The following is a 72,089-nucleotide window of genomic DNA, read 5'->3' as shown; positions in this document are numbered from 1 at the left end:
CGGTTAGATCTGGCTTGATCCGCTTGGGTCTAGTTAGATCTGGTTTGATCTGGTTATGCCCGGCTTGATCTGGTCATATCCAGCTTGGTCTGACTGGGTCCCGTTTGATCCTTGCCTTGCCTTGCTCCATTCAGGTCCTTTCGGCTCCATTCGGATCGAATCGTGTGGATTCAGCTTGATTAGGCTGGATTCGGCTGGATTCGGCTCCATTCAGGTTGATTCAGCTCAGTTAGGCTCGATTCGACTCACGTTGGCTCTATTCGGCCTTATTCAGCCCTCTTCCACTGTATTTGGCTCTGCTCGACTCTTTTCTACTCTGTTCCTATCTATGCCACTCCATTTGACTCCATTCCAAACAATTCCACTCTATTCTACACTATCCTACTCTATTCCTTTCTTCTCTACCCTAAAAAACTCTAATCGGTTCGATTCTATTTGAGGCGATCTGTCTTATTTCCTATCCATTTGGATTGATTCTGCTCGATTTGGCTCTATCGGACTCTATTCTACTCTACACTACTCTATTCTACTCTGCTCTACTCTCCTTACCCTATTGTGTTGTCTTCTTTCTATTCTGTCCCGTTCTATTCTCTTCTATTCTACCCTAACCTACCCTACTCTATTCAATTCGATTTGTCGCATTTCAACACTATGCGACGCGATTCGATATGACTAGGCTCCAATCGGCTCCAACGGGGTCCATTTGGTTTCAATCGGTTGGATTCGGTTTGATTTGGCTCAGTTCAGCTCGATTTGGCTCGATTTGGCTCTAATCAGCTCTATTCGACTCTATTTCTCTATTCGATGCCATTCGACTCCATCAGAAACATTCAGCTCCACTCCAGCATTCTACTCCCTTCTAATCTCTTCTACTCTAATCTATTGTAATCTACTGTATCCTATCCTACTCTACTATAATCCATTCTAATAGATTTCATTCGATGCAACACGATTCAACACGAATTGCAGGGATTCGACGCGATTCAAAGGGATTCGACACCATACGATGAGATTTGGCACAATTTGTCTCCATTTGGTTCTATTCGTCTCTATTCGACTCGACTCTATTCTTTCTCTTTTGTTCTGTCCTGTTCTATTCTAGTTTACTCTACCCTACCTTAACCTACCCTACTCTAATCTATTCAATTTCATTTGACAGTTTGACGCGATTCGGCACCGTTCGGTTCAAATCACTCAAATTGGCTCAGTTCAGCTCGATTAGGCTCCATTTCGTGGGATTTGGCTCGATTCAGCCCTATTCTGCCCTGTTTGGCTCTAGTCAACTCTTTTCTACTCTATTCATCATTATTCGACTCCATTCGACTCCATTCGATTCCAGTCCACTCCATTCTGGACTGTTCTATTCTACCCTACCCTACCCTACCCTGCTCTAGTTCACTCTAATTGATTCTATTGGACGCGACTCAAAGCAATTTGTCTCGTTTCATCTCCATTGGGCTCTATTTGCCTCTATTCAACTCTATTCTGCTTTACTCTATTCTACTCTACTCTATTCTGTTTTATTCTTTCTGTTCAGTTCTATTTTACTCTATCTCTTTTTCTACCCTACCCTACTCTACCCTACTCTATTCCATTGGATTCGACTTGACACATTTCGACACGATTCGACGCGATTCAGCTCAAATACAATTCGATTTGATTCGATGCAATTCGACACGATTTGACGGGATGCGACCCGATTCTCCCTGATACAATGCGATTAGGTGCAATTCGGCTCGGTTTGTCTCCATTCATCTCGTTTCGTCTTGATTCAGCTCAGTTCGGCTCCATTCGGCTCTAATCAGCTCTATTTGGCTCTTTTCCACTCTATTCAACTCCACTCTACCCTATTCTACTCTCTGCTATGCTTTCTGTTGTGTTCTGTTCTGTTCTATGCCATTCTATTCTACCCTCCTCTCCCCTACTCTGGCCAACTCTAATCTATTCGATTCGACTCTTCTCAATTGTATTCTCTTCTCTTCTATTCTTCTACTCTCTATTCCACAATATGCTACCCTACCCTACCCTAATCTATTCTATTACATTCTATTTGACTCTACAGTACCCTACTCCATTCTACCCTGCCCTACCCTGTTCTGTTCCTTTCACTTCTGTTCTATGCCGTTCTTGTCTATTCTATTCCTTTCCATTCTATCCTACCCTTCCCTACTCTAATCTGTTCTATTCCACGGGATTTAATGCCATTCCACGAAATTTGATACAATTCGACTCTATTCTCTTTTATGCCATTCATTTCTATTCTATTCTACCCTATCCTACCCTACCGTACACTAATCTATCCTTTTCTGTTCTGCTCTGTTCTGTTCTATTCTATTCTTCTTTTCTCTCTATTCCAACCTACCCTACCCTAATCGATTCTATTCTATTCTGTTCTGTTCTAATCTATTCTATTCTGTACTACCCTACCCTACTGTAATCTATTCTATTCTGTTCTGTTGTGTTCTATTCTACTTTTTCCTGTCCTAGTCTATTCTATCCTACACTACCCTGCTCTAATAGACTCTATTCAATGCCATTCAACAAGATTTGATGATATTCGATGCAACTCGAGGCAATTCAACACAATTCAACTCTATTCTCTTCTCTTCTATTCTTCTACTGTGTATTCCACCTTTCGCTCCCCTACCCAGCGCTACCCCACATTACCCTACTCTTGTCTACTCATCTAGGCTACTAGCCTAGGGCAATAGTCTAGACTACTAATCCAGTTTACTAGAGTCTACTATAGTCCACCGTAGTCTACCCTACCCAAACTTACCCTACCTTACTCCATTCTAATCTATTCCATTGCTTCCGATTCAAAGCCATTCAGTGTGATTGGACGGCATTTAATGGGAATCGATGGGACTCGACAGGTATCGAAGTGATTCAACACGATTTGACACGATTAGAGGGAAGCCGACAGGATTCAACGGGATTCGACGAGATTCGACGGGATTCCATGCCATTCGACTTGATTCGACCCAATTCAATGGCACTCGACTTGGAAGGGATTCAACGCAGCGTGACACAGATGGACGCGATTCAACAGATTTAATGAGATGCGATGGGATGTGACAGGAATCGACCCGATCAGACGCCCATCGAAGCCATTTGATGCGATTCAATGGAATTCAACGGGTTTGGAACCGACTTGAAGCGATTCGATGCCATGGATGCCATTTGACAGGAATCGAAGCATTTCGACGTGTTGTGATGGAACTCGCATACGGTTTGACACGATTCAACAGGATTCGACAAGAATCGACAGGGTTCAACGGGGTTTGAAGAGATTCATCGGGATTTGAAGGAATTCAATGCGATTCAAAGGGGTGTGACGGGATTCGACGCGATTGGATGGGATTCGATGGGATTCGATGCGATTTGTTGGAATTTGTTGGGATGCAATGGCATTCAAGGAGATTCGTTGGAGCTGATTTGATCCGGTTGGAAGCGGATGGATCCGGATGGAACCGGTTGGAGCCAGATTGATCCGGCTGGATACGGATGGATCCAGTTGCAAAATCCTTGATCCGGCTGGAGCGGTTTGGACCCGAATGGATCCAGGTGGATCCGGATAGTTGCGGAGAAAACCTGTTGGAACCTGATAGATCCAGTTGGAACCGACTGGAACCAGTTGGATTCTGCTAGAACCAGTTGAAACCTGATGGATCCGCCTGGGTCCACATGGAACCAGTTGGAACCGGACGGATCCGTTTGGATCCAGGTGGAACCAGTTGAAACCTGATTGATCCGGCTGGATCCGAATGGATCCGGTTGGAAGCTGATTGATCTGGATGGAACCGGTTGGAACCAGATCGATCCGGATGGAACCGGTTGGAACTGGGTAGTTTCGGAAGGAACCGGTGGAATCAGATGGATCCAGTTCGAACTGGCTGGAACCGGTTGGATTCTGCTAGAACCAGTTCAAACCTGATGGATCCGGCTGGTTCCACATAGAACCACTTGGAACCGGACGGATCCAGTTCCAATCTGTTGGATCTTGTTGGAACCAGATGGGCGAGGTTGGAACCGGATGGATCCGGTTGGAACCGGTTGGGACTGGTTGGATCCAGGTGTATCTGTTTAGAACTGGTTGAATCCATTCGGATCTGACTGGATCCTTTTATGTCTGGCTGGATCCGGTTCTATTCATCTGGATCTGCTTCTATCCACCTGGATTCGATTGGATCAGCTTGGATACAGTTAGGCCCGGTTAGATCTGGCTTGATCCGCTTGGGTCTAGTTAGATCTGGTTTGATCTGGTTATGCCCGGCTTGATCTGGTCATATCCAGCTTGGTCTGACTGGGTCCCGTTTGATCCTTGCCTTGCCTTGCTCCATTCAGGTCCTTTCGGCTCCATTCGGATCGAATCGTGTGGATTCAGCTTGATTAGGCTGGATTCGGCTGGATTCGGCTCCATTCCGGTTGATTCAGCTCAGTTAGGCTCGATTCGACTCACGTTGGCTCTATTCGGCCTTATTCAGCCCTCTTCCACTCTATTTGGCTCTATTCGACTCTTTTCTACTCTGTTCCTATCTATGCCACTCCATTTGACTCCATTCCAAACAATTCCACTCTATTCTACACTATCCTACTCTATTCCTTTCTACCCTACCCTAAAAAACTCTAATCGGTTCGATTCTATTTGAGGCGATCTGTCTTATTTCCTATCCATTTGGATTGATTCTGCTCGATTTGACTCTATCGGACTCTATTCTACTCTACACTACTCTATTCTACTCTGCTCTACTCTCCTTACCCTATTCTGTTGTCTTCTTTCTATTCTGTCCCGTTCTATTCTCTTCTATTCTACCCTAACCTACCCTACTCTATTCAATTCGATTTGTCGCATTTCAACACTATGCGACGCGATTCGGTATGACTAGGCTCCAATCGGCTCCAACGGGGTCCATTTGGTTCCAATCGGTTGGATTCGGTTTGATTTGGCTCAGTTCAGCTCGATTTGGCTCGATTTGGCTCTAATCAGCTCTATTCGACTCTATTTCTCTATTCGATGCCATTCGACTCCATCAGAAACATTCAGCTCCACTCCAGCATTCTACTCCCTTCTAATCTCTTCTACTCTAATCTATTGTAATCTACTGTATCCTATCCTACTCTACTATAATCCATTCTAATAGATTTCATTCGATGCAACACGATTCAACACGAATTGCAGGGATTCGACGCGATTCAAAGGGATTCGACACCATACGATGAGATTTGGCACAATTTGTCTCCATTTGGTTCTATTCGTCTCTATTCGACTCGACTCTATTCTTTCTCTTTTGTTCTGTCCTGTTCTATTCTAGTCTACTCTACCCTACCTTAACCTACCCTACTCTAATCTACTCATTTTCATTTGACAGTTTGACGCGATTCGGCACCGTTCGGTTCAAATCACTCAAATTGGCTCAGTTCAGCTCGATTAGGCTCCATTTCGTGGGATTTGGCTCGATTCAGCCCTATTCTGCCCTGTTTGGCTCTAGTCAACTCTTTTCTACTCTATTCATCATTATTCGACTCCATTCGACTCCATTCGATTCCAGTCCACTCCATTCTGGACTGTTCTATTCTACCCTACCCTACCCTACCCTGCTCTAGTTCACTCTAATTGATTCTATTGGACGCGATTCAAAGCAATTTGTCTCGTTTCATCTCCATTGGGCTCTATTTGCCTCTATTCAACTCTATTCTGCTTTACTCTATTCTACTCTACTCTATTCTGTTTTATTCTTTCTGTTCAGTTCTATTTTACTCTATCTCTTTTTCTACCCTACCCTACTCTACCCTACTCTATTCCATTGGATTCGACTTGACACATTTCGACACGATTCGACGCGATTCAGCTCAAATACAATTCGATTTGATTCGATGCAATTCGACACGATTTGACGGGATGCGACCCGATTCTCCCTCATACAATGCGATTAGGTGCAATTCGGCTCGGTTTGTCTCCATTCATCTCGTTTCGTCTTGACTCAGCTCAGTTCGGCTCCATTCGGCTCTAATCAGCTCTATTTGGCTCTTTTCCACTCTATTCAACTCCACTCTACCCTATTCTACTCTCTGCTATGCTTTCTGTTGTGTTCTGTTCTGTTCTATGCCATTCTATTCTACCCTCCTCTCCCTTACTCTGGCCAACTCTAATCTATTCGATTCGACTCTTCTCAATTGTATTCTCTTCTCTTCTCTTCTTCTACTCCCTATTCCACAATATGCTACCCTACCCTACCCTAATCTATTCTATTACATTCTATTTGACTCTACAGTACCCTACTCCATTCTACCCTGCCCTACCCTGTTCTGTTCCTTTCACTTCTGTTCTATGCCGTTCTTGTCTATTCTATTCCTTTCCATTCTATCCTACCCTTCCCTACTCTAATCTGTTCTATTCCACGGGATTTAATGCCATTCCACGAAATTTGATACAATTCGACTCTATTCTCTTTTATGCCATTCATTTCTATTCTATTCTACCCTATCCTACCCTACCGTACACTAATCTATCCTTTTCTGTTCTGCTCTGTTCTGTTCTATTCTATTCTTCTTTTCTCTCTATTCCAACCTACCCTACCCTAATCGATTCTATTCTATTCTGTTCTGTTCTAATCTATTCTATTCTGTACTGCCCTACCCTACTGTAATCTATTCTATTCTGTTCCGTTGTGTTCTATTCTACTTTTTCCTGTCCTAGTCTATTCTATCCTACACTACCCTGCTCTAATAGACTCTATTCAATGCCATTCAACAAGATTTGATGATATTCGATGCAACTCGAGGCAATTCAACACAATTCAACTCTATTCTCTTCTCTTCTATTCTTCTACTGTGTATTCCACCTTTCGCTCCCCTACCTAGCGCTACCCCACATTACTCTACTCTTGTCTACTCATCTAGGCTACTAGCCTAGGGCAATAGTCTAGACTACTAAACCAGTTTACTCTAGTCTACTGTAGTCCACTGTAGTCTACCCTACCCAAACTTACCCTACCTTACTCCATTCTAATCTATTCCATTGCTTCCGATTCAAAGCCATTCAGTGTGATTGGACGGCATTTAATGGGAATCGATGGGACTCGACAGGTATCGAAGTGATTCAACACGATTTGACACGATTAGAGGGAAGCCGACAGGATTCAACGGGATTCGACGAGATTCGACGGGATTCCATGCCATTCGACTTGATTCGACCCAATTCAACGGCAGTCGACTTGGAAGGGATTCAATGCAACGTGACACAGCTTGACGCGATTCAACAGATTTAATGAGATGCGATGGGATGTGACAGGAATCGACCCGCTCAGACGCCCATCGAAGCCATTTGATGAGATTCAATGGAATTCACGGGTTTGGAACCGACTTGAAGCGATTCGATGCCATGGATGCCATTTGACAGGAATCGAAGCATTTCGACGTGTTGTGATGGAACTCCATACGATTTGACACGATTCAACAGGATTCGACAAGAATCGACAGGGTTCAACGGGGTTTGAAGAGATTCATCGGGATTTGAAGGAATTCAATGCGATTCAAAGGGGTGTGACGGGATTCGACGCGATTGGATGGGATTCGATGGGATTCGATGCGATTTGTTGGAATTTGTTGGGATGCAATGGCATTCAAGGAGATTCGTTGGAGCTGATTTGATCCGGTTGGAAGCGGATGGATCCGGATGGAACCGGTTGGAGCCAGATTGATCCGGCTGGATACGGATGGATCCAGTTGCAAAATCCTTGATCCGGCTGGAGCGGTTTGGACCCGAATGGATCCAGGTGGATCCGGATAGTTGCGGAGAAAACCTGTTGGAACCTGATAGATCCAGTTGGAACCGACTGGAACCAGTTGGATTCTGCTAGAACCAGTTGAAACCTGATGGATCCGCCTGGGTCCACATGGAACCAGTTGGAACCGGACGGATCCGTTTGGATCCAGGTGGAACCAGTTGAAACCTGATTGATCCGGCTGGATCCGAATGGATCCGGTTGGAAGCTGATTGATCCGGATGGAACCGGTTGGAACCAGATCGATCCGGATGGAACCGGTTGGAACTGGGTAGTTTCGGAAGGAACCGGTGGAATCAGATGGATCCAGTTCGAACTGGCTGGAACCGGTTGGATTCTGCTAGAACCAGTTCAAACCTGATGGATCCGGCTGGGTCCACATAGAACCACTTGGAACCGGACGGATCCAGTTCCAATCTGTTGGATCTTGTTGGAACCAGATGGGCGAGGTTGGAACCGGATGGATCCGGTTGGAACCGGTTGGGACTGGTTGGATCCAGGTGTATCTGTTTAGAACTGGTTGAATCCATTCGGATCTGACTGGATCCTTTTATGTCTGGCTGGATCCGGTTCTATTCATCTGGATCTGCTTCTATCCACCTGGATTCGATTGGATCAGCTTGGATACAGTTAGGCCCGGTTAGATCTGGCTTGATCCGCTTGGGTCTAGTTAGATCTGGTTTGATCTGGTTATGCCCGGCTTGATCTGGTCATATCCAGCTTGGTCTGACTGGGTCCCGTTTGATCCTTGCCTTGCCTTGCTCCATTCAGGTCCTTTCGGCTCCATTCGGATCGAATCGTGTGGATTCAGCTTGATTCGGCTGGATTCGGCTCCATTCAGGTTGATTCAGCTCAGTTAGGCTCGATTCGACTCACGTTGGCTCTATTCGGCCTTATTCAGCCCTCTTCCACTCTATTTGGCTCTATTCGACTCTTTTCTACTCTGTTCCTATCTATGCCACTCCATTTGACTCCATTCCAAACAATTCCACTCTATTCTACACTATCCTACTCTATTCCTTTCTACCCTACCCTAACAAACTCTAATCGGTTCGATTCTATTTGAGGCGATCTGTCTTATTTCCTATCCATTTGGATTGATTCCGCTCGAATCGGCTCTATCGGACTCTATTCTACTCTACACTACTCTATGCTACTCTGCTCTACTCTCCTTACCCTATTGTGTTGTCTTCTTTCTATTCTGTCCCGTTCTATTCTCTTCTATTCTACCCTAACCTACCCTACTCTATTCAATTTGATTTGTCGCATTTCAACACTATGCGACGCGATTCGATATGACTAGGCTCCAATCGGCTCCAACGGGGTCCATTTGGTTCCAATCGGTTGGATTCGGTTTGATTTGGCTCAGTTCAGCTCGATTTGGCTCGATTTGGCTCTAATCAGCTCTATTCGACTCTATTTCTCTATTCGATGCCATTCGACTCCATCAGAAACATTCAGCTCCACTCCAGCATTCTACTCCCTTCTAATCTCTTCTACTCTAATCTATTGTAATCTACCGTATCCTATCCTACTCTACTATAATCCATTCTAATAGATTTCATTCGATGCAACACGATTCAACACGAATTGCAGGGATTTGACGCGATTCAAAGGGATTCGACACCATACGATGAGATTTGGCACAATTTGTCTCCATTTGGTTCTATTCGTCTCTATTCGACTCGACTCTATTCTTTCAGTTTTGTTCTGTCCTGTTCTATTCTAGTCTACTCTACCCTACCTTAACCTACCCTACTCTAATCTATTCAATTTCATTTGACAGTTTGACGCGATTCGGCACCGTTCGGTTCAAATCAGCTCAAATTGGCTCAGTTCAGCTCGATTAGGCTCCATTTCGTGGGATTTGGCTCGATTCAGCCCTATTCTGCCCTGTTTGGCTCTAGTCAACTCTTTTCTACTCTATTCATCATTATTCGACTCCATTCGACTCCATTCGATTCCAGTCCACTCCATTCTGGACTGTTCTATTCTACCCTACCCTACCCTACCCTGCTCTAGTTCACTCTAATTGATTCTATTGGACGCGATTCAAAGCAATTTGTCTCGTTTCATCTCCATTGGGCTCTATTTGCCTCTATTCAACTCTATTCCGCTTTACTCTATTCTACTCTACTCTATTCTATTTTATTCTTTCTGTTCAGTTCTATTTTACTCTATCTCTTTTTCTACCCTACCCTACTCTACCCTACTCTATTCCATTGGATTCGACTTGACACATTTCGACACGATTCGACGCGATTCAGCTCAAATACAATTCGATTTGATTCGATGCAATTCGACACGATTTGACGGGATGTGACACGATTCTCCCTGATACAATGCGATTAGGTGCAATTCGGCTCGGTTTGTCTCCATTCATCTAGTTTCGTCTTGATTCAGCTCAGTTCGGCTCCATTCGGCTCTAATCAGCTCTATTTGGCTCTTTTCCACTCTATTCAACTCCACTCTACCCTATTCTACTCTCTGCTATGCTTTCTGTTGTGTTCTGTTCTGTTCTATGCCATTCTATTCTACCCTCCTCTCCCTTACTCTGGCCAACTCTAATCTATTCGATTCGACTCTTCTCAATTGTATTCTCTTCTCTTCTATTCTTCTACTCTCTATTCCACAATATGCTACCGTACCCTACCCTAATCTATTCTATTACATTCTATTTGACTCTACAGTACCCTACCCCATTCTACCGTGCCCTACCCTGTTCTGTTCCTTTCACTTCTGTTCTATGCCGTTCTTGTCTATTCTATTCCTTTCCATTCTATCCTACCCTACCCTACTCTAATCTGTTCTATTCCATGGGATTTAAAGCCATTCCACGAAATTTGATACAATTCGACTCTATTCTCTTTTATGCCATTCATTTCTATTCTATTCTACCCTATCCTACCCTACCGTACACTAATCTATCCTTTTCTATTCTGCTCTGTTCTGTTCTATTCTATTCTTCTTTTCTCTCTATTCCAACCTACCCTACCCTAATCGATTCTATTCTATTCTGTTCTGTTCTAATCTATTCTATTCTGTACTACCCTACCCTACTGTAATCTATTCTATTCTGTTCTGTTGTGTTCTATTCTACTTTTTCCTGTCCTAGTCTATTCTATCCTACACTACCCTGCTCTAATAGACTCTATTCAATGCCATTCAACAAGATTTGATGATATTCGATGCAACTCGAGGCAATTCAACACAATTCAACTCTATTCTCTTCTCTTCTATTCTTCTACTGAGTATTCCACCTTTCGCTCCCCTACCCAGCGCTACCCCACATTACCCTACTCTTGTCTACTCATCTAGGCTACTAGCCTAGGGCAATAGTCTAGACTACTAATCCAGTTTACTCTAGTCTACTATAGTCCACCGTAGTCTACCCTACCCAAACTTACCCTACCTTACTCCATTCTAATCTATTCCATTGCTTCCGATTCAAAGCCATTCAGTGTGATTGGACGGCATTTAATGGGAATCGATGGGACTCGACAGGTATCGAAGTGATTCAACACGATTTGACACGATTAGAGGGAAGCCGACAGGATTCAACGGGATTCGACGAGATTCGACGGGATTCCATGCCATTCGACTTGATTCGACCCAATTCAACGGCAGTCGACTTGGAAGGCATTCAATGCAACGTGACACAGCTTGACGCGATTCAACAGATTTAATGAGATGCGATGGGATGTGACAGGAATCGACCCGCTCAGACGCCCATCGAAGCCATTTGATGAGATTCAATGGAATTCACGGGTTTGGAACCGACTTGAAGCGATTCGATGCCATGGATGCCATTTGACAGGAATCGAAGCATTTCGACGTGTTGTGATGGAACTCCATACGATTTGACACGATTCAACAGGATTCGACAAGAATCGACAGGGTTCAACGGGGTTTGAAGAGATTCATCGGGATTTGAAGGAATTCAATGCGATTCAAAGGGGTGTGACGGGATTCGACGCGATTGGATGGGATTCGATGGGATTCGATGCGATTTGTTGGAATTTGTTGGGATGCAATGGCATTCAAGGAGATTCGTTGGAGCTGATTTGATCCGGTTGGAAGCGGATGGATCCGGATGGAACCGGTTGGAGCCAGATTGATCCGGCTGGATACGGATGGATCCAGTTGCAAAATCCTTGATCCGGCTGGAGCGGTTTGGACCCGAATGGATCCAGGTGGATCCGGATAGTTGCGGAGAAAACCTGTTGGAACCTGATAGATCCAGTTGGAACCGACTGGAACCAGTTGGATTCTGCTAGAACCAGTTGAAACCTGATGGATCCGCCTGGGTCCACATGGAACCAGTTGGAACCGGACGGATCCGTTTGGATCCAGGTGGAACCAGTTGAAACCTGATTGATCCGGCTGGATCCGAATGGATCCGGTTCGAAGCTGATTGATCCGGATGGAACCGGTTGGAACCAGATCGATCCGGATGGAACCGGTTGGAACTGGGTAGTTTCGGAAGGAACCGGTGGAATCAGATGGATCCAGTTCGAACTGGCTGGAACCGGTTGGATTCTGCTAGAACCAGTTCAAACCTGATGGATCCGGCTGGGTCCACATAGAACCACTTGGAACCGGACGGATCCAGTTCCAATCTGTTGGATCTTGTTGGAACCAGATGGGCGAGGTTGGAACCGGATGGATCCGGTTGGAACCGGTTGGGACTGGTTGGATCCAGGTGTATCTGTTTAGAACTGGTTGAATCCATTCGGATCTGACTGGATCCTTTTATGTCTGGCTGGATCCGGTTCTATTCATCTGGATCTGCTTCTATCCACCTGGATTCGATTGGATCAGCTTGGATACAGTTAGGCCCGGTTAGATCTGGCTTGATCCGCTTGGGTCTAGTTAGATCTGGTTTGATCTGGTTATGCCCGGCTTGATCTGGTCATATCCAGCTTGGTCTGACTGGGTCCCGTTTGATCCTTGCCTTGCCTTGCTCCATTCGGGTCCTTTCGGCTCCATTCGGATCGAATCGTGTGGATTCAGCTTGATTCGGCTGGATTCGGCTCCATTCAGGTTGATTCAGCTCAGTTAGGCTCGATTCGACTCACGTTGGCTCTATTCGGCCTTATTCAGCCCTCTTCCACTCTATTTGGCTCTACTCGACTCTTTTCTACTCTGTTCCTATCTATGCCACTCCATTTGACTCCATTCCAAACAATTCCACTCTATTCTACACTATCCTACTCTATTCCTTTCTACCCTACCCTAACAAACTCTAATCGGTTCGATTCTATTTGAGGCGATCTGTCTTATTTCCTATCCATTTGGATTGATTCCGCTCGATTCGGCTCTATCGGATTCTATTCTACTCTACACTACTCTATTCTACTCTGCTCTACTCTCCTTACCCTATTCTGTTGTCTTCTTTCTATTCTGTCCCGTTCTATTCTCTTCTACCCTAACCTACCCTACTCTATTCAATTCGATTTGTCGCATTTCAACACTATGCGACGCGATTCGATATGACTAGGCTCCAATCGGCTCCAACGGGGTCCATTTGGTTCCAATCGGTTGGATTCGGTTTGATTTGGCTCAGTTCAGCTCGATTTGGCTCCATTTGGCTCTAATCAGCTCTATTCGACTCTATTTCTCTATTCGATGCCATTCGACTCCATCAGAAACATTCAGCTCCACTCCAGCATTCTACTCCCTTCTAATCTCTTCTACTCTAATCTATTGTAATCTACCGTATCCTATCCTACTGTACTATAATCCATTGTAATAGATTTCATTCGATGCAACACGATTCAACACGAATTGCAGGGATTTGACGCGATTCAAAGGGATTCGACACCATACGATGAGATTTGGCACAATTTGTCTCCATTTGGTTCTATTCGTCTCTATTCGACTCGACTCTATTCTTTCAGTTTTGTTCTGTCCTGTTCTATTCTAGTCTACTCTACCCTACCTTAACCTACCCTACTCTAATCTATTCAATTTTATTTGACAGTTTGACGCGATTCGGCACCGTTCGGTTCAAATCAGCTCAAATTGGCTCAGTTCAGCTCGATTAGGCTCCATTTCGTGGGATTTGGCTCGATTCAGCCCTATTCTGCCCTGTTTGGCTCTAGTCAACTCTTTTCTACTCTATTCATCATTATTCGACTCCATTCGACTCCATTCGATTCCAGTCCACTCCATTCTGGACTGTTCTATTCTACCCTACCCTACCCTGCTCTAGTTCACTCTAATTGATTCTATTGGACGCGATTCAAAGCAATTTGTCTCGTTTCATCTCCATTGGGCTCTATTTGCCTCTATTCAACTCTATTCTGCTTTACTCTATTCTACTCTACTCTATTCTATTTTATTCTTTCTGTTCAGTGCTATTTTACTCTATCTCTTTTTCTACGCTACCCTACTCTATTCCATTGGATTCGACTTGACACATTTCGACACGATTCGACGCGATTCAGCTCAAATACAATTCGATTTGATTCGATGCAATTCGACACGATTTGACGGGATGCGACACGATTCTCCCTGATACAATGCGATTAGGTGCAATTCGGCTCGGTTTGTCTCCATTCATCTCGTTTTGTCTTGATTCAGCTCAGTTCGGCTCCATTCGGCTCTAATCAGCTCTGTTTGGCTCTTTTCCACTCTATTCAACTCCACTCTACCCTATTCTACTCTCTGCTATGCTTTCTATTGTGTTCTGTTCTGTTCTATGCCATTCTATTCTACCCTCCTCTCCCCTACTCTGGCCAACTCTAATCTATTCGATTCGACTCTTTTCAATTGTATTCTCTTCTATTCTTCTACTCTCTATTCCACAATATGCTACCGTACCCTACCCTAATCTATTCTATTACATTCTATTTGACTCTACAGTACCCTACCCCATTCTACCGTGCCCTACCCTGTTCTGTTCCTTTCACTTCTGTTCTATGCCGTTCTTGTCTATTCTATTCCTTTCCATTCTATCCTACCCTACCCTACTCTAATCTGTTCTATTCCATGGGATTTAAAGCCATTCCACGAAATTTGATACAATTCGACTCTATTCTCTTTTATGCCATTCATTTCTATTCTATTCTACCCTATCCTACCCTACCGTACACTAATCTATCCTTTTCTATTCTGCTCTGTTCTGTTCTATTCTATTCTTCTTTTCTCTCTATTCCAACCTACCCTACCCTAATCGATTCTATTCTATTCTGTTCTGTTCTAATCTATTCTATTCTGTACTACCCTACCCTACTGTAATCTATTCTATTCTGTTCTGTTGTGTTCTATTCTACTTTTTCCTGTCCTAGTCTATTCTATCCTACACTACCCTGCTCTAATAGACTCTATTCAATGCCATTCAACAAGATTTGATGATATTCGATGCAACTCGAGGCAATTCAACACAATTCAACTCTATTCTCTTCTCTTCTATTCTTCTACTGTGTATTCCACCTTTCGCTCCCCTACCCAGCGCTACCCCACATTACCCTACTCTTGTCTACTCATCTAGGCTACTAGCCTAGGGCAATAGTCTAGACTACTAATCCAGTTTACTCTAGTCTACTATAGTCCACCGTAGTCTACCCTACCCAAACTTACCCTACCTTACTTCATTCTAATCTATTCCATTGCTTCCGATTCAAAGCCATTCAGTGTGATTGGACGGCATTTAATGGGAATCGATGGGACTCGACAGGTATCGAAGTGATTCAACACGATTTGACACGATTAGAGGGAAGCCGACAGGATTCAACGGGATTCGACGAGATTCGACGGGATTCCATGCCATTCGACTTGATTCGACCCAATTCAACGGCAGTCGACTTGGAAGGCATTCAATGCAACGTGACACAGCTTGACGCGATTCAACAGATTTAATGAGATGCGATGGGATGTGACAGGAATCGACCCGCTCAGACGCCCATCGAAGCCATTTGATGAGATTCAATGGAATTCACGGGTTTGGAACCGACTTGAAGCGATTCGATGCCATGGATGCCATTTGACAGGAATCGAAGCATTTCGACGTGTTGTGATGGAACTCCATACGATTTGACACGATTCAACAGGATTCGACAAGAATCGACAGGGTTCAACGGGGTTTGAAGAGATTCATCGGGATTTGAAGGAATTCAATGCGATTCAAAGGGGTGTGACGGGATTCGACGCGATTGGATGGGATTCGATGGGATTCGATGCGATTTGTTGGAATTTGTTGGGATGCAATGGCATTCAAGGAGATTCGTTGGAGCTGATTTGATCCGGTTGGAAGCGGATGGATCCGGATGGAACCGGTTGGAGCCAGATTGATCCGGCTGGATACGGATGGATCCAGTTGCAAAATCCTTGATCCGGCTGGAGCGGTTTGGACCCGAATGGATCCAGGTGGATCCGGATAGTTGCGGAGAAAACCTGTTGGAACCTGATAGATCCAGTTGGAACCGACTGGAACCAGTCGGATTCTGCTAGAACCAGTTGAAACCTGATGGATCTGCCTGGGTCCACATGGAACCAGTTGGAACCGGACGGATCCGTTTGGATCCAGGTGGAACCAGTTGAAACCTGATTGATCCGGCTGGATCCGAATGGATCCGGTTCGAAGCTGATTGATCCGGATGGAACCGGTTGGAACCAGATCGATCCGGATGGAACCGGTTGGAACTGGGTAGTTTCGGAAGGAACCGGTGGAATCAGATGGATCCAGTTCGAACTGGCTGGAACCGGTTGGATTCTGCTAGAACCAGTTCAAACCTGATGGATCCGGCTGGGTCCACATAGAACCACTTGGAACCGGACGGATCCAGTTCCAATCTGTTGGATCTTGTTGGAACCAGATGGGCGAGGGTCGAACCGGATGGATCCGGTTGGAACCGGTTGGGACTGGTTGGATCCAGGTGTATCTGTTTAGAACTGGTTGAATCCATTCGGATCTGACTGGATCCTTTTATGTCTGGCTGGATCCGGTTCTATTCATCTGGATCTGCTTCTATCCACCTGGATTCGATTGGATCAGCTTGGATACAGTTAGGCCCGGTTAGATCTGGCTTGATCCGCTTGGGTCTAGTTAGATCTGGTTTGATCTGGTTATGCCCGGCTTGATCTGGTCATATCCAGCTTGGTCTGACTGGGTCCCGTTTGATCCTTGCCTTGCCTTGCTCCATTCGGGTCCTTTCGGCTCCATTCGGATCGAATCGTGTGGATTCAGCTTGATTCGGCTGGATTCGGCTCCATTCAGGTTGATTCAGCTCAGTTAGGCTCGATTCGACTCACGTTGGCTCTATTCGGCCTTATTCAGCCCTCTTCCACTCTATTTGGCTCTACTCGACTCTTTTCTACTCTGTTCCTATCTATGCCACTCCATTTGACTCCATTCCAAACAATTCCACTCTATTCTACACTATCCTACTCTATTCCTTTCTACCCTACCCTAACAAACTCTAATCGGTTCGATTCTATTTGAGGCGATCTGTCTTATTTCCTATCCATTTGGATTGATTCCGCTCGATTCGGCTCTATCGGACTCTATTCTACTCTACACTACTCTATTCTACTCTGCTCTACTCTCCTTACCCTATTGTGTTGTCTTCTTTCTATTCTGTCCCGTTCTATTCTCTTCTACCCTAACCTACCCTACTCTATTCAATTCGATTTGTCGCATTTCAACACTATGCGACGCGATTCGATATGACTAGGCTCCAATCGGCTCCAACGGGGTCCATTTGGTTCCAATCGGTTGGATTCGGTTTGATTTGGCTCAGTTCAGCTCGATTTGGCTCCATTTGGCTCTAATCAGCTCTATTCGACTCTATTTCTCTATTCGATGCCATTCGACTCCATCAGAAACATTCAGCTCCACTCCAGCATTCTACTCCCTTCTAATCTCTTCTACTCTAATCTATTGTAATCTACCGTATCCTATCCTACTCTACTATAATCCATTCTAATAGATTTCATTCGATGCAACACGATTCAACACGAATTGCAGGGATTTGACGCGATTCAAAGGGATTCGACACCATACGATGAGATTTGGCACAATTTGTCTCCATTTGGTTCTATTCGTCTCTATTCGACTCGACTCTATTCTTTCAGTTTTGTTCTGTCCTGTTCTATTCTAGTCTACTCTACCCTACCTTAACCTACCCTACTCTAATCTATTCAATTTTATTTGACAGTTTGACGCGATTCGGCACCGTTCGGTTCAAATCAGCTCAAATTGGCTCAGTTCAGCTCGATTAGGCTCCATTTCGTGGGATTTGGCTCGATTCAGCCCTATTCTGCCCTGTTTGGCTCTAGTCAACTCTTTTCTACTCTATTCATCATTATTCGACTCCATTCGACTCCATTCGATTCCAGTCCACTCCATTCTGGACTGTTCTATTCTACCCTACCCTACCCTGCTCTAGTTCACTCTAATTGATTCTATTGGACGCGATTCAAAGCAATTTGTCTCGTTTCATCTCCATTGGGCTCTATTTGCCTCTATTCAACTCTATTCTGCTTTACTCTATTCTACTCTACTCTATTCTATTTTATTCTTTCTGTTCAGTGCTATTTTACTCTATCTCTTTTTCTACGCTACCCTACTCTATTCCATTGGATTCGACTTGACACATTTCGACACGATTCGACGCGATTCAGCTCAAATACAATTCGATTTGATTCGATGCAATTCGACACGATTTGACGGGATGCGACACGATTCTCCCTGATACAATGCGATTAGGTGCAATTCGGCTCGGTTTGTCTCCATTCATCTCGTTTTGTCTTGATTCAGCTCAGTTCGGCTCCATTCGGCTCTAATCAGCTCTGTTTGGCTCTTTTCCACTCTATTCAACTCCACTCTACCCTATTCTACTCTCTGCTATGCTTTCTATTGTGTTCTGTTCTGTTCTATGCCATTCTATTCTACCCTCCTCTCCCCTACTCTGGCCAACTCTAATCTATTCGATTCGACTCTTTTCAATTGTATTCTCTTCTATTCTTCTACTCTCTATTCCACAATATGCTACCGTACCCTACCCTAATCTATTCTATTACATTTTATTTGACTCTACAGTACCCTACCCCATTCTACCGTGCCCTACCCTGTTCTGTTCCTTTCACTTCTGTTCTATGCCGTTCTTGTCTATTCTATTCCTTTCCATTCTATCCTACCCTACCCTACTCTAATCTGTTCTATTCCATGGGATTTAAAGCCATTCCACGAAATTTGATACAATTCGACTCTATTCTCTTTTATGCCATTCATTTCTATTCTATTCTACCCTATCCTACCCTACCGTACACTAATCTATCCTTTTCTATTCTGCTCTGTTCTGTTCTATTCTATTCTTCTTTTCTCTCTATTCCAACCTACCCTACCCTAATCGATTCTATTCTATTCTGTTCTGTTCTAATCTATTCTATTCTGTACTACCCTACCCTACTGTAATCTATTCTATTCTGTTCTGTTGTGTTCTATTCTACTTTTTCCTGTCCTAGTCTATTCTATCCTACACTACCCTGCTCTAATAGACTCTATTCAATGCCATTCAACAAGATTTGATGATATTCGATGCAACTCGAGGCAATTCAACACAATTCAACTCTATTCTCTTCTCTTCTATTCTTCTACTGTGTATTCCACCTTTCGCTCCCCTACCCAGCGCTACCCCACATTACCCTACTCTTGTCTACTCATCTAGGCTACTAGCCTAGGGCAATAGTCTAGACTACTAATCCAGTTTACTCTAGTCTACTATAGTCCACCGTAGTCTACCCTACCCAAACTTACCCTACCTTACTCCATTCTAATCTATTCCATTGCTTCCGATTCAAAGCCATTCAGTGTGATTGGACGGCATTTAATGGGAATCGATGGGACTCGACAGGTATCGAAGTGATTCAACACGATTTGACACGATTAGAGGGAAGCCGACAGGATTCAACGGGATTCGACGAGATTCGACGGGATTCCATGCCATTCGACTTGATTCGACCCAATTCAACGGCAGTCGACTTGGAAGGGATTCAATGCAACGTGACACAGCTTGACGCGATTCAACAGATTTAATGAGATGCGATGGGATGTGACAGGAATCGACCCGCTCAGACGCCCATCGAAGCCATTTGATGAGATTCAATGGAATTCACGGGTTTGGAACCGACTTGAAGCGATTCGATGCCATGGATGCCATTTGACAGGAATCGAAGCATTTCGACGTGTTGTGATGGAACTCCATATGATTTGACACGATTCAACAGGATTCGACAAGAATCGACAGGGTTCAACGGGGTTTGAAGAGATTCATCGGGATTTGAAGGAATTCAATGCGATTCAAAGGGGTGTGACGGGATTCGACGCGATTGGATGGGATTCGATGGGATTCGATGCGATTTGTTGGAATTTGTTGGGATGCAATGGCATTCAAGGAGATTCGTTGGAGCTGATTTGATCCGGTTGGAAGCGGATGGATCCGGATGGAACCGGTTGGAGCCAGATTGATCCGGCTGGATACGGATGGATCCAGTTGCAAAATCCTTGATCCGGCTGGAGCGGTTTGGACCCGAATGGATCCAGTTGGATCCGGATAGTTGCGGAGAAAACCTGTTGGAACCTGATAGATCCAGTTGGAACCGACTGGAACCAGTTGGATTCTGCTAGAACCAGTTGAAACCTGATGGATCTGCCTGGGTCCACATGGAACCAGTTGGAACCGGACGGATCCGTTTGGATCCAGGTGGAACCAGTTGAAACCTGATTGATCCGGCTGGATCCGAATGGATCCGGTTGGAAGCTGATTGATCCGGATGGAACCGGTTGGAACCAGATTGATCCGGATGGAACCGGTTGGAACTGGGTAGTTTCGGAAGGAACCGGTGGAATCAGATGGATCCAGTTCGAACTGGCTGGAACCGGTTGGATTCTGCTAGAACCAGTTCAAACCTGATGGATCCGGCTGGGTCCACATAGAACCACTTGGAACCGGACGGATCCAGTTCCAATCTGTTGGATCTTGTTGGAACCAGATGGGCGAGGGTCGAACCGGATGGATCCGGTTGGAACCGGTTGGGACTGGTTGGATCCAGGTGTATCTGTTTAGAACTGGTTGAATCCATTCGGATCTGACTGGATCCTTTTATATCTGGCTGGATCCGGTTCTATTCATCTGGATCTGCTTCTATCCACCTGGATTCGATTGGATCAGCTTGGATACAGTTAGGCCCGGTTAGATCTGGCTTGATCCGCTTGGGTCTAGTTAGATCTGGTTTGATCTGGTTATGCCCGGCTTGATCTGGTCATATCCAGCTTGGTCTGACTGGGTCCCGTTTGATCCTTGCCTTGCCTTGCTCCATTCGGGTCCTTTCGGCTCCATTCGGATCGAATCGTGTGGATTCAGCTTGATTCGGCTGGATTCGGCTCCATTCAGGTTGATTCAGCTCAGTTAGGCTCGATTCGACTCACGTTGGCTCTATTCGGCCTTATTCAGCCCTCTTCCACTCTATTTGGCTCTACTCGACTGTTTTCTACTCTGTTCCTATCTATGCCACTCCATTTGACTCCATTCCAAACAATTCCACTCTATTCTACACTATCCTACTCTATTCCTTTCTACCCTACCCTAACAAACTCTAATCGGTTCGATTCTATTTGAGGCGATCTGTCTTATTTCCTATCCATTTGGATTGATTCCGCTCGATTCGGCTCTATCGGACTCTATTCTACTCTACACTACTCTATTCTACTCTGCTCTACTCTCCTTACCCTATTGTGTTGTCTTCTTTCTATTCTGTCCCGTTCTATTCTCTTCTATTCTACCCTAACCTACCCTACTCTATTCAATTCGATTTGTCGCATTTCAACACTATGCGACGCGATTCGATATGACTAGGATCCAATCGGCTCCAACGGGGTCCATTTGGTTCCAATCGGTTGGATTCGGTTTGATTTGGCTCAGTTCAGCTCGATTTGGCTCGATTTGGCTCTAATCAGCTCTATTCGACTCTATTTCTCTATTCGATGCCATTCGACTCCATCAGAAACATTCAGCTCCACTCCAGCATTCTACTCCCTTCTAATCTCTTCTACTCTAATCTATTGTAATCTACCGTATCCTATCCTACTCTACTATAATCCATTCTAATAGATTTCATTCGATGCAACACGATTCAACACGAATTGCAGGGATTTGACGCGATTCAAAGGGATTCGACACCATACGATGAGATTTGGCACAATTTGTCTCCATTTGGTTCTATTCGTCTCTATTCGACTCGACTCTATTCTTTCAGTTTTGTTCTGTCCTGTTCTATTCTAGTCTACTCTACCCTACCTTAACCTACCCTACTCTAATCTATTCAATTTTATTTGACAGTTTGACGCGATTCGGCACCGTTCGGTTCAAATCAGCTCAAATTGGCTCAGTTCAGCTCGATTAGGCTCCATTTCGTGGGATTTGGCTCGATTCAGCCCTATTCTGCCCTGTTTGGCTCTAGTCAACTCTTTTCTACTCTATTCATCATTATTCGACTCCATTCGACTCCATTCGATTCCAGTCCACTCCATTCTGGACTGTTCTATTCTACCCTACCCTACCCTGCTCTAGTTCACTCTAATTGATTCTATTGGACGCGATTCAAAGCAATTTGTCTCGTTTCATCTCCATTGGGCTCTATTTGCCTCTATTCAACTCTATTCTGCTTTACTCTATTCTACTCTACTCTATTCTATTTTATTCTTTCTGTTCAGTGCTATTTTACTCTATCTCTTTTTCTACGCTACCCTACTCTATTCCATTGGATTCGACTTGACACATTTCGACACGATTCGACGCGATTCAGCTCAAATACAATTCGATTTGATTCGATGCAATTCGACACGATTTGACGGGATGCGACACGATTCTCCCTGATACAATGCGATTAGGTGCAATTCGGCTCGGTTTGTCTCCATTCATCTCGTTTTGTCTTGATTCAGCTCAGTTCGGCTCCATTCGGCTCTAATCAGCTCTGTTTGGCTCTTTTCCACTCTATTCAACTCCACTCTACCCTATTCTACTCTCTGCTATGCTTTCTATTGTGTTCTGTTCTGTTCTATGCCATTCTATTCTACCCTCCTCTCCCCTACTCTGGCCAACTCTAATCTATTCGATTCGACTCTTTTCAATTGTATTCTCTTCTATTCTTCTACTCTCTATTCCACAATATGCTACCGTACCCTACCCTAATCTATTCTATTACATTCTATTTGACTCTACAGTACCCTACCCCATTCTACCGTGCCCTACCCTGTTCTGTTCCTTTCACTTCTGTTCTATGCCGTTCTTGTCTATTCTATTCCTTTCCATTCTATCCTACCCTACCCTACTCTAATCTGTTCTATTCCATGGGATTTAAAGCCATTCCACGAAATTTGATACAATTCGACTCTATTCTCTTTTATGCCATTCATTTCTATTCTATTCTACCCTATCCTACCCTACCGTACACTAATCTATCCTTTTCTATTCTGCTCTGTTCTGTTCTATTCTATTCTTCTTTTCTCTCTATTCCAACCTACCCTACCCTAATCGATTCTATTCTATTCTGTTCTGTTCTAATCTATTCTATTCTGTACTACCCTACCCTACTGTAATCTATTCTATTCTGTTCTGTTGTGTTCTATTCTACTTTTTCCTGTCCTAGTCTATTCTATCCTACACTACCCTGCTCTAATAGACTCTATTCAATGCCATTCAACAAGATTTGATGATATTCGATGCAACTCGAGGCAATTCAACACAATTCAACTCTATTCTCTTCTCTTCTCTTCTTCTACTGTGTATTCCACCTTTCGCTCCCCTACCCAGCGCTACCCCACATTACCCTACTCTTGTCTACTCATCTAGGCTACTAGCCTAGGGCAATAGTCTAGACTACTAATCCAGTTTACTCTAGTCTACTATAGTCCACCGTAGTCTACCCTACCCAAACTTACCCTACCTTACTTCATTCTAATCTATTCCATTGCTTCCGATTCAAAGCCATTCAGTGTGATTGGACGGCATTTAATGGGAATCGATGGGACTCGACAGGTATCGAAGTGATTCAACACGATTTGACACGATTAGAGGGAAGCCGACAGGATTCAACGGGATTCGACGAGATTCGACGGGATTCCATGCCATTCGACTTGATTCGACCCAATTCAACGGCAGTCGACTTGGAAGGCATTCAATGCAACGTGACACAGCTTGACGCGATTCAACAGATTTAATGAGATGCGATGGGATGTGACAGGAATCGACCCGCTCAGACGCCCATCGAAGCCATTTGATGAGATTCAATGGAATTCACGGGTTTGGAACCGACTTGAAGCGATTCGATGCCATGGATGCCATTTGACAGGAATCGAAGCATTTCGACGTGTTGTGATGGAACTCCATACGATTTGACACGATTCAACAGGATTCGACAAGAATCGACAGGGTTCAACGGGGTTTGAAGAGATTCATCGGGATTTGAAGGAATTCAATGCGATTCAAAGGGGTGTGACGGGATTCGACGCGATTGGATGGGATTCGATGGGATTCGATGCGATTTGTTGGAATTTGTTGGGATGCAATGGCATTCAAGGAGATTCGTTGGAGCTGATTTGATCCGGTTGGAAGCGGATGGATCCGGATGGAACCGGTTGGAGCCAGATTGATCCGGCTGGATACGGATGGATCCAGTTGCAAAATCCTTGATCCGGCTGGAGCGGTTTGGACCCGAATGGATCCAGGTGGATCCGGATAGTTGCGGAGAAAACCTGTTGGAACCTGATAGATCCAGTTGGAACCGACTGGAACCAGTCGGATTCTGCTAGAACCAGTTGAAACCTGATGGATCTGCCTGGGTCCACATGGAACCAGTTGGAACCGGACGGATCCGTTTGGATCCAGGTGGAACCAGTTGAAACCTGATTGATCCGGCTGGATCCGAATGGATCCGGTTGGAAGCTGATTGATCCGGATGGAACCGGTTGGAACCAGATTGATCCGGATGGAACCGGTTGGAACTGGGTAGTTTCGGAAGGAACCGGTGGAATCAGATGGATCCAGTTCGAACTGGCTGGAACCGGTTGGATTCTGCTAGAACCAGTTCAAACTTGATGGATCCGGCTGGGTCCACATAGAACCACTTGGAACCGGACGGATCCAGTTCCAATCTGTTGGATCTTGTTGGAACCAGATGGGCGAGGGTCGAACCGGATGGATCCGGTTGGAACCGGTTGGGACTGGTTGGATCCAGGTGTATCTGTTTAGAACTGGTTGAATCCATTCGGATCTGACTGGATCCTTTTATGTCTGGCTGGATCCGGTTCTATTCATCTGGATCTGCTTCTATCCACCTGGATTCGATTGGATCAGCTTGGATACAGTTAGGCCCGGTTAGATCTGGCTTGATCCGCTTGGGTCTAGTTAGATCTGGTTTGATCTGGTTATGCCCGGCTTGATCTGGTCATATCCAGCTTGGTCTGACTGGGTCCCGTTTGATCCTTGCCTTGCCTTGCTCCATTCGGGTCCTTTCGGCTCCATTCGGATCGAATCGTGTGGATTCAGCTTGATTCGGCTGGATTCGGCTCCATTCAGGTTGATTCAGCTCAGTTAGGCTCGATTCGACTCACGTTGGCTCTATTCGGCCTTATTCAGCCCTCTTCCACTCTATTTGGCTCTACTTGACTCTTTTCTACTCTGTTCCTATCTATGCCACTCCATTTGACTCCATTCCAAACAATTCCACTCTATTCTACACTATCCTACTCTATTCCTTTCTACCCTACCCTAACAAACTCTAATCGGTTCGATTCTATTTGAGGCGATCTGTCTTATTTCCTATCCATTTGGATTGATTCCGCTCGATTCGGCTCTATCGGACTCTATTCTACTCTACACTACTCTATTCTACTCTGCTCTACTCTCCTTACCCTATTGTGTTGTCTTCTTTCTATTCTGTCCCGTTCTATTCTCTTCTACCCTAACCTACCCTACTCTATTCAATTCGATTTGTCGCATTTCAACACTATGCGACGCGATTCGATATGACTAGGCTCCAATCGGCTCCAACGGGGTCCATTTGGTTCCAATCGGTTGGATTCGGTTTGATTTGGCTCAGTTCAGCTCGATTTGGCTCCATTTGGCTCTAATCAGCTCTATTCGACTCTATTTCTCTATTCGATGCCATTCGACTCCATCAGAAACATTCAGCTCCACTCCAGCATTCTACTCCCTTCTAATCTCTTCTACTCTAATCTATTGTAATCTACCGTATCCTATCCTACTCTACTATAATCCATTCTAATAGATTTCATTCGATGCAACACGATTCAACACGAATTGCAGGGATTTGACGCGATTCAAAGGGATTCGACACCATACGATGAGATTTGGCACAATTTGTCTCCATTTGGTTCTATTCGTCTCTATTCGACTCGACTCTATTCTTTCAGTTTTGTTCTGTCCTGTTCTATTCTAGTCTACTCTACCCTACCTTAACCTACCCTACTCTAATCTATTCAATTTTATTTGACAGTTTGACGCGATTCGGCACCGTTCGGTTCAAATCAGCTCAAATTGGCTCAGTTCAGCTCGATTAGGCTCCATTTCGTGGGATTTGGCTCGATTCAGCCCTATTCTGCCCTGTTTGGCTCTAGTCAACTCTTTTCTACTCTATTCATCATTATTCGACTCCATTCGACTCCATTCGATTCCAGTCCACTCCATTCTGGACTGTTCTATTCTACCCTACCCTACCCTGCTCTAGTTCACTCTAATTGATTCTATTGGACGCGATTCAAAGCAATTTGTCTCGTTTCATCTCCATTGGGCTCTATTTGCCTCTATTCAACTCTATTCTGCTTTACTCTATTCTACTCTACTCTATTCTATTTTATTCTTTCTGTTCAGTGCTATTTTACTCTATCTCTTTTTCTACGCTACCCTACTCTATTCCATTGGATTCGACTTGACACATTTCGACACGATTCGACGCGATTCAGCTCAAATACAATTCGATTTGATTCGATGCAATTCGACACGATTTGACGGGATGCGACACGATTCTCCCTGATACAATGCGATTAGGTGCAATTCGGCTCGGTTTGTCTCCATTCATCTCGTTTTGTCTTGATTCAGCTCAGTTCGGCTCCATTCGGCTCTAATCAGCTCTGTTTGGCTCTTTTCCACTCTATTCAACTCCACTCTACCCTATTCTACTCTCTGCTATGCTTTCTATTGTGTTCTGTTCTGTTCTATGCCATTCTATTCTACCCTCCTCTCCCCTACTCTGGCCAACTCTAATCTATTCGATTCGACTCTTTTCAATTGTATTCTCTTCTATTCTTCTACTCTCTATTCCACAATATGCTACCGTACCCTACCCTAATCTATTCTATTACATTTTATTTGACTCTACAGTACCCTACCCCATTCTACCGTGCCCTACCCTGTTCTGTTCCTTTCACTTCTGTTCTATGCCGTTCTTGTCTATTCTATTCCTTTCCATTCTATCCTACCCTACCCTACTCTAATCTGTTCTATTCCATGGGATTTAAAGCCATTCCACGAAATTTGATACAATTCGACTCTATTCTCTTTTATGCCATTCATTTCTATTCTATTCTACCCTATCCTACCCTACCGTACACTAATCTATCCTTTTCTATTCTGCTCTGTTCTGTTCTATTCTATTCTTCTTTTCTCTCTATTCCAACCTACCCTACCCTAATCGATTCTATTCTATTCTGTTCTGTTCTAATCTATTCTATTCTGTACTACCCTACCCTACTGTAATCTATTCTATTCTGTTCTGTTGTGTTCTATTCTACTTTTTCCTGTCCTAGTCTATTCTATCCTACACTACCCTGCTCTAATAGACTCTATTCAATGCCATTCAACAAGATTTGATGATATTCGATGCAACTCGAGGCAATTCAACACAATTCAACTCTATTCTCTTCTCTTCTATTCTTCTACTGTGTATTCCACCTTTCGCTCCCCTACCCAGCGCTACCCCACATTACCCTACTCTTGTCTACTCATCTAGGCTACTAGCCTAGGGCAATAGTCTAGACTACTAATCCAGTTTACTCTAGTCTACTATAGTCCACCGTAGTCTACCCTACCCAAACTTACCCTACCTTACTCCATTCTAATCTATTCCATTGCTTCCGATTCAAAGCCATTCAGTGTGATTGGACGGCATTTAATGGGAATCGATGGGACTCGACAGGTATCGAAGTGATTCAACACGATTTGACACGATTAGAGGGAAGCCGACAGGATTCAACGGGATTCGACGAGATTCGACGGGATTCCATGCCATTCGACTTGATTCGACCCAATTCAACGGCAGTCGACTTGGAAGGGATTCAATGCAACGTGACACAGCTTGACGCGATTCAACAGATTTAATGAGATGCGATGGGATGTGACAGGAATCGACCCGCTCAGACGCCCATCGAAGCCATTTGATGAGATTCAATGGAATTCACGGGTTTGGAACCGACTTGAAGCGATTCGATGCCATGGATGCCATTTGACAGGAATCGAAGCATTTCGACGTGTTGTGATGGAACTCCATATGATTTGACACGATTCAACAGGATTCGACAAGAATCGACAGGGTTCAACGGGGTTTGAAGAGATTCATCGGGATTTGAAGGAATTCAATGCGATTCAAAGGGGTGTGACGGGATTCGACGCGATTGGATGGGATTCGATGGGATTCGATGCGATTTGTTGGAATTTGTTGGGATGCAATGGCATTCAAGGAGATTCGTTGGAGCTGATTTGATCCGGTTGGAAGCGGATGGATCCGGATGGAACCGGTTGGAGCCAGATTGATCCGGCTGGATACGGATGGATCCAGTTGCAAAATCCTTGATCCGGCTGGAGCGGTTTGGACCCGAATGGATCCAGTTGGATCCGGATAGTTGCGGAGAAAACCTGTTGGAACCTGATAGATCCAGTTGGAACCGACTGGAACCAGTTGGATTCTGCTAGAACCAGTTGAAACCTGATGGATCTGCCTGGGTCCACATGGAACCAGTTGGAACCGGACGGATCCGTTTGGATCCAGGTGGAACCAGTTGAAACCTGATTGATCCGGCTGGATCCGAATGGATCCGGTTGGAAGCTGATTGATCCGGATGGAACCGGTTGGAACCAGATTGATCCGGATGGAACCGGTTGGAACTGGGTAGTTTCGGAAGGAACCGGTGGAATCAGATGGATCCAGTTCGAACTGGCTGGAACCGGTTGGATTCTGCTAGAACCAGTTCAAACCTGATGGATCCGGCTGGGTCCACATAGAACCACTTGGAACCGGACGGATCCAGTTCCAATCTGTTGGATCTTGTTGGAACCAGATGGGCGAGGGTCGAACCGGATGGATCCGGTTGGAACCGGTTGGGACTGGTTGGATCCAGGTGTATCTGTTTAGAACTGGTTGAATCCATTCGGATCTGACTGGATCCTTTTATATCTGGCTGGATCCGGTTCTATTCATCTGGATCTGCTTCTATCCACCTGGATTCGATTGGATCAGCTTGGATACAGTTAGGCCCGGTTAGATCTGGCTTGATCCGCTTGGGTCTAGTTAGATCTGGTTTGATCTGGTTATGCCCGGCTTGATCTGGTCATATCCAGCTTGGTCTGACTGGGTCCCGTTTGATCCTTGCCTTGCCTTGCTCCATTCGGGTCCTTTCGGCTCCATTCGGATCGAATCGTGTGGATTCAGCTTGATTCGGCTGGATTCGGCTCCATTCAGGTTGATTCAGCTCAGTTAGGCTCGATTCGACTCACGTTGGCTCTATTCGGCCTTATTCAGCCCTCTTCCACTCTATTTGGCTCTACTCGACTCTTTTCTACTCTGTTCCTATCTATGCCACTCCATTTGACTCCATTCCAAACAATTCCACTCTATTCTACACTATCCTACTCTATTCCTTTCTACCCTACCCTAACAAACTCTAATCGGTTCGATTCTATTTGAGGCGATCTGTCTTATTTCCTATCCATTTGGATTGATTCCGCTCGATTCGGCTCTATCGGACTCTATTCTACTCTACACTACTCTATTCTACTCTGCTCTACTCTCCTTACCCTATTGTGTTGTCTTCTTTCTATTCTGTCCCGTTCTATTCTCTTCTATTCTACCCTAACCTACCCTACTCTATTCAATTCGATTTGTCGCATTTCAACACTATGCGACGCGATTCGATATGACTAGGATCCAATCGGCTCCAACGGGGTCCATTTGGTTCCAATCGGTTGGATTCGGTTTGATTTGGCTCAGTTCAGCTCGATTTGGCTCGATTTGGCTCTAATCAGCTCTATTCGACTCTATTTCTCTATTCGATGCCATTCGACTCCATCAGAAACATTCAGCTCCACTCCAGCATTCTACTCCCTTCTAATCTCTTCTACTCTAATCTATTGTAATCTACCGTATCCTATCCTACTCTACTATAATCCATTCTAATAGATTTCATTCGATGCAACACGATTCAACACGAATTGCAGGGATTTGACGCGATTCAAAGGGATTCGACACCATACGATGAGATTTGGCACAATTTGTCTCCATTTGGTTCTATTCGTCTCTATTCGACTCGACTCTATTCTTTCAGTTTTGTTCTGTCCTGTTCTATTCTAGTCTACTCTACCCTACCTTAACCTACCCTACTCTAATCTATTCAATTTTATTTGACAGTTTGACGCGATTCGGCACCGTTCGGTTCAAATCAGCTCAAATTGGCTCAGTTCAGCTCGATTAGGCTCCATTTCGTGGGATTTGGCTCGATTCAGCCCTATTCTGCCCTGTTTGGCTCTAGTCAACTCTTTTCTACTCTATTCATCATTATTCGACTCCATTCGACTCCATTCGATTCCAGTCCACTCCATTCTGGACTGTTCTATTCTACCCTACCCTACCCTGCTCTAGTTCACTCTAATTGATTCTATTGGACGCGATTCAAAGCAATTTGTCTCGTTTCATCTCCATTGGGCTCTATTTGCCTCTATTCAACTCTATTCTGCTTTACTCTATTCTACTCTACTCTATTCTATTTTATTCTTTCTGTTCAGTGCTATTTTACTCTATCTCTTTTTCTACGCTACCCTACTCTATTCCATTGGATTCGACTTGACACATTTCGACACGATTCGACGCGATTCAGCTCAAATACAATTCGATTTGATTCGATGCAATTCGACACGATTTGACGGGATGCGACACGATTCTCCCTGATACAATGCGATTAGGTGCAATTCGGCTCGGTTTGTCTCCATTCATCTCGTTTTGTCTTGATTCAGCTCAGTTCGGCTCCATTCGGCTCTAATCAGCTCTGTTTGGCTCTTTTCCACTCTATTCAACTCCACTCTACCCTATTCTACTCTCTGCTATGCTTTCTATTGTGTTCTGTTCTGTTCTATGCCATTCTATTCTACCCTCCTCTCCCCTACTCTGGCCAACTCTAATCTATTCGATTCGACTCTTTTCAATTGTATTCTCTTCTATTCTTCTACTCTCTATTCCACAATATGCTACCGTACCCTACCCTAATCTATTCTATTACATTCTATTTGACTCTACAGTACCCTACCCCATTCTACCGTGCCCTACCCTGTTCTGTTCCTTTCACTTCTGTTCTATGCCGTTCTTGTCTATTCTATTCCTTTCCATTCTATCCTACCCTACCCTACTCTAATCTGTTCTATTCCATGGGATTTAAAGCCATTCCACGAAATTTGATACAATTCGACTCTATTCTCTTTTATGCCATTCATTTCTATTCTATTCTACCCTATCCTACCCTACCGTACACTAATCTATCCTTTTCTATTCTGCTCTGTTCTGTTCTATTCTATTCTTCTTTTCTCTCTATTCCAACCTACCCTACCCTAATCGATTCTATTCTATTCTGTTCTGTTCTAATCTATTCTATTCTGTACTACCCTACCCTACTGTAATCTATTCTATTCTGTTCTGTTGTGTTCTATTCTACTTTTTCCTGTCCTAGTCTATTCTATCCTACACTACCCTGCTCTAATAGACTCTATTCAATGCCATTCAACAAGATTTGATGATATTCGATGCAACTCGAGGCAATTCAACACAATTCAACTCTATTCTCTTCTCTTCTCTTCTTCTACTGTGTATTCCACCTTTCGCTCCCCTACCCAGCGCTACCCCACATTACCCTACTCTTGTCTACTCATCTAGGCTACTAGCCTAGGGCAATAGTCTAGACTACTAATCCAGTTTACTCTAGTCTACTATAGTCCACCGTAGTCTACCCTACCCAAACTTACCCTACCTTACTTCATTCTAATCTATTCCATTGCTTCCGATTCAAAGCCATTCAGTGTGATTGGACGGCATTTAATGGGAATCGATGGGACTCGACAGGTATCGAAGTGATTCAACACGATTTGACACGATTAGAGGGAAGCCGACAGGATTCAACGGGATTCGACGAGATTCGACGGGATTCCATGCCATTCGACTTGATTCGACCCAATTCAACGGCAGTCGACTTGGAAGGCATTCAATGCAACGTGACACAGCTTGACGCGATTCAACAGATTTAATGAGATGCGATGGGATGTGACAGGAATCGACCCGCTCAGACGCCCATCGAAGCCATTTGATGAGATTCAATGGAATTCACGGGTTTGGAACCGACTTGAAGCGATTCGATGCCATGGATGCCATTTGACAGGAATCGAAGCATTTCGACGTGTTGTGATGGAACTCCATACGATTTGACACGATTCAACAGGATTCGACAAGAATCGACAGGGTTCAACGGGGTTTGAAGAGATTCATCGGGATTTGAAGGAATTCAATGCGATTCAAAGGGGTGTGACGGGATTCGACGCGATTGGATGGGATTCGATGGGATTCGATGCGATTTGTTGGAATTTGTTGGGATGCAATGGCATTCAAGGAGATTCGTTGGAGCTGATTTGATCCGGTTGGAAGCGGATGGATCCGGATGGAACCGGTTGGAGCCAGATTGATCCGGCTGGATACGGATGGATCCAGTTGCAAAATCCTTGATCCGGCTGGAGCGGTTTCGACCCGAATGGATCCAGGTGGATCCGGATAGTTGCGGAGAAAACCTGTTGGAACCTGATAGATCCAGTTGGAACCGACTGGAACCAGTTGGATTCTGCTAGAACCAGTTGAAACCTGATGGATCTGCCTGGGTCCACATGGAACCAGTTGGAACCGGACGGATCCGTTTGGATCCAGGTGGAACCAGTTGAAACCTGATTGATCCGGCTGGATCCGAATGGATCCGGTTCGAAGCTGATTGATCCGGATGGAACCGGTTGGAACCAGATCGATCCGGATGGAACCGGTTGGAACTGGGTAGTTTCGGAAGGAACCGGTGGAATCAGATGGATCCAGTTCGAACTGGCTGGAACCGGTTGGATTCTGCTAGAACCAGTTCAAACCTGATGGATCCGGCTGGGTCCACATAGAACCACTTGGAACCGGACGGATCCAGTTCCAATCTGTTGGATCTTGTTGGAACCAGATGGGCGAGGGTCGAACCGGATGGATCCGGTTGGAACCGGTTGGGACTGGTTGGATCCAGGTGTATCTGTTTAGAACTGGTTGAATCCATTCGGATCTGACTGGATCCTTTTATATCTGGCTGGATCCGGTTCTATTCATCTGGATCTGCTTCTATCCACCTGGATTCGATTGGATCAGCTTGGATACAGTTAGGCCCGGTTAGATCTGGCTTGATCCGCTTGGGTCTAGTTAGATCTGGTTTGATCTGGTTATGCCCGGCTTGATCTGGTCATATCCAGCTTGGTCTGACTGGGTCCCGTTTGATCCTTGCCTTGCCTTGCTCCATTCGGGTCCTTTCGGCTCCATTCGGATCGAATCGTGTGGATTCAGCTTGATTCGGCTGGATTCGGCTCCATTCAGGTTGATTCAGCTCAGTTAGGCTCGATTCGACTCACGTTGGCTCTATTCGGCCTTATTCAGCCCTCTTCCACTCTATTTGGCTCTACTCGACTCTTTTCTACTCTGTTCCTATCTATGCCACTCCATTTGACTCCATTCCAAACAATTCCACTCTATTCTACACTATCCTACTCTATTCCTTTCTACCCTACCCTAACAAACTCTAATCGGTTCGATTCTATTTGAGGCGATCTGTCTTATTTCCTATCCATTTGGATTGATTCCGCTCGATTCGGCTCTATCGGACTCTATTCTACTCTACACTACTCTATTCTACTCTGCTCTACTCTCCTTACCCTATTGTGTTGTCTTCTTTCTATTCTGTCCCGTTCTATTCTCTTCTATTCTACCCTAACCTACCCTACTCTATTCAGTTCGATTTGTCGCATTTCAACACTATGCGACGCGATTCGATATGACTAGGCTCCAATCGGCTCCAACGGGGTCCATTTGGTTCCAATCGGTTGGATTCGGTTTGATTTGGCTCAGTTCAGCTCGATTTGGCTCGATTTGGCTCTAATCAGCTCTATTCGACTCTATTTCTCTATTCGATGCCATTCGACTCCATCAGAAACATTCAGCTCCACTCCAGCATTCTACTCCCTTCTAATCTCTTCTACTCTAATCTATTGTAATCTACCGTATCCTATCCTACTCTACTATAATCCATTCTAATAGATTTCATTCGATGCAACACGATTCAACACGAATTGCAGGGATTTGACGCGATTCAAAGGGATTCGACACCATACGATGAGATTTGGCACAATTTGTCTCCATTTGGTTCTATTCGTCTCTATTCGACTCGACTCTATTCTTTCAGTTTTGTTCTGTCCTGTTCTATTCTAGTCTACTCTACCCTACCTTAACCTACCCTACTCTAATCTATTCAATTTTATTTGACAGTTTGACGCGATTCGGCACCGTTCGGTTCAAATCAGCTCAAATTGGCTCAGTTCAGCTCGATTAGGCTCCATTTCGTGGGATTTGGCTCGATTCAGCCCTATTCTGCCCTGTTTGGCTCTAGTCAACTCTTTTCTACTCTATTCATCATTATTCGACTCCATTCGACTCCATTCGATTCCAGTCCACTCCATTCTGGACTGTTCTATTCTACCCTACCCTACCCTGCTCTAGTTCACTCTAATTGATTCTATTGGACGCGATTCAAAGCAATTTGTCTCGTTTCATCTCCATTGGGCTCTATTTGCCTCTATTCAACTCTATTCTGCTTTACTCTATTCTACTCTACTCTATTCTATTTTATTCTTTCTGTTCAGTGCTATTTTACTCTATCTCTTTTTCTACGCTACCCTACTCTATTCCATTGGATTCGACTTGACACATTTCGACACGATTCGACGCGATTCAGCTCAAATACAATTCGATTTGATTCGATGCAATTCGACACGATTTGACGGGATGCGACACGATTCTCCCTGATACAATGCGATTAGGTGCAATTCGGCTCGGTTTGTCTCCATTCATCTCGTTTTGTCTTGATTCAGCTCAGTTCGGCTCCATTCGGCTCTAATCAGCTCTGTTTGGCTCTTTTCCACTCTATTCAACTCCACTCTACCCTATTCTACTCTCTGCTATGCTTTCTATTGTGTTCTGTTCTGTTCTATGCCATTCTATTCTACCCTCCTCTCCCCTACTCTGGCCAACTCTAATCTATTCGATTCGACTCTTTTCAATTGTATTCTCTTCTATTCTTCTACTCTCTATTCCACAATATGCTACCGTACCCTACCCTAATCTATTCTATTACATTTTATTTGACTCTACAGTACCCTACCCCATTCTACCGTGCCCTACCCTGTTCTGTTCCTTTCACTTCTGTTCTATGCCGTTCTTGTCTATTCTATTCCTTTCCATTCTATCCTACCCTACCCTACTCTAATCTGTTCTATTCCATGGGATTTAAAGCCATTCCACGAAATTTGATACAATTCGACTCTATTCTCTTTTATGCCATTCATTTCTATTCTATTCTACCCTATCCTACCCTACCGTACACTAATCTATCCTTTTCTATTCTGCTCTGTTCTGTTCTATTCTATTCTTCTTTTCTCTCTATTCCAACCTACCCTACCCTAATCGATTCTATTCTATTCTGTTCTGTTCTAATCTATTCTATTCTGTACTACCCTACCCTACTGTAATCTATTCTATTCTGTTCTGTTGTGTTCTATTCTACTTTTTCCTGTCCTAGTCTATTCTATCCTACACTACCCTGCTCTAATAGACTCTATTCAATGCCATTCAACAAGATTTGATGATATTCGATGCAACTCGAGGCAATTCAACACAATTCAACTCTATTCTCTTCTCTTCTCTTCTTCTACTGTGTATTCCACCTTTCGCTCCCCTACCCAGCGCTACCCCACATTACCCTACTCTTGTCTACTCATCTAGGCTACTAGCCTAGGGCAATAGTCTAGACTACTAATCCAGTTTACTCTAGTCTACTATAGTCCACCGTAGTCTACCCTACCCAAACTTACCCTACCTTACTCCATTCTAATCTATTCCATTGCTTCCGATTCAAAGCCATTCAGTGTGATTGGACGGCATTTAATGGGAATCGATGGGACTCGACAGGTATCGAAGTGATTCAACACGATTTGACACGATTAGAGGGAAGCCGACAGGATTCAACGGGATTCGACGAGATTCGACGGGATTCCATGCCATTCGACTTGATTCGACCCAATTCAACGGCAGTCGACTTGGAAGGCATTCAATGCAACGTGACACAGCTTGACGCGATTCAACAGATTTAATGAGATGCGATGGGATGTGACAGGAATCGACCCGCTCAGACGCCCATCGAAGCCATTTGATGAGATTCAATGGAATTCACGGGTTTGGAACCGACTTGAAGCGATTCGATGCCATGGATGCCATTTGACAGGAATCGAAGCATTTCGACGTGTTGTGATGGAACTCCATACGATTTGACACGATTCAACAGGATTCGACAAGAATCGACAGGGTTCAACGGGGTTTGAAGAGATTCATCGGGATTTGAAGGAATTCAATGCGATTCAAAGGGGTGTGACGGGATTCGACGCGATTGGATGGGATTCGATGGGATTCGATGCGATTTGTTGGAATTTGTTGGGATGCAATGGCATTCAAGGAGATTCGTTGGAGCTGATTTGATCCGGTTGGAAGCGGATGGATCCGGATGGAACCGGTTGGAGCCAGATTGATCTGGCTGGATACGGATGGATCCAGTTGCAAAATCCTTGATCCGGCTGGAGCGGTTTGGACCCGAATGGATCCAGGTGGATCCGGATAGTTGCGGAGAAAACCTGTTGGAACCTGATAGATCCAGTTGGAACCGACTGGAACCAGTTGGATTCTGCTAGAACCAGTTGAAACCTGATGGATCCGCCTGGGTCCACATGGAACCAGTTGGAACCGGACGGATCCGTTTGGATCCAGGTGGAACCAGTTGAAACCTGATTGATCCGGCTGGATCCGAATGGATCCGGTTCGAAGCTGATTGATCCGGATGGAACCGGTTGGAACCAGATCGATCCGGATGGAACCGGTTGGAACTGGGTAGTTTCGGAAGGAACCGGTGGAATCAGATGGATCCAGTTCGAACTGGCTGGAACCGGTTGGATTCTGCTAGAACCAGTTCAAACCTGATGGATCCGGCTGGGTCCACATAGAACCACTTGGAACCGGACGGATCCAGTTCCAATCTGTTGGATCTTGTTGGAACCAGATGGGCGAGGGTCGAACCGGATGGATCCGGTTGGAACCGGTTGGGACTGGTTGGATCCAGGTGTATCTGTTTAGAACTGGTTGAATCCATTCGGATCTGACTGGATCCTTTTATGTCTGGCTGGATCCGGTTCTATTCATCTGGATCTGCTTCTATCCACCTGGATTCGATTGGATCAGCTTGGATACAGTTAGGCCCGGTTAGATCTGGCTTGATCCGCTTGGGTCTAGTTAGATCTGGTTTGATCTGGTTATGCCCGGCTTGATCTGGTCATATCCAGCTTGGTCTGACTGGGACCCGTTTGATCCTTGCCTTGCCTTGCTCCATTCGGGTCCTTTCGGCTCCATTCGGATCGAATCGTGTGGATTCAGCTTGATTCGGCTGGATTCGGCTCCATTCAGGTTGATTCAGCTCAGTTAGGCTCGATTCGACTCACGTTGGCTCTATTCGGCCTTATTCAGCCCTCTTCCACTCTATTTGGCTCTACTCGACTCTTTTCTACTCTGTTCCTATCTATGCCACTCCATTTGACTCCATTCCAAACAATTCCACTCTATTCTACACTATCCTACTCTATTCCTTTCTACCCTACCCTAACAAACTCTAATCGGTTCGATTCTATTTGAGGCGATCTGTCTTATTTCCTATCCATTTGGATTGATTCCGCTCGATTCGGCTCTATCGGACTCTATTCTACTCTACACTACTCTATTCTACTCTGCTCTACTCTCCTTACCCTATTGTGTTGTCTTCTTTCTATTCTGTCCCGTTCTATTCTCTTCTATTCTACCCTAACCTACCCTACTCTATTCAATTCGATTTGTCGCATTTCAACACTATGCGACGCGATTCGATATGACTAGGCTCCAATCGGCTCCAACGGGGTCCATTTGGTTCCAATCGGTTGGATTCGGTTTGATTTGGCTCAGTTCAGCTCGATTTGGCTCGATTTGGCTCTAATCAGCTCTATTCGACTCTATTTCTCTATTCGATGCCATTCGACTCCATCAGAAACATTCAGCTCCACTCCAGCATTCTACTCCCTTCTAATCTCTTCTACTCTAATCTATTGTAATCTACCGTATCCTATCCTACTCTACTATAATCCATTCTAATAGATTTCATTCGATGCAACACGATTCAACACGAATTGCAGGGATTTGACGCGATTCAAAGGGATTCGACACCATACGATGAGATTTGGCACAATTTGTCTCCATTTGGTTCTATTCGTCTCTATTCGACTCGACTCTATTCTTTCAGTTTTGTTCTGTCCTGTTCTATTCTAGTCTACTCTACCCTACCTTAACCTACCCTACTCTAATCTATTCAATTTTATTTGACAGTTTGACGCGATTCGGCACCGTTCGGTTCAAATCAGCTCAAATTGGCTCAGTTCAGCTCGATTAGGCTCCATTTCGTGGGATTTGGCTCGATTCAGCCCTATTCTGCCCTGTTTGGCTCTAGTCAACTCTTTTCTACTCTATTCATCATTATTCGACTCCATTCGACTCCATTCGATTCCAGTCCACTCCATTCTGGACTGTTCTATTCTACCCTACCCTACCCTGCTCTAGTTCACTCTAATTGATTCTATTGGACGCGATTCAAAGCAATTTGTCTCGTTTCATCTCCATTGGGCTCTATTTGCCTCTATTCAACTCTATTCTGCTTTACTCTATTCTACTCTACTCTATTCTATTTTATTCTTTCTGTTCAGTGCTATTTTACTCTATCTCTTTTTCTACGCTACCCTACTCTATTCCATTGGATTCGACTTGACACATTTCGACACGATTCGACGCGATTCAGCTCAAATACAATTCGATTTGATTCGATGCAATTCGACACGATTTGACGGGATGCGACACGATTCTCCCTGATACAATGCGATTAGGTGCAATTCGGCTCGGTTTGTCTCCATTCATCTCGTTTTGTCTTGATTCAGCTCAGTTCGGCTCCATTCGGCTCTAATCAGCTCTGTTTGGCTCTTTTCCACTCTATTCAACTCCACTCTACCCTATTCTACTCTCTGCTATGCTTTCTATTGTGTTCTGTTCTGTTCTATGCCATTCTATTCTACCCTCCTCTCCCCTACTCTGGCCAACTCTAATCTATTCGATTCGACTCTTTTCAATTGTATTCTCTTCTATTCTTCTACTCTCTATTCCACAATATGCTACCGTACCCTACCCTAATCTATTCTATTACATTTTATTTGACTCTACAGTACCCTACCCCATTCTACCGTGCCCTACCCTGTTCTGTTCCTTTCACTTCTGTTCTATGTCGTTCTTGTCTATTCTATTCCTTTCCATTCTATCCTACCCTACCCTACTCTAATCTGTTCTATTCCATGGGATTTAATGCAATTCCACGAAATTTGATACGATTCGACTCTATTCTCTTTTATGCCATTCATTTCTATTCTATTCTACCCTATCCTACCCTACCGTACACTAATCTATCCTTTTCTATTCTGCTCTGTTCTGTTCTATTCTATTCTTCTTTTCTCTCTATTCCAACCTACCCTACCCTAATCGATTCTATTCTATTCTGTTCTGTTCTAATCTATTCTATTCTGTACTACCCTACCCTACTGTAATCTATTCTATTCTGTTCTGTTGTGTTCTATTCTACTTTTTCCTGTCCTAGTCTATTCTATCCTACACTACCCTGCTCTAATAGACTCTATTCAATGCCATTCAACAAGATTTGATGATATTCCATGCAACTCGAGGCAATTCAACACAATTCAACTCTATTCTCTTCTCTTCTATTCTTCTACTGTGTATTCCACCTTTCGCTCCCCTACCCAGCGCTACCCCACATTACCCTACTCTTGTCTACTCATCTAGGCTACTAGCCTAGGGCAATAGTCTAGACTACTAATCCAGTTTACTAGAGTCTACTATAGTCCACCGTAGTCTACCCTACCCAAACTTACCCTACCTTACTCCATTCTAATCTATTCCATTGCTTCCGATTCAAAGCCATTCAGTGTGATTGGACGGCATTTAATGGGAATCGATGGGACTCGACAGGTATCGAAGTGATTCAACACGATTTGACACGATTAGAGGGAAGCCGACAGGATTCAACGTGATTTGACGAGATTCGACGGGATTCCATGCCATTTGACTTGATTCGACCCAATTCAACGGCACTCGACTTGGAAGGTATTCAACGCAACGTGACACAGATGGACGCGATTCAACAGATTTAATGAGATGCGATGGGATGTGACAGGAATCGACCCGATCAGACGCCCATCGAAGCCATTTGATGCGATTCAATGGAATTCAACGGGTTTGGAACCGACTTGAAGCGATTCGATGCCATGGATGCCATTTGACAGGAATCGAAGCATTTCGACGTGTTGTGATGGAACTCGCATACGGTTTGACACGATTCAACAGGATTCGACAAGAATCGACAGGGTTCAACGGGGTTTGAAGAGATTCATCGGGATTTGAAGGAATTCAATGCGATTCAAAGGGGTGTGACGGGATTCGACGCGATTGGATGGGATTCGATGGGATTCGATGCGATTTGTTGGAATTTGTTGGGATGCAATGGCATTCAAGGAGATTCGTTGGAGCTGATTTGATCCGGTTGGAAGCGGATGGATCCGGATGGAACCGGTTGGAGCCAGATTGATCCGGCTGGATACGGATGGATCCAGTTGCAAAATCCTTGATCCGGCTGGAGCGGTTTCGACCCGAATGGATCCAGGTGGATCCGGATAGTTGCGGAGAAAACCTGTTGGAACCTGATAGATCCAGTTGGAACCGACTGGAACCAGTTGGATTCTGCTAGAACCAGTTGAAACCTGATGGATCCGCCTGGGTCCACATGGAACCAGTTGGAACCGGACGGATCCGTTTGGATCCAGGTGGAACCAGTTGAAACCTGATTGATCCGGCTGGATCCGAATGGATCCGGTTCGAAGCTGATTGATCCGGATGGAACCGGTTGGAACCAGATCGATCCGGATGGAACCGGTTGGAACTGGGTAGTTTCGGAAGGAACCGGTGGAATCAGATGGATCCAGTTCGAACTGGCTGGAACCGGTTGGATTCTGCTAGAACCAGTTCAAACCTGATGGATCCGGCTGGGTCCACATAGAACCACTTGGAACCGGACGGATCCAGTTCCAATCTGTTGGATCTTGTTGGAACCAGATGGGCGAGGGTCGAACCGGATGGATCCGGTTGGAACCGGTTGGGACTGGTTGGATCCAGGTGTATCTGTTTAGAACTGGTTGAATCCATTCGGATCTGACTGGATCCTTTTATGTCTGGCTGGATCCGGTTCTATTCATCTGGATCTGCTTCTATCCACCTGGATTCGATTGGATCAGCTTGGATACAGTTAGGCCCGGTTAGATCTGGCTTGATCCGCTTGGGTCTAGTTAGATCTGGTTTGATCTGGTTATGCCCGGCTTGATCTGGTCATATCCAGCTTGGTCTGACTGGGTCCCGTTTGATCCTTGCCTTGCCTTGCTCCATTCGGGTCCTTTCGGCTCCATTCGGATCGAATCGTGTGGATTCAGCTTGATTCGGCTGGATTCGGCTCCATTCAGGTTGATTCAGCTCAGTTAGGCTCGATTCGACTCACGTTGGCTCTATTCGGCCTTATTCAGCCCTCTTCCACTCTATTTGGCTCTACTCGACTCTTTTCTACTCTGTTCCTATCTATGCCACTCCATTTGACTCCATTCCAAACAATTCCACTCTATTCTACACTATCCTACTCTATTCCTTTCTACCCTACCCTAACAAACTCTAATCGGTTCGATTCTATTTGAGGCGATCTGTCTTATTTCCTATCCATTTGGATTGATTCCGCTCGATTCGGCTCTATCGGACTCTATTCTACTCTACACTACTCTATTCTACTCTGCTCTACTCTCCTTACCCTATTGTGTTGTCTTCTTTCTATTCTGTCCCGTTCTATTCTCTTCTATTCTACCCTAACCTACCCTACTCTATTCAATTCGATTTGTCGCATTTCAACACTATGCGACGCGATTCGATATGACTAGGCTCCAATCGGCTCCAACGGGGTCCATTTGGTTCCAATCGGTTGGATTCGGTTTGATTTGGCTCAGTTCAGCTCGATTTGGCTCGATTTGGCTCTAATCAGCTCTATTCGACTCTATTTCTCTATTCGATGCCATTCGACTCCATCAGAAACATTCAGCTCCACTCCAGCATTCTACTCCCTTCTAATCTCTTCTACTCTAATCTATTGTAATCTACCGTATCCTATCCTACTCTACTATAATCCATTCTAATAGATTTCATTCGATGCAACACGATTCAACACGAATTGCAGGGATTTGACGCGATTCAAAGGGATTCGACACCATACGATGAGATTTGGCACAATTTGTCTCCATTTGGTTCTATTCGTCTCTATTCGACTCGACTCTATTCTTTCAGTTTTGTTCTGTCCTGTTCTATTCTAGTCTACTCTACCCTACCTTAACCTACCCTACTCTAATCTATTCAATTTTATTTGACAGTTTGACGCGATTCGGCACCGTTCGGTTCAAATCAGCTCAAATTGGCTCAGTTCAGCTCGATTAGGCTCCATTTCGTGGGATTTGGCTCGATTCAGCCCTATTCTGCCCTGTTTGGCTCTAGTCAACTCTTTTCTACTCTATTCATCATTATTCGACTCCATTCGACTCCATTCGATTCCAGTCCACTCCATTCTGGACTGTTCTATTCTACCCTACCCTACCCTGCTCTAGTTCACTCTAATTGATTCTATTGGACGCGATTCAAAGCAATTTGTCTCGTTTCATCTCCATTGGGCTCTATTTGCCTCTATTCAACTCTATTCTGCTTTACTCTATTCTACTCTACTCTATTCTATTTTATTCTTTCTGTTCAGTGCTATTTTACTCTATCTCTTTTTCTACGCTACCCTACTCTATTCCATTGGATTCGACTTGACACATTTCGACACGATTCGACGCGATTCAGCTCAAATACAATTCGATTTGATTCGATGCAATTCGACACGATTTGACGGGATGCGACACGATTCTCCCTGATACAATGCGATTAGGTGCAATTCGGCTCGGTTTGTCTCCATTCATCTCGTTTTGTCTTGATTCAGCTCAGTTCGGCTCCATTCGGCTCTAATCAGCTCTGTTTGGCTCTTTTCCACTCTATTCAACTCCACTCTACCCTATTCTACTCTCTGCTATGCTTTCTATTGTGTTCTGTTCTGTTCTATGCCATTCTATTCTACCCTCCTCTCCCCTACTCTGGCCAACTCTAATCTATTCGATTCGACTCTTTTCAATTGTATTCTCTTCTATTCTTCTACTCTCTATTCCACAATATGCTACCGTACCCTACCCTAATCTATTCTATTACATTTTATTTGACTCTACAGTACCCTACCCCATTCTACCGTGCCCTACCCTGTTCTGTTCCTTTCACTTCTGTTCTATGTCGTTCTTGTCTATTCTATTCCTTTCCATTCTATCCTACCCTACCCTACTCTAATCTGTTCTATTCCATGGGATTTAATGCAATTCCACGAAATTTGATACGATTCGACTCTATTCTCTTTTATGCCATTCATTTCTATTCTATTCTACCCTATCCTACCCTACCGTACACTAATCTATCCTTTTCTATTCTGCTCTGTTCTGTTCTATTCTATTCTTCTTTTCTCTCTATTCCAACCTACCCTACCCTAATCGATTCTATTCTATTCTGTTCTGTTCTAATCTATTCTATTCTGTACTACCCTACCCTACTGTAATCTATTCTATTCTGTTCTGTTGTGTTCTATTCTACTTTTTCCTGTCCTAGTCTATTCTATCCTACACTACCCTGCTCTAATAGACTCTATTCAATGCCATTCAACAAGATTTGATGATATTCCATGCAACTCGAGGCAATTCAACACAATTCAACTCTATTCTCTTCTCTTCTATTCTTCTACTGTGTATTCCACCTTTCGCTCCCCTACCCAGCGCTACCCCACATTACCCTACTCTTGTCTACTCATCTAGGCTACTAGCCTAGGGCAATAGTCTAGACTACTAATCCAGTTTACTAGAGTCTACTATAGTCCACCGTAGTCTACCCTACCCAAACTTACCCTACCTTACTCCATTCTAATCTATTCCATTGCTTCCGATTCAAAGCCATTCAGTGTGATTGGACGGCATTTAATGGGAATCGATGGGACTCGACAGGTATCGAAGTGATTCAACACGATTTGACACGATTAGAGGGAAGCCGACAGGATTCAACGTGATTTGACGAGATTCGACGGGATTCCATGCCATTTGACTTGATTCGACCCAATTCAACGGCACTCGACTTGGAAGGTATTCAACGCAACGTGACACAGATGGACGCGATTCAACAGATTTAATGAGATGCGATGGGATGTGACAGGAATCGACCCGATCAGACGCCCATCGAAGCCATTTGATGCGATTCAATGGAATTCAACGGGTTTGGAACCGACTTGAAGCGATTCGATGCCATGGATGCCATTTGACAGGAATCGAAGCATTTCGACGTGTTGTGATGGAACTCGCATACGGTTTGACACGATTCAACAGGATTCGACAAGAATCGACAGGGTTCAACGGGGTTTGAAGAGATTCATCGGGATTTGAAGGAATTCAATGCGATTCAAAGGGGTGTGACGGGATTCGACGCGATTGGATGGGATTCGATGGGATTCGATGCGATTTGTTGGAATTTGTTGGGATGCAATGGCATTCAAGGAGATTCGTTGGAGCTGATTTGATCCGGTTGGAAGCGGATGGATCCGGATGGAACCGGTTGGAGCCAGATTGATCCGGCTGGATACGGATGGATCCAGTTGCAAAATCCTTGATCCGGCTGGAGCGGTTTCGACCCGAATGGATCCAGGTGGATCCGGATAGTTGCGGAGAAAACCTGTTGGAACCTGATAGATCCAGTTGGAACCGACTGGAACCAGTTGGATTCTGCTAGAACCAGTTGAAACCTGATGGATCCGCCTGGGTCCACATGGAACCAGTTGGAACCGGACGGATCCGTTTGGATCCAGGTGGAACCAGTTGAAACCTGATTGATCCGGCTGGATCCGAATGGATCCGGTTCGAAGCTGATTGATCCGGATGGAACCGGTTGGAACCAGATCGATCCGGATGGAACCGGTTGGAACTGGGTAGTTTCGGAAGGAACCGGTGGAATCAGATGGATCCAGTTCGAACTGGCTGGAACCGGTTGGATTCTGCTAGAACCAGTTCAAACCTGATGGATCCGGCTGGGTCCACATAGAACCACTTGGAACCGGACGGATCCAGTTCCAATCTGTTGGATCTTGTTGGAACCAGATGGGCGAGGGTCGAACCGGATGGATCCGGTTGGAACCGGTTGGGACTGGTTGGATCCAGGTGTATCTGTTTAGAACTGGTTGAATCCATTCGGATCTGACTGGATCCTTTTATGTCTGGCTGGATCCGGTTCTATTCATCTGGATCTGCTTCTATCCACCTGGATTCGATTGGATCAGCTTGGATACAGTTAGGCCCGGTTAGATCTGGCTTGATCCGCTTGGGTCTAGTTAGATCTGGTTTGATCTGGTTATGCCCGGCTTGATCTGGTCATATCCAGCTTGGTCTGACTGGGTCCCGTTTGATCCTTGCCTTGCCTTGCTCCATTCGGGTCCTTTCGGCTCCATTCGGATCGAATCGTGTGGATTCAGCTTGATTCGGCTGGATTCGGCTCCATTCAGGTTGATTCAGCTCAGTTAGGCTCGATTCGACTCACGTTGGCTCTATTCGGCCTTATTCAGCCCTCTTCCACTCTATTTGGCTCTACTCGACTCTTTTCTACTCTGTTCCTATCTATGCCACTCCATTTGACTCCATTCCAAACAATTCCACTCTATTCTACACTATCCTACTCTATTCCTTTCTACCCTACCCTAACAAACTCTAATCGGTTCGATTCTATTTGAGGCGATCTGTCTTATTTCCTATCCATTTGGATTGATTCCGCTCGATTCGGCTCTATCGGACTCTATTCTACTCTACACTACTCTATTCTACTCTGCTCTACTCTCCTTACCCTATTGTGTTGTCTTCTTTCTATTCTGTCCCGTTCTATTCTCTTCTATTCTACCCTAACCTACCCTACTCTATTCAATTCGATTTGTCGCATTTCAACACTATGCGACGCGATTCGATATGACTAGGCTCCAATCGGCTCCAACGGGGTCCATTTGGTTCCAATCGGTTGGATTCGGTTTGATTTGGCTCAGTTCAGCTCGATTTGGCTCGATTTGGCTCTAATCAGCTCTATTCGACTCTATTTCTCTATTCGATGCCATTCGACTCCATCAGAAACATTCAGCTCCACTCCAGCATTCTACTCCCTTCTAATCTCTTCTACTCTAATCTATTGTAATCTACCGTATCCTATCCTACTCTACTATAATCCATTCTAATAGATTTCATTCGATGCAACACGATTCAACACGAATTGCAGGGATTTGACGCGATTCAAAGGGATTCGACACCATACGATGAGATTTGGCACAATTTGTCTCCATTTGGTTCTATTCGTCTCTATTCGACTCGACTCTATTCTTTCAGTTTTGTTCTGTCCTGTTCTATTCTAGTCTACTCTACCCTACCTTAACCTACCCTACTCTAATCTATTCAATTTTATTTGACAGTTTGACGCGATTCGGCACCGTTCGGTTCAAATCAGCTCAAATTGGCTCAGTTCAGCTCGATTAGGCTCCATTTCGTGGGATTTGGCTCGATTCAGCCCTATTCTGCCCTGTTTGGCTCTAGTCAACTCTTTTCTACTCTATTCATCATTATTCGACTCCATTCGACTCCATTCGATTCCAGTCCACTCCATTCTGGACTGTTCTATTCTACCCTACCCTACCCTGCTCTAGTTCACTCTAATTGATTCTATTGGACGCGATTCAAAGCAATTTGTCTCGTTTCATCTCCATTGGGCTCTATTTGCCTCTATTCAACTCTATTCTGCTTTACTCTATTCTACTCTACTCTATTCTATTTTATTCTTTCTGTTCAGTGCTATTTTACTCTATCTCTTTTTCTACGCTACCCTACTCTATTCCATTGGATTCGACTTGACACATTTCGACACGATTCGACGCGATTCAGCTCAAATACAATTCGATTTGATTCGATGCAATTCGACACGATTTGACGGGATGCGACACGATTCTCCCTGATACAATGCGATTAGGTGCAATTCGGCTCGGTTTGTCTCCATTCATCTCGTTTTGTCTTGATTCAGCTCAGTTCGGCTCCATTCGGCTCTAATCAGCTCTGTTTGGCTCTTTTCCACTCTATTCAACTCCACTCTACCCTATTCTACTCTCTGCTATGCTTTCTATTGTGTTCTGTTCTGTTCTATGCCATTCTATTCTACCCTCCTCTCCCCTACTCTGGCCAACTCTAATCTATTCGATTCGACTCTTTTCAATTGTATTCTCTTCTATTCTTCTACTCTCTATTCCACAATATGCTACCGTACCCTACCCTAATCTATTCTATTACATTTTATTTGACTCTACAGTACCCTACCCCATTCTACCGTGCCCTACCCTGTTCTGTTCCTTTCACTTCTGTTCTATGTCGTTCTTGTCTATTCTATTCCTTTCCATTCTATCCTACCCTACCCTACTCTAATCTGTTCTATTCCATGGGATTTAATGCAATTCCACGAAATTTGATACGATTCGACTCTATTCTCTTTTATGCCATTCATTTCTATTCTATTCTACCCTATCCTACCCTACCGTACACTAATCTATCCTTTTCTATTCTGCTCTGTTCTGTTCTATTCTATTCTTCTTTTCTCTCTATTCCAACCTACCCTACCCTAATCGATTCTATTCTATTCTGTTCTGTTCTAATCTATTCTATTCTGTACTACCCTACCCTACTGTAATCTATTCTATTCTGTTCTGTTGTGTTCTATTCTACTTTTTCCTGTCCTAGTCTATTCTATCCTACACTACCCTGCTCTAATAGACTCTATTCAATGCCATTCAACAAGATTTGATGATATTCCATGCAACTCGAGGCAATTCAACACAATTCAACTCTATTCTCTTCTCTTCTATTCTTCTACTGTGTATTCCACCTTTCGCTCCCCTACCCAGCGCTACCCCACATTACCCTACTCTTGTCTACTCATCTAGGCTACTAGCCTAGGGCAATAGTCTAGACTACTAATCCAGTTTACTAGAGTCTACTATAGTCCACCGTAGTCTACCCTACCCAAACTTACCCTACCTTACTCCATTCTAATCTATTCCATTGCTTCCGATTCAAAGCCATTCAGTGTGATTGGACGGCATTTAATGGGAATCGATGGGACTCGACAGGTATCGAAGTGATTCAACACGATTTGACACGATTAGAGGGAAGCCGACAGGATTCAACGTGATTTGACGAGATTCGACGGGATTCCATGCCATTTGACTTGATTCGACCCAATTCAACGGCACTCGACTTGGAAGGTATTCAACGCAACGTGACACAGATGGACGCGATTCAACAGATTTAATGAGATGCGATGGGATGTGACAGGAATCGACCCGATCAGACGCCCATCGAAGCCATTTGATGCGATTCAATGGAATTCAACGGGTTTGGAACCGACTTGAAGCGATTCGATGCCATGGATGCCATTTGACAGGAATCGAAGCATTTCGACGTGTTGTGATGGAACTCGCATACGGTTTGACACGATTCAACAGGATTCGACAAGAATCGACAGGGTTCAACGGGGTTTGAAGAGATTCATCGGGATTTGAAGGAATTCAATGCGATTCAAAGGGGTGTGACGGGATTCGACGCGATTGGATGGGATTCGATGGGATTCGATGCGATTTGTTGGAATTTGTTGGGATGCAATGGCATTCAAGGAGATTCGTTGGAGCTGATTTGATCCGGTTGGAAGCGGATGGATCCGGATGGAACCGGTTGGAGCCAGATTGATCCGGCTGGATACGGATGGATCCAGTTGCAAAATCCTTGATCCGGCTGGAGCGGTTTCGACCCGAATGGATCCAGGTGGATCCGGATAGTTGCGGAGAAAACCTGTTGGAACCTGATAGATCCAGTTGGAACCGACTGGAACCAGTTGGATTCTGCTAGAACCAGTTGAAACCTGATGGATCCGCCTGGGTCCACATGGAACCAGTTGGAACCGGACGGATCCGTTTGGATCCAGGTGGAACCAGTTGAAACCTGATTGATCCGGCTGGATCCGAATGGATCCGGTTCGAAGCTGATTGATCCGGATGGAACCGGTTGGAACCAGATCGATCCGGATGGAACCGGTTGGAACTGGGTAGTTTCGGAAGGAACCGGTGGAATCAGATGGATCCAGTTCGAACTGGCTGGAACCGGTTGGATTCTGCTAGAACCAGTTCAAACCTGATGGATCCGGCTGGGTCCACATAGAACCACTTGGAACCGGACGGATCCAGTTCCAATCTGTTGGATCTTGTTGGAACCAGATGGGCGAGGGTCGAACCGGATGGATCCGGTTGGAACCGGTTGGGACTGGTTGGATCCAGGTGTATCTGTTTAGAACTGGTTGAATCCATTCGGATCTGACTGGATCCTTTTATGTCTGGCTGGATCCGGTTCTATTCATCTGGATCTGCTTCTATCCACCTGGATTCGATTGGATCAGCTTGGATACAGTTAGGCCCGGTTAGATCTGGCTTGATCCGCTTGGGTCTAGTTAGATCTGGTTTGATCTGGTTATGCCCGGCTTGATCTGGTCATATCCAGCTTGGTCTGACTGGGTCCCGTTTGATCCTTGCCTTGCCTTGCTCCATTCGGGTCCTTTCGGCTCCATTCGGATCGAATCGTGTGGATTCAGCTTGATTCGGCTGGATTCGGCTCCATTCAGGTTGATTCAGCTCAGTTAGGCTCGATTCGACTCATGTTGGCTCTATTCGGCCTTATTCAGCCCTCTTCCACTCTATTTGGCTCTACTCGACTGTTTTCTACTCTGTTCCTATCTATGCCACTCCATTTGACTCCATTCCAAACAATTCCACTCTATTCTACACTATCCTACTCTATTCCTTTCTACCCTACCCTAACAAACTCTAATCGGTTCGATTCTATTTGAGGCGATCTGTCTTATTTCCTATCCATTTGGATTGATTCCGCTCGATTCGGCTCTATCGGACTCTATTCTACTCTACACTACTCTATTCTACTCTGCTCTACTCTCCTTACCCTATTCTGTTGTCTTCTTTCTATTCTGTCCCGTTCTATTCTCTTCTATTCTACCCTAACCTACCCTACTCTATTCAATTCGATTTGTCGCATTTCAACACTATGCGACGCGATTCGATATGACTAGGCTCCAATCGGCTCCAACGGGGTCCATTTGGTTCCAATCGGTTGGATTCGGTTTGATTTGGCTCAGTTCAGCTCGATTTGGCTCGATTTGGCTCTAATCAGCTCTATTCGACTCTATTTCTCTATTCGATGCCATTCGACTCCATCAGAAACATTCAGCTCCACTCCAGCATTCTACTCCCTTCTAATCTCTTCTACTCTAATCTATTGTAATCTACCGTATCCTATCCTACTCTACTATAATCCATTCTAATAGATTTCATTCGATGCAACACGATTCAACACGAATTGCAGGGATTTGACGCGATTCAAAGGGATTCGACACCATACGATGAGATTTGGCACAATTTGTCTCCATTTGGTTCTATTCGTCTCTATTCGACTCGACTCTATTCTTTCAGTTTTGTTCTGTCCTGTTCTATTCTAGTCTACTCTACCCTACCTTAACCTACCCTACTCTAATCTATTCAATTTTATTTGACAGTTTGACGCGATTCGGCACCGTTCGGTTCAAATCAGCTCAAATTGGCTCAGTTCAGCTCGATTAGGCTCCATTTCGTGGGATTTGGCTCGATTCAGCCCTATTCTGCCCTGTTTGGCTCTAGTCAACTCTTTTCTACTCTATTCATCATTATTCGACTCCATTCGACTCCATTCGATTCCAGTCCACTCCATTCTGGACTGTTCTATTCTACCCTACCCTACCCTGCTCTAGTTCACTCTAATTGATTCTATTGGACGCGATTCAAAGCAATTTGTCTCGTTTCATCTCCATTGGGCTCTATTTGCCTCTATTCAACTCTATTCTGCTTTACTCTATTCTACTCTACTCTATTCTAATTTATTCTTTCTGTTCAGTGCTATTTTACTCTATCTCTTTTTCTACGCTACCCTACTCTATTCCATTGGATTCGACTTGACACATTTCGACACGATTCGACGCGATTCAGCTCAAATACAATTCGATTTGATTCGATGCAATTCGACACGATTTGACGGGATGCGACACGATTCTCCCTGATACAATGCGATTAGGTGCAATTCGGCTCGGTTTGTCTCCATTCATCTCGTTTTGTCTTGATTCAGCTCAGTTCGGCTCCATTCGGCTCTAATCAGCTCTGTTTGGCTCTTTTCCACTCTATTCAACTCCACTCTACCCTATTCTACTCTCTGCTATGCTTTCTATTGTGTTCTGTTCTGTTCTATGCCATTCTATTCTACCCTCCTCTCCCCTACTCTGGCCAACTCTAATCTATTCGATTCGACTCTTTTCAATTGTATTCTCTTCTATTCTTCTACTCTCTATTCCACAATATGCTACCGTACCCTACCCTAATCTATTCTATTACATTTTATTTGACTCTACAGTACCCTACCCCATTCTACCGTGCCCTACCCTGTTCTGTTCCTTTCACTTCTGTTCTATGTCGTTCTTGTCTATTCTATTCCTTTCCATTCTATCCTACCCTACCCTACTCTAATCTGTTCTATTCCATGGGATTTAATGCAATTCCACGAAATTTGATACGATTCGACTCTATTCTCTTTTATGCCATTCATTTCTATTCTATTCTACCCTATCCTACCCTACCGTACACTAATCTATCCTTTTCTATTCTGCTCTGTTCTGTTCTATTCTATTCTTCTTTTCTCTCTATTCCAACCTACCCTACCCTAATCGATTCTATTCTATTCTGTTCTGTTCTAATCTATTCTATTCTGTACTACCCTACCCTACTGTAATCTATTCTATTCTGTTCTGTTGTGTTCTATTCTACTTTTTCCTGTCCTAGTCTATTCTATCCTACACTACCCTGCTCTAATAGACTCTATTCAATGCCATTCAACAAGATTTGATGATATTCGATGCAACTCGAGGCAATTCAACACAATTCAACTCTATTCTCTTCTCTTCTATTCTTCTACTGTGTATTCCACCTTTCGCTCCCCTACCCAGCGCTACCCCACATTACCCTACTCTTGTCTACTCATCTAGGCTACTAGCCTAGGGCAATAGTCTAGACTACTAATCCAGTTTACTCTAGTCTACTATAGTCCACCGTAGTCTACCCTACCCAAACTTACCCTACCTTACTCCATTCTAATCTATTCCATTGCTTCCGATTCAAAGCCATTCAGTGTGATTGGACGGCATTTAATGGGAATCGATGGGACTCGACAGGTATCGAAGTGATTCAACACGATTTGACACGATTAGAGGGAAGCCGACAGGATTCAACGTGATTTGACGAGATTCGACGGGATTCCATGCCATTTGACTTGATTCGACCCAATTCAACGGCACTCGACTTGGAAGGTATTCAACGCAACGTGACACAGATGGACGCGATTCAACAGATTTAATGAGATGCGATGGGATGTGACAGGAATCGACCCGATCAGACGCCCATCGAAGCCATTTGATGCGATTCAATGGAATTCAACGGGTTTGGAACCGACTTGAAGCGATTCGATGCCATGGATGCCATTTGACAGGAATCGAAGCATTTCGACGTGTTGTGATGGAACTCGCATACGGTTTGACACGATTCAACAGGATTCGACAAGAATCGACAGGGTTCAACGGGGTTTGAAGAGATTCATCGGCATTTGAAGGAATTCAATGCGATTCAAAGGGGTGTGACGGGATTCGACGCGATTGGATGGGATTCGATGGGATTCGATGCGATTTGTTGGAATTTGTTGGGATGCAATGGCATTCAAGGAGATTCGTTGGAGCTGATTTGATCCGGTTGGAAGCGGATGGATCCGGATGGAACCGGTTGGAGCCAGATTGATCCGGCTGGATACGGATGGATCCAGTTGCAAAATCCTTGATCCGGCTGGAGCGGTTTGGACCCGAATGGATCCAGTTGGATCCGGATAGTTGCGGAGAAAACCTGTTGGAACCTGATAGATCCAGTTGGAACCGACTGGAACCAGTTGGATTCTGCTAGAACCAGTTGAAACCTGATGGATCCGCCTGGGTCCACATGGAACCAGTTGGAACCGGACGGATCCGTTTGGATCCAGGTGGAACCAGTTGAAACCTGATTGATCCGGCTGGATCCGAATGGATCCGGTTGGAAGCTGATTGATCCGGATGGAATCGGTTGGAACCAGATCGATCCGGATGGAACCGGTTGGAACTGGGTAGTTTCGGAAGGAACCGGTGGAATCAGATGGATCCAGTTCGAACTGGCTGGAACCGGTTGGATTCTGCGAGAACCAATTCAAACCTGCTGGATCCGGCTGGTTCCACATAGAACCACTTGGAACCGGACGGATCCAGTTCCAATCTGTTGGATCTTGTTGGAACCAGATGGGCGAGGGTGGAACCGGATGGATCCGGTTGGAACCGGTTGGGAGTGGTTGGATCCAGGTGTATCTGTTTAGAACTGGTTGAATCCATTCGGATCTGACTGGATCCTTTTATGTCTGGCTGGATCCGGTTCTATTTGTCTGGATCTGCTTCTATCCACCTGGATTCGATTGGATCAGCTTGGATACAGTTAGGCCCGGTTAGATCTGGCTTGATCCGCTTGGGTCTAGTTAGATCTGGTTTGATCTGGTTATGCCCGGCTTGATGTGGTCAATACCAGCTTGGTCTGACTGGGTCCTGTTTGATCCTTGCCTTGCCTTGCTCCATTCAGGTCCTTTCGGCTCCATTCGGCTCGAATCGTGTGGCTTCAGCTTGATTCGGCTGGATTCGGCTCCATTCCGGTTGATTCAGCTCAGTTAGGCTCGATTCGACTCACTTTGGCTCTTTTCGGTCTTATTCAGCCCTCTTCCACTCTATTTGGCTCTATTCGGCTCTATTCGACTCTTTTCTACTCTGTTCCTATCTATGCCACTCCATTTGACTCCATTCCAAACAATTCCACCTATTCTACACTATCCTACTCTATTCCTTTCTACCCTACCCTAACAAACTCTAATCGGTTCGATTCTATTTGAGGCGATCTGTCTTATTTCCTATCCATTTGGATTGATTCCGCTCGATTCGGCTCTATCGGACTCTATTCTACTCTACACTACTCTATTCTACTCTGCTCTACTCTCCTTACCCTATTGTGTTGTCTTCTTTCTATTCTGTCCCGTTCTATTCTCTTCTATTCTACCCTAACCTACCCTACTCTATTCAATTCGATTTGTCGCATTTCAACACTATTCGACGCGATTCGATATGACTAGGCTCCAATCGGCTCCAACGGGGTCCATTTGGTTCCAATCGGTTGGATTCGGTTTGATTTGGCTCAGTTCAGCTCGATTTGGCTCCATTTGGCTCTAATCAGCTCTATTCGACTCTATTTCTCTATTCGATGCCATTCGACTCCATCAGAAACATTCAGCTCCACTCCAGCATTCTACTCCCTTCTAATCTCTTCTACTCTATTCTATTGTAATCTACTGTATCCTATCCTACTCTACTATAATCCATTCTAATAGATTTCATTCGATGCAACACGATTCAACACGAATTGCAGGGATTCGACGCGATTCAAAGGGATTCGACACCATACGATGAGATTTGGCACCATTTGTCTCCATTTGGTTCTATTCGTCTCTATTCGACTCGACTCTATTCTTTCAGTTTTGTTCTGTCCTGTTCTATTCTAGTCTACTCTACCCTACCTTAACCTACCCTACTCTAATCTATTCAATTTCATTTGACAGTTTGACGCGATTCGGCACCGTTCGGTTCAAATCAGCTCAAATTGGCTCAGTTCAGCTCGATTAGGCTCCATTTCGTGGGATTTGGCTCGATTCAGCCCTATTCTGCCCTGTTTGGCTCTAGTCAACTCTTTTCTACTCTATTCATCATTATTCGACTCCATTCGACTCCATTCGATTCCAGTCCACTCCATTCTGGACTGTTCTATTCTACCCTACCCTACCCTGCTCTAGTTCACTCTAATTGATTCTATTGGACGCGATTCAAAGCAATTTTTCTCGTTTCATCTCCATTGGGCTCTATTTGCCTCTATTCAACTCTATTCTGCTTTACTCTATTCTACTCTACTCTATTCTATTTTATTCTTTCTGTTCAGTTCTATTTTACTATCTCTTTTTCTACCCTACCCTACTCTACCCTACTCTAGTCCATTGGATTCGACTTGACACATTTCGACACGATTCGACGCGATTCAGCTCAAATACAGTTCGATTTGATTCGATGCAATTCGACACGATTTGACGGGATGCGACACGATTCTCCCTGATACAATGCGATTAGGTGCAATTCGGCTCGATTTGTCTCGATTCATCTCGTTTCGTCTTGATTCAGCTCAGTTCGGCTCCATTGGGCTCTAATCAGCTCTGTTTGGCTCTTTTCCACTCTATTCAACTCCACTCTACCCTATTCTACTCTCTGCTCTGCTTTCTATTGTGTTCGGTTCTGTTCTATGCCATTCTATTCTACCCTCCTCTCCCCTACTCTGGCCAACGCTAATCTATTCGATTCTACTATTTTCAATTGTATTCTCTTCTCTTCTATTCTTCTACTCTCTATTCCACAATATGCTACCCTACCCTAATCTATTCTATTACATTCTATTTGACTCTACAGTACCCTACTCCATTCTACCCTGCCCTACCCTGTTCTGTTCCTTTCACTTCTGTTCTATGCCGTTCTTGTCTCTTCTATTCCTCTCCATTCTATCCTACCCTACCCTGATCTAATCTGTTCTATTCCATGGGATTTAATGCGATTCCACGAAATTTAATACAATTCGACTCTATTCTCTTTTATTCCATTCATTTCTATTCTATTCTACCCTATCCTACCCTACCGTACACTAATCTATCCTTTTCTATTCTGCTCTGTTCTATTCTATTCTATTCTTCTTTTCTCTCTATTCCAACCTACCCTACCCTAATCGATTCTATTCTATTCTGTTCTAATCTATTCTATTCTGCCCTACCCTACCCTACTGTAATCTATTCTATTCTGTTCTGTTGTGTTCTATTCTACTTTTTCCTGTCCTAGTCTATTCTATCCTACACTACCCTGCTCTAATAGACTCTATTCAATGCCATTCAACAAGATTTGATGATATTCGATGCAACTCGAGGCAATTCAACACAATTCAACTCTATTCTCTTCTCTTCTATTCTTCTACTGTGTATTCCACCTTTCGCTCCCCTACCCAGCGCTACCCCACATTACCCTACTCTTGTCTACTCATCTAGGCTACTAGCCTAGGGCAGTAGTCTAGACTACTAATCCAGTTTACTAGAGTCTACTATAGTCCACCGTAGTCTACCCTACCCAAACTTACCCTACCTTACTCCATTCTAATCTATTCCATTGCTTCCGATTCAAAGCCATTCAGTGTGATTGGACGGCATTTAATGGGAATCGATGGGACTCGAAAGGTATCGAAGTGATTCAACACGATTTGACACGATTAGAGGCAAGCCGACAGGATTCAACGGGATTCGACAAGATTCGACGGGATTCCATGCCATTCGACTTGATTCGACCCAATTCAACGGCACTCGACTTGGAAGGGATTCAATGCAACATGACACAGATGGACGCGATTCAACAGATTTAATGAGATGCGATGGGATGTGACAGGAATCGACCCGATCAGACGCCCATCGAAGCCATTTGATGCAATTCAATGGAATTCAACGGGTTTGGAACCGACTTGAAGCGATTCGATGCCATGGATGCCATTTGACAGGAATCGAAGCATTTCGACGTGTTGTGATGGAACTCCATACGATTTGACACGATTCAACAGGATTCAACAAAAATCGACAGGGTTCAATGGGGTTTGAAGAGATTCATCGGGATTTGAAGGAATTCAATGCGATTCAAAGGGGAGTGACATGATTCGATGCGATTGGATGGGATCCGATGCGATTTGTTGGAATTTGTTGGGATTCAATGGCATTCAAGGAGATTCGTTGGAGCTGATTTGATCCGGTTGGAAGCGGATGGATCCGGATGGAACCGGTTGGAGCCAGACTGTTCCGGAAGGAACCGGTTGGAACCGGAAGGATCCTGTTGGATACGGCTGTAACCGTTTGGATCCAGGTGGAAGCAGTTGAAAGCTGATTGATCCGGCTGGATCCAGATGGAACCGGTTGGAACCGGATAGTTCCGGAAGGAACTGTTTGGAACCGAGTGGATCCAGTTGGAACCGGTTGGATCCAGCTGGAACCAGTTGGCACCTGATGGATCCAGCTGAATCCGGTTGGAAGTGGATGGATCCGGATGGAACCGTTTGGAACCGGATGGATCCAGTTGGAACCGGTGGAACCGGTTTGATCCAGCTGGAACCATTTGAAACCTGATTGATCCGGCTGGATACGGATGGATCCAGTTGCAAAATCATTGATCCGGGTGGAGCGGTTTGGACCCGAATGGGTCCAGTTGGATCTGGATAGTTGCGGAAGAAACCTGTTGGAACCTGATAGATCCAGTTGGAACCGGCTGGAACCAGTTGGATTCTGCTAGAACCACTTGAAACCTGATGGATCCGCCTGGGTCCACATGGAACCAGTTGGAACCGGACGGATCCGTTTGGATCCAGGTGGAACCAGTTGAAACCTGATTGATCCGGCTGGATCCAGATGGAACCGGTTGGAAACGGATAGTTCCGGAAGGAACTGTTTGGAACCGAATGGATCCAGTTGGAACCGGTTGGATCCAGCTGGAACCAGTTGGTACCTGATGGATCCAGCTGGATCCGGTTGGAAGTCAATGGATCCGGATGGAACCGTTTGGAACCGGATAGTTCCGTAAGGAACCGGTTGGAATCGGATGGATCCAGTTGGAACCGGATAGTTCCGGAAGGAACCGGTTGGATCCAGTTGGAACTGGCTGGAACCGGTTTGATCCAGCTGGAACCAGTTGAAACCTTATTGATCCGGCTGGATACGCATGGATCCAGTTGCAAAATCATTGATCCGGGTGGAGCGGTTTGGACCCGAATGGATCCAGGTGGATCCGGATAGTTGCGGAAGAAACCTGTTGGAACCTTATAGATCCAGTTGGAACCGGCTGGAACCAGTTGGATTCTGCTAGAACCACTTGAAACCTGATGGATCCGCCTGGGTCCACATGGAACCAGTTGGAACCGGACGGATCCGTTTGGATCCAGGTGGAACCAGTTGAAACCTGATTGATCCGGCTGGATCCGAATGGATCCGGTTGGAAGCTGATTGATCCGGATGGAACCGGTTGGAACCAGATCGATCCGGATGGAACCGGTTGGAACTGGATAGTTTCGGAAGGAACCGGTGGAACCAGATGGATCCAGTTCGAACTGGCTGGAACCGGTTGGATTCTGCTAGAACCAGTTCAAACCTGATGGATCCGGCTGGGACCACATAGAAGCAGTTGGAACCGGACGGATCCAGTTCCAATCTGTTGGATCTGGTTGGAACCAGATGGGGAAGATTGGAAGCGGATGGATCCGGTTGGAACCGGTTGGGACTGGATGGATCCAGGTGTATCTGTTTAGAACTGGTTGAATCCATTCGGATCTGACTGGATCCTTTTATGTCTGGCTGGATCCGGTTCTATTCGGCTGGATCTGCTTCTATCCACCTGGATTCGATTGGATCCGCTTGGATAGAGTTAGGCCCGGTTGGACCTGGCTTGACCCGCTTGGGGCTAGTTAGATCTGGTTTGATCTGGTTATGCCCGGCTTGATCTGGTCATATCCTGCTTGGTCTGACTGGGTCCCGTTTGATCCTTGCCTTGCCTTGCCTTGCTCCATTCAGGTCCTTTCGGATCCATTCGGCTCGAATCGTGTGGCTTCAGCTTGATTAGGCTGGATTCGGCTGGATTCGGCTCCATTCCGGTTGATTCAGCTCATTTAGGCTCGATTCGACTCACTTTGGCTCTATTCGGCCTTATTCAGCCCTCTTCCACTCTATTTGGCTCTATTCGACTCTTTTCTACTCTGTTCCTATCTATGCCACTCCATTTGACTCCATTCCAAACAATTCCACCCTATTCTACACTATCCTACTCTATTCCTTTCTACCCTACCCTAAGAAACTCTAATCGGTTCGATTCTATTTGAAGCGATCTGTCTTATTTCCTATCCATTTGGATTGATTCCGCTCGATTCGGCTCTATCGGACTCTATTCTACTCTACACTACTCTATTCTACTCTGCTCTACTCTCCTTACCCTATTCTGTTGTCTTCTTTCTATTCTGTCCCGTTCTATTCTCTTCTATTCTACCCTAACCTACCCTACTCTATTCAATTCGATTTGTCGCATTTCAACACTATGCGACGCGATTCGATATGACTAGGCTCCAATCGGCTCCAACGGGGTCCGTTCGGTTCCAATCGGTTGGATTCGGTTTGATTTGGCTCAGTTCAGCTCGATTTGGCTCGATTTGGCTCTAATCAGCTCTATTCGACTCTATTTCTCTATTCGATGCCATTCGACTCCATCAGAAACATTCAGCTCCACTCCAGCATTCTACTCCCTTCTAATCTCTTCTACTCTAATCTATTGTAATCTACTGTATCCTATCCTACTCTACTATAATCCATTCTAATAGATTTCATTCGATGCAACACGATTCAACACGAATTGCAGGGATTCGACGCGATTCAAAGGGATTCGACACCATACGATGAGATTTGGCACAATTTGTCTCCATTTGGTTCTATTCGTCTCTATTCGACTCGACTCTATTCTTTCAGTTTTGTTCTGTCCTGTTCTATTCTAGTCTACTCTACCCTACCTTAACCTACCCTACTCTAATCTATTCAATTTCATTTGACAGTTTGACGCGATTCGGCACCGTTCGGTTCAAACCAGCTCAAATTGGCTCAGTTCAGCTCGATTAGGCTCCATTTCGTGGGATTTGGCTCGATTCAGCCCTATTCTGCCCTGTTTGGCTCTAGTCAACTCTTTTCTACTCTATTCATCATTATTCGACTCCATTCGACTCCATTCGATTCCAGTCCACTCCATTCTGGACTGTTCTATTCTACCCTACCCTACCCTGCTCTAGTTCACTCTAATTGATTCTATTGGACGCGATTCAAAGCAATTTGTCTCGTTTCATCTCCATTGGGCTCTATTTGCCTCTATTCAACTCTATTCTGCTTTACTCTATTCTACTCTACTCTATTCTATTTTATTCTTTCTGTTCAGTTCTATTTTACTCTATCTCTTTTTCTACCCTACCCTACTCTACCCTACTCTAGTCCATTGGATTCGACTTGACACATTTCGACACGATTCGACGCGATTCAGCTCAAATACAATTCGATTTGATTCGATGCAATTCGACACGATTTGACGGGATGCGACACGATTCTCCCTGATACAATGCGATTAGGTGCAATTCGGCTCGATTTGTCTCGATTCATCTCATTTCGTCTTGATTCAGCTCAGTTCGGCTCCATTCGGCTCTAATCAGCTCTATTTGGCTCTTTTCCACTCTATTCAACTCCACTCTACCCTATTCTACTCTCTGCTCTGCTTTCTATTGTGTTCGGTTCTGTTCTATGCCATTCTATTCTACCCTCCTCTCCCCTACTCTGGCCAACTCTAATCTATTCGATTCTACTCTTTTCAATTGTATTCTCTTCTCTTCTATTCTTCTACTCTCTATTCCACAATATGCTACCCTACCCTAATCTATTCTATTACATTCTATTTGACTCTACAGTACCCTACTCCATTCTACCCTGCCCTACCCTGTTCTGTTCCTTTCACTTCTGTTCTATGCCGTTCTTGTCTATTCTATTCCTTTCCATTCTATCCTACCCTACCCTAATCTAATCTGTTCTATTCCATGTGATTTAATGCGATTCCACGAAATTTAATACAATTCGACTCTATTCTCTTTTATTCCATTCATTTCTATTCTATTCTACCCTATCCTACCCTACCGTACACTAATCTATCCTTTTCTGTTCTGCTCTGTTCTGTTCTATTCTATTCTTCTTTTCTCTCTATTCCAACCTACCCTACCCTAATCGATTCTAGTCTATTCTGTTCTAATCTATTCTATTCTGCACTACCCTACCCTACTGTAATCTATTCTATTCTGTTCTGTTGTGTTCTATTCTACTTTTTCCTGTCCTAGTCTATTCTATGCTACACTACCCTGCTCTAATAGACTCTATTCAATGCCATTCAACAAGATTTGATGATATTCGATGCAACTCGAGGCAATTCAACACAATTCAACTCTATTCTCTTCTATTCTATTCTTCTACTGTGTATTCCACCTTTCGCTCCCCTACCCAGCGCTACCCCACATTACCCTACTCTTGTCTACTCATCTAGGCTACTAGCCTAGGGCAATAGTCTAGACTACTAATCCAGTTTACTAGAGTCTACTATAGTCCACCGTAGTCTACCCTACCCAAACTTACCCTACCTTACTCCATTCTAATCTATTCCATTGCTTCCGATTCAAAGCCATTCAGTGTGATTGGACGGCATTTAATGGGAATCGATGGGACTCGACAGGTATCAAAGTGATTCAACACGATTTGACACGATTAGAGGGAAGCCGACAGGATTCAACGGGATTCGACAAGATTCGACGGGATTCCATGCCATTCGACTTGATTCGACCCAATTCAACGGCACTCGACTTGGAAGGGATTCAATGCAACATGACACAGATGGACGCGATTCAACAGATTTAATGAGATGCGATGGGATGTGACAGGAATCGACCCGATCAGACGCCCATCGAAGCCATTTGATGCAATTCAATGGAATTCAACGGGTTTGGAACCGACTTGAAGCGATTCGATGCCATGGATGCCATTTGACAGGAATCGAAGCATTTCGACGTGTTGTGATGGAACTCCATACGATTTGACACGATTCAACAGGATTCAACAAAAATCGACAGGGTTCAATGGGGTTTGAAGAGATTCATCGGGATTTGAAGGAATTCAATGCGATTCAAAGGGGAGTGACAGGATTCGACGCGATTGGATGGGATCCGATGCGATTTGTTGGAATTTGTTGGGATTCAATGGCATTCAAGGAGATTCGTTGGAGCTGATTTGATCCGGTTGGAAGCGGATGGATCCGGATGGAACCGGTTGGAGCCAGACTGTTCCGGAAGGAACCGGTTGGAACCGGATGGATCCTGTTGGATATGGCTGTAACCGTTTGGATCCAGGTGGAAGCAGTTGAAAGCTGATTGATCCGGCTGGATCCAGATGGAACCGGTTGGAACCGGATAGTTCCGGAAGGAACTGTTTGGAACCGAGTGGATCCAGTTGGAACCGGTTGGATCCAGCTGGAACCAGTTGGCACCTGATGGATCCAGCTGGATCCGGTTGGAAGTGGATGGATCCGGATGGAACCGTTTGGAACCGGATGGATCCAGTTGGAACCGGATAGTTCCGGAAGGAACCGCTTGGAACCGGATGGATCCAGTTGGAACCGTTGGAACCGGTTTGATCCAGCTGGAATCATTTGAAACCTGATTGATCCGGCTGGATACGGATGGATCCAGTTGCAAAATCATTGATCCGGGTGGAGCGGTTTGGACCCGAATGGGTCCAGTTGGATCTGGATAGTTGCGGAAGAAACCTGTTGGAACCTGATAGATCCAGTTGGAACCGGCTGGAACCAGTTGGATTCTGCTAGAACCACTTGAAACCTGATGGATCCGCCTGGGTCCACATGGAACCAGTTGGAACCGGACGGATCCATTTGGATCCAGGTGGAACCAGTTGAAACCTGATTGATCCGGCTGGATCCAGATGGAACCGGTTGGAACCGGATAGTTCCGGAAGGAACTGTTTGGAACCGAATGGATCCAGTTGGAACCGGTTGGATCCAGCTGGAACCAGTTGGTACCTGATGGATCCAGCTGGATCCGGTTGGAAGTCAATGGATCCGGATGGAACCGTTTGGAACCGGATAGTTCCGTAAGGAACCGGTTGGAATCGGATGGATCCAGTTGGAACCGGATAGTTCCGGAAGGAACCGGTTGGATCCAGTTGGAACTGGCTGGAACCGGTTTGATCCAGCTGGAACCAGTTGAAACCTTATTGATCCGGCTGGATACGCATGGATCCAGTTGCAAAATCATTGATCCGGCTGGAGCGGTTTGGACCCGAATGGATCCAGGTGGATCCGGATAGTTGCGGAAGAAACCTGTTGGAACCTTATAGATCCAGTTGGAACCGGCTGGAACCAGTTGGATTCTGCTAGAACCACTTGAAACCTGATGGATCCGCCTGGGTCCACATGGAACCAGTTGGAACCGGACGGATCCGTTTGGATCCAGGTGGAACCAGTTGAAACCTGATTGATCCGGCTGGATCCGAATGGATCCGGTTGGAAGCTGATTGATCCGGATGGAACCTGTTGGAACCAGATCGATCTGGATGGAACCGGTTGGAACTGGATAGTTTCGGAAGGAACCGGTGGAACCAGATGGATCCAGTTCGAACTGGCTGGAACCGGTTGGATTCTGCTAGAACCAGTTCAAACCTGATGGATCCGGCTGGGACCACATAGAAGCAGTTGGAACCGGACGGATCCAGTTCCAATCTGTTGGATCTGGTTGGAACCAGATGGGGAAGATTGGAAGCGGATGGATCCGGTTGGAACCGGTTGGGACTGGTTGGATCCAGGTGTATCTGTTTAGAACTGGTTGAATCCATTCGGATCTGACTGGATCCTTTTATGTCTGGCTGGATCCGGTTCTATTCGGCTGGATCTGCTTCTATCCACCTGGATTCGATTGGATAGAGTTAGGCCCGGTTGGACCTGGCTTGACCCGCTTGGGGCTAGTTAGATCTGGTTTGATCTGGTTATGCCCGGCTTGATCTGGTCATATCCTGCTTGGTCTGACTGGGTCCCGTTTGATCCTTGCCTTGCCTTGCCTTGCTCCATTCAGGTCCTTTCAGCTCCATTCGGCTCGAATCGTGTGGCTTCAGCTTGATTAGGCTGGATTCGGCTGGATTCGGCTCCATTCCGGTTGATTCAGCTCATTTAGGCTCGATTCCACTCACTTTGGCTCTATTCGGCCTTATTCAGCCCTCTTCCACTCTATTTGGCTCTATTCGACTCTTTTCTACTCTGTTCCTATCTATGCCACTCCATTTGACTCCATTCCAAACAATTCCACCCTATTCTACACTATCCTACTCTATTCCTTTCTACCCTACCCTAACAAACTCTAATCGGTTCGATTCTATTTGAGGCGATCTGTCTTATTTCCTATCCATTTGGATTGATTCCGCTCGATTCGGCTCTATCGGACTCTATTCTACTCTACACTACTCTATTCTACTCTGCTCTACTCTCCTTACCCTATTCTGTTGTCTTCTTTCTATTCTGTCCCGTTCTATTCTCTTCTATTCTACCCTAACCTACCCTACTCTATTCAATTCGATTTGTCGCATTTCAACACTATGCGACGCGATTCGATATGACTAGGCTCCAATCGGCTCCAACGGGGTCCGTTCGGTTCCAATCGGTTGGATTCGGTTTGATTTGGCTCAGTTCAGCTCGATTTGGCTCGATTTGGCTCTAATCAGCTCTATTCAACTCTATTTCTCTATTTGATGCCATTCGACTCCATTCAGAAACATTCAGCTCCACTCCAGCATTCTACTCCCTTCTAATCTCTTCTACTCTAATCTATTGTAATCTACTGTATCCTATCCTACTCTACTATAATCCATTCTAATAGATTTCATTCGATGCAACACGATTCAACACGAATTGCAGGGATTCGACGCGATTCAAAGGGATTCGACACCATACGATGAGATTTGGCACAGTTTGTCTCCATTTGGTTCTATTCGTCTCTATTCGACTCGACTCTATTCTTTCAGTTTTGTTCTGTCCTGTTCTATTCTAGTCTACTCTACCCTACCTTAACCTACCCTACTCTAATCTATTCAATTTTATTTGACAGTTTGACGCGATTCGGCACCGTTCGGTTCAAACCAGCTCAAATTGGCTCAGTTCAGCTCGATTAGGCTCCATTTCGTGGGATTTGGCTCGATTCAGCCCTATTCTGCCCTGTTTGGCTCTAGTCAACTCTTTTCTACTCTATTCATCATTATTCGACTCCATTCGACTCCATTCGATTCCAGTCCACTCCATTCTGGACTGTTCTATTCTACCCTACCCTACCCTGCTCTAGTTCACTCTAATTGATTCTATTGGACGCGATTCAAAGCAATTTGTCTCGTTTCATCTCCATTGGGCTCTATTTGCCTCTATTCAACTCTATTCTGCTTTACTCTATTCTACTCTACTCTATTCTATTTTATTCTTTCTGTTCAGTTCTATTTTACTCTATCTCTTTTTCTACCCTACCCTACTCTACCCTACTCTAGTCCATTGGATTCGACTTGACACATTTCGACACGATTCGACGCGATTCAGCTCAAATACAATTCGATTTGATTCGATGCAATTCGACACGATTTGACGGGATGCGACACGATTCTCCCTGATACAATGCGATTAGGTGCAATTCGGCTCGATTTGTCTCGATTCATCTCATTTCGTCTTCATTCAGCTCAGTTCGGCTCCATTCGGCTCTAATCAGCTCTATTTGGCTCTTTTCCACTCTATTCAACTCCACTCTACCCTATTCTACTCTCTGCTCTGCTTTCTATTGTGTTCGGTTCTGTTCTATGCCATTCTATTCTACCCTCCTCTCCCCTACTCTGGCCAACTCTAATCTATTCGATTCTACTCTTTTTAATTGTATTCTCTTCTCTTCTATTCTTCTACTCTCTATTCCACAATATGCTACCCTACCCTAATCTATTCTATTACATTCTATTTGACTCTACAGTACCCTACTCCATTCTACCCTGCCCTACCCTGTTCTGTTCCTTTCACTTCTGTTCTATGCCGTTCTTGTCTATTCTATTCCTTTCCATTCTATCCTACCCTACCCTAATCTAATCTGTTCTATTCCATGTGATTTAATGCGATTCCACGAAATTTAATACAATTCGACTCTATTCTCTTTTATTCCATTCATTTCTATTCTATTCTACCCTATCCTACCCTACCGTACACTAATCTATCCTTTTCTATTCTGCTCTGTTCTGTTCTATTCTATTCTTCTTTTCTCTCTATTCCAACCTACCCTACCCTAATCGATTCTAGTCTATTCTGTTCTAATCTATTCTATTCTGCACTACCCTACCCTACTGTAATCTATTCTATTCTGTTCTGTTGTGTTCTATTCTACTTTTTCCTGTCCTAGTCTATTCTATGCTACACTACCCTGCTCTAATAGACTCTATTCAATGCCATTCAACAAGATTTGATGATATTCGATGCAACTCGAGGCAATTCAACACAATTCAACTCTATTCTCTTCTCTTCTATTCTTCTACTGTGTATTCCACCTTTCGCTCCCCTACCCAGCGCTACCCCACATTACCCTACTCTTGTCTACTCATCTAGGCTACTAGCCTAGGGCAATAGTCTAGACTACTAATCCAGTTTACTAGAGTCTACTATAGTCCACCGTAGTCTACCCTACCCAAACTTACCCTACCTTACTCCATTCTAATCTATTCCATTGCTTCCGATTCAAAGCCATTCAGTGTGATTGGACGGCATTTAATGGGAATCGATGGGACTCGACAGGTATCAAAGTGATTTAACACGATTTGACACGATTAGAGGGAAGCCGACAGGATTCAACGGGATTCGACAAGATTCGACGGGATTCCATGCCATTCGACTTGATTCGACCCAATTCAACGGCACTCGACTTGGAAGGGATTCAATGCAACATGACACAGATGGACGCGATTCAACAGATTTAATGAGATGCGATGGGATGTGACAGGAATCGACCCGATCAGACGCCCATCGAAGCCATTTGATGCGATTCAATGGAATTCAACGGGTTTGGAACCGACTTGAAGCGATTCGATGCCATGGATGCCATTTGACAGGAATCGAAGCATTTCAACGTGTTGTGATGGAACTCGCATACGGTTTGACACGATTCAACAGGATTCGACAAGAATCGACAGGGTTCAACGGGGTTTGAAGAGATTCATCGGCATTTGAAGGAATTCAATGCGATTCAAAGGGGTGTGACGGGATTCGACGCGATTGGATGGGATTCGATGGGATTCGATGCGATTTGTTGGAATTTGTTGGGATTCAATGGCATTCAAGGAGATTCGTTGGAGCTGATTTGATCCGGTTGGAAGCGGATGGATCCGGATGGAACCGGTTCTAGCCAGACTGTTCCGGAAGGAACCGGTTGGAACCGGATGGATCCTGTTGGATACGGCTGTAACCGTTTGGATCCAGGTGGAAGCAGTTGAAAGCTGATTGATCCGGCTGGATCCAGATGGAACCGGTTGGAACCGGATAGTTCCGGAAGGAACCGCTTGGAACCGGATGGATCCAGTTGGAACCGGTGGAACCGGTTTGATCCAGCCGGAACCATTTGAAACCTGATTGATCCGGCTGGATACGGATGGATCCAGTTGCAAAATCATTGATCCGGCTGGAGCGGTTTGGACCCGAATGGGTCCAGTTGGATCTGGATAGTTGCGGAAGAAACCTGTTGGAACCTGATAGATCCAGTTGGAACCGGCTGGAACCAGTTGGATTCTGCTAGAACCACTTGAAACCTGATGGATCCGCCTGGGTCCACATGGAACCAGTTGGAACCAGACGGATCCAGTTCCAATCTGTTGGATCTGTTTGGAAGCAGATGGGAAAGATTGGAACCGGATGGATTCTGTTGGAACCGGTTGGGACTGGTTGGATCCAGGTGTATCTGTTTAGAACTGGTTGAATCCATTCGGATCTGACTGGATCCTTTTATGTCTGGTTGGATCCGGTTCTATTCGGCTGGATCTGCTTCTATCCACCTGGATTCAATTGGATCAGCTTGGATACAGTTAGGCCCGGTTAGATCTGGCTTGATCCGGTTGGGTCTAGTTAGATCTGGTTTGATCTGGTCATGCCCGGCTTGATCTGGTCATATCCAGCTTGGTCTGACTGGGTCCCGTTTGATCCTTGCCTTGCCTTGCCTTGCTCCATTCAGGTCCTTTCGGCTCCATTCGGATCGAATCGTGTGGCTTCAGCTTGATTAGGCTCGATTTGGCTGGATTCGGCTCCATTCAGGTTGATTCAGCTCAGTTAGGCTCGATTCGACTCACGTTGGCTCTATTCGGCCTTATTCAGCCCTCTTCCACTCTATTTGGCTCTATTCGACTCTTTTCTACTCTGTTCCTATCTATGCCACTCCATTTGACTCCATTCCAAACAATTCCACCTATTCTACACTATCCTACTCTATTCCTTTCTACCCTACCCTAACAAACTCTAATCGGTTCGATTCTATTTGAGGCGATCTGTCTTATTTCCTATCCATTTGGATTGATTCCGCTCGATTCGGCTCTATCGGACTCTATTCTACTCTACACTACTCTATTCTACTCTGCTCTACTCTCCTTACCCTATTCTGTTGTCTTCTTTCTATTCTGTCCCGTTCTATTCTCTTCTATTCTACCCTAACCTACCCTACTCTATTCAATTCGATTTGTCGCATTTCAACACTATTCGACGCGATTCGATGTGACTAGGCTCCAATCGGCTCCAACGGGGTCCGTTCGGTTCCAATCGGTTGGATTCGGTTTGATTTGGCTCAGTTCAGCTCGATTTGGCTCGATTTGGCTCTAATCAGCTCTATTCGACTCTGTTTCTGTATTCGATGCCATTCGACTCCATTCAGAAACATTCAGCTCCACTCCAGCATTCTACTCCCTTCTAATCTCTTCTACTCTAATCTATTGTAATCTACTGTAGCCTATCCTACTCTACTATAATCCATTCTAATAGATTTCATTCGATGCAACACGATTCAACACGAATTGCAGGGATTCGACGCGATTCAAAGGGATTCGACACCATACGATGAGATTTGGCACAATTTGTCTCCATTTGGTTCTATTCGTCTCTGTTCGACTCGACTCTATTCTTTCAGTTTTGTTCTGTCCTGTTCTATTCTAGTCTACTCTACCCTACCTTCACCTACCCTACTCTAATCTATTCAATTTCATTTGACAGTTTGACGCGATTCGGCACCGTTCGGTTCAAACCAGCTCAAATTGGCTCAGTTCAGCTCGATTAGGCTCCATTTCGTGGGATTTGGCTCGATTCAGCCCTATTCTGCCCTGTTTGGCTCTAGTCAACTCTTTTCTACTCTATTCACCATTATTCGACTCCATTCGACTCCATTCGATTCCAGTCCACTCCATTCTGGACTGTTCTATTCTACCCTACCCTACCCTGCTCTAGTTCACTCTAATTGATTCTATTGGACGCGATTCAAAGCAATTTTTCCCGTTTCATCTCCATTGGGCTCTATTTGCCTCTATTCAACTCTATTCTGCTTTACTCTATTCTACTCTACTCTATTCTATTTTATTCTTTCTGTTCAGTTCTATTTTACTATCTCTTTTTCTACCCTACCCTACTCTACCCTACTCTAGTCCATTGGATTCGACTTGACACATTTCGACACGATTCGACGCGATTCAGCTCAAATACAATTCGATTTGATTCGATGCAATTCGACACGATTTGACGGGATGCGACACGATTCTCCCTGATACAATGCGATTAGGTGCAATTCGGCTCGATTTGTCTCGATTCATCTCGTTTCGTCTTGATTCAGCTCAGTTCGGCTCCATTCGGCTCTAATCAGCTCTGTTTGGCTCTTTTCCACTCTATTCAACTCCACTCTACCCTATTCTACTCTCTGCTCTGCTTTCTATTGTGTTCGGTTCTGTTCTATGCCATTCTATTCTACCCTCCTCTCCCCTACTCTGGCCAACTCTAATCTATTCGATTCTACTCTTTTCAATTGTATTCTCTTCTCTTCTATTCTTCTACTCTCTATTCCACAATATGCTACCCTACCCTAATCTATTCTATTACATTCTATTTGACTCTACAGTATCCTACTCCATTCTACCCTGCCCTACCCTGTTCTGTTCCTTTCACTTCTGTTCTATGCCGTTCTTGTCTCTTCTATTCCTTTCCATTCTATCCTACCCTACCCTGATCTAATCTGTTCTATTCCATGGGATTTAATGTGATTCCACGAAATTTAATACAATTCGACTCTATTCTCTTTTATTCCATTCATTTCTATTCTATTCTACCCTATCCTACCCTACCGTACACTAATCTATCCTTTTCTATTCTGCTCTGTTCTGTTCTATTCTATTCTTCTTTTCTCTCTATTCCAACCTACCCTACCCTAATCGAGTCTATTCTATTCTGTTCTAATCTATTCTATTCTGCACTACCCTACCCTACTGTAATCTATTCTATTCTGTTCTGTTGTGTTCTATTCTACTTTTTCCTGTCCTAGTCTATTCTATGCTACACTACCCTGCTCTAATAGACTCTATTCAATGCCATTCAACAAGATTTGATGATATTCGATGCAACTCGAGGCAATTCAACACAATTCAACTCTATTCTCTTCTATTCTATTCTTCTACTGTGTATTCCACCTTTCGCTCCCCTACCCAGCGCTACCCCACATTACCCTACTCTTGTCTACTCATCTAGGCTACTAGCCTAGGGCAATAGTCTAGACTACTAATCCAGTTTACTAGAGTCTACTATAGTCCACCGTAGTCTACCCTACCCAAACTTACCCTACCTTACTCCATTCTAATCTATTCCATTGCTTCCGATTCAAAGCCATTCAGTGTGATTGGACGGCATTTAATGGGAATCGATGGGACTCGACAGGTATCAAAGTGATTCAACACGATTTGACACGATTAGAGGGAAGCCGACAGGATTCAACGGGATTCGACAAGATTCGACGGGATTCCATGCCATTCGACTTGATTCGACCCAATTCAACGGCACTCGACTTGGAAGGGATTCAATGCAACATGACACAGATGGACGCGATTCAACAGATTTAATGAGATGCGATGGGATGTGACAGGAATTGACCCGCTCAGACGCCCATCGAAGCCATTTGATGCAATTCAATGGAATTCAATGGGTTTGGAACCGACTTGAAGCGATTCGATGCCATGGATGCCATTTGACAGGAATCGAAGCATTTCGACGTGTTGTGATGGAACTCCATACGATTTGACACGATTCAACAGGATTCAACAAAAATCGACAGGGTTCAATGGGGTTTGAAGA

The sequence above is a fragment of the Elephas maximus genome, unplaced genomic scaffold, assembly GCF_024166365.1.
Source record: "Elephas maximus indicus isolate mEleMax1 unplaced genomic scaffold, mEleMax1 primary haplotype scaffold_76, whole genome shotgun sequence".
Taxonomy (NCBI): domain Eukaryota; kingdom Metazoa; phylum Chordata; class Mammalia; order Proboscidea; family Elephantidae; genus Elephas; species Elephas maximus.
The sequence above is the reverse complement of the archived record's forward strand: the minus strand, read 5'-3'. Positions refer to the sequence as shown.